Here is a 71,369-nt window from a genome sequence, read left to right on the forward strand (position 1 = left end):
ACTGTCAGTTGCCCTGGCCGGAGTGCCTGCATTTCAATCGCACATTTCATTCTGTTGTCCTCTGCCGTAGCGGAGTGCTCCGGCGCAGAGATCGTCGGCTACTTCGAATCTGCCATTGGAATTCACTGTTGGTTACAACCGCCAGCTGCAAGTGCCACCATGTATAGGGCGTAAAAATATAGGAGATAGACAGTAGGAGATAAGGCTGGTGTTCGTTGCAGAACCACAAAAACAAAGGAGGGGGAGGGGGCGTCATTGTTCAAGCAAACAGAACACAAAGTTAGCAAAAAGTAAATCTTCAGTTCGATATTCGAGATACCTCATGACCGCTACTTGACTGCATGTCGCCAAGACGCGCAAACGCCTTGCGCGTCTTGGCGACATGCAGTCAAGTAGCGGTCATGAGGTATCTCGAATATCGAACTGAAAATTTACTTTTTGCTAACTTTGTGTTCTGTTTGCTTAAACAATGACGCTCCCCCCCCCCCCCCCCCCTGTTTTTGCGGTTCTGCAACCGATCTAAGCAGGCTTCACAAGCTATTAGTTTCTGGAAGAATGTCATGTACGTACGATGCAGACAGTTTCTAGAATATGTAACGTGCATAATGACTCACACCTGGAATAATTTTGTTCGTTTCATTTGCTGTTCAGAGCATCGATGAACTGAAACGCCTCATTCATTTTAGTGCACATAAAACAGAATGGGGACGATTAGTTTGATTGCCCATTTAGATCCACCTTTTTATCCTGGATGCCGATATATCCGCTCAAGGCACTAATATGCAAACTATAGACACCAGACTCACGGTATTACGGTTTCCATGCTAAGCACTGACGCATTTCCTAACCGGTAACTAGGCAGGGTCACTTCTCGTGCACCAGGAGCAATTTGCGCTGTCACGACAGGGCAATAGCCAGTCGCGTTCAAGAAAGAAAGCCCTGGGTGCTTAGGATATGGTACATGTGATGCATACATTGTTTTATTGCGTCCTTCTTTCTTATTTCATTAGCACTTTTTATCACCCCCACAACATTGCATTCCGAATCCGCAAGTCTGCTGTGACGTGAGCACGCAGACCTTCATTCGGAGGCCTTCCATCAGAGGAGTTACGGACTTTCTCGCTCTAAATAATGCGCGGCCTATTCAGGAGGCCATTCAGAGATGCCAAGACAAGAACAGTACAGCGCGGATTGTTACATGCTTGCAGATACACCGATTATCGGTAACTACCCACCGTTATAGCCAGTGGCCGTGGCACTGCATGCGCTGCTGAACGCGATGTTGCGGCTTCGATTACCCACTGGAGAGGCCGCATTTTGGTAGGGGGCGCTATGCAAAAACGCACATGTACCGTGCTTTGAGTACACATTAAAAAAAACCTAAGGTTTAATTTTGACTAAAGTAGTCAAAATTAATCTGGAGCCCTCCACTACGGCGTCCCTCATACGCCCTTGTTGCGCAGTTTTGGCACGTTAAAGGGTCACTAAAGGCAAATATTAAGTCAAGCTTAAGTGATAGACTAGTGCTCGAGTATCTCTAAGGCGTCAATATTACCGCGAACAGATTCTTAATAATCGAGAAATTGAGGTAAATGCAGGACATGATTGAGACTCCCACGGGACATTCAAGTACTTCCCCGATGACGAAAGTACTCCTCAGTTAAATTGTCACTAGTACCACTCGTTACCACTCGTTACAACCACTCGTAACCACTCGTTACAAAAACATCCCTGTATTGCATTATAAGACGAAATAAAATGCTATTTGTCCAGTTATATTTTATTTTTAGAAAAGATCTCATTTACCCTTTACAACGATGTGGGTGGCCGGAAGGTTTCGTTTTCGTTCGACTCTGCGCCACACACGCTTTCGTGTTTCAGTAGTTTTGTTATCGCTTAGTGCGTGGTGTGCTGGTTGATGCTGGCTCGCGAAACTCGCACATACTGCAAGTAGCAGAGAATGTGAGGCCGCGGGATGCCCGAACGGTCCGCATCACTTGACCAAAAAGCAGCTGCAGCGGCGAATCCACCGCTCTGCCTAGGCTCGGTTTCTCTATGGCCGCGCATTTGCGTTTTGGGCAAGAAACCGCCGTCTATCGGGCGCCGTTTCACTCACCCGCGGCAGCAAAGGGCGGTGATGGCGTATGCAACGTCACCACGCCCCCGGTCGGGTGGCAGGATATTTGAAGAATTAGAAAGTTATTCGGACCCTTCAGGTGCCGTTTTCTCGTAAACTAAGTCTTCTTGGCACGCTACAAGCGTTGCGAGGTTTCTGGAATGGTATATAAACAGTCTACGTCGACTTAGTATTTGCCTTTAGTGTCCCTTTAAACTTAGTAATTCAGATCAATCTTCAGTAACTGAGCGCGTGATTACTCAGCTTGGCTATCACCCTCGGGTTACTTCAACCACGGCCGCTCGATGTTTCATTAAGCAGCCGTGCTTTGGCTAGGCGTGGGACAGCACTCTGTTCTGCCCCTTGTTTTTTCCCTATGCTTTGTATGTGCTGTAGTATTGCTACGAAGAATGCATCGCCAACTAGCGCGCCGTCCAACATTATCGAAGGTTATCACGAGACAGTGGCACAAGCACCGAAAAGCATATGACCGTGCGGAGCTTTGGTATCTCGTGGTCAGGTGAAGCACCAGCATCGAAATTCTAGATATAAATCATGAGACTGTCGTTCATGAATGTTATTAAGGTTTCAACTGGTTTTCTTGCACAAAGTTTCACATGGCGAAAACACTTCCCCAGCTTATGCACAATGCTTTGATTTCGCGGATAAAGTTCGTATTTTGCTGTGGTGAGGTTTCATTTGTCAGCGATCAGTCTGCACTGCTCACCATAGTCACAACTCTTTCGTGTCAAAAAAAAGAAAGGGGGGGGGGGGGCTGCATGATACTCGAGCCTTGTGCATCGTGCCAATTCAGTTGTCTATCGTTTATGTAGTCTATTGAAGACATTTTCTTTTCGTAAGAAAGCGTGAAAATGATCCTTTGGCGCTGGCGTTCCTGCCGCAGTGCGCTCAGTCGTGTTTAATATATGCGAACCCGAGATGAAAGAGGTTTCATTAGAGATAAAGCAGAGGAATTGGTCGGAAGTGCATTTCTGGCCTGTTACTCCGCATTGGGATAAAGGGGAAGAAGAGAAGCAGGGAAGTAGAGGAACTCTTGTAGACGACTATATACATATAGCCTATACCTGACCACAGCAAGACTCGTCCAAGTCCTTGTTCCGGCTTTTCCCGTACAGGGTTCTGCGCTGGCGCCAGCTGCGCCTGCTGCTCTGGAAGAGCGTCTATCTGTACAGGCTTCGCCGCAACTGGGCCATCACGGCGCTGGAGGTGCTGACGCCGCTGCTGCTGACGCTGGTGCAGAACTATCTGCACTGCAACGGCTACAGCGTGGGCGACACACCGCTGCCCATACCCACCGTTGGCACCACGTTCGCCGGCAGCGACACCGACGAGCCCAGCGTGGTCAGGCCTTCAATCAACTTCCCTTCCTCCATTGGCTTCGTTCCGGCGCCAGGTACGTGTCCAGAGGCGCTATAGCGTGAAGCTATTCCTAACCTTTCTATTCCAATTCTGCAATCAGCTCTCCCCGATTGGTAAAAAAAAATTTTCGCCCCCCCCCCCCCCCCACTTTGCCTCTCTCTCACGCAACATCACGAAAACCGCGAGAACGCACCATCTAATATGATGTGCGCACGCTGATTATGCATGATTCAATTGAATAAAAGAAAATAATTATTTCTTATTCCGCTTCTTTTTCGACATAATACTCTGCCATTGATCGAACGTTTTCGGGCTGCATCCACTTCGTCTGTCTGTCACGCGACGTCACAAAACCCCAAAAAGGCTCACCGCATCAGAGTGACGTGTGCGCGTTAAAGACGCATTAACATGCCAAACAGAGCGTAATTTTTTTCTTAATAGCAGGAGACTGCCCTGTTCCGAAAGGAATAGAAGATGGCTGATCGCCGATCGCTCTGACACTGGCTAGTCGGAGCTGCCGAGGAGCATATATTTACTTACGTATAATAAGCATTTTTCTGTGGCAGTATAACGTTATCGAACCCTTTCGACATGTATACAACAGCGCTCTGCCAGCTCCTTTTCGCTTAGGATCCGTTTTATCGGCATTAACCTCCCGTAGCACGCCGCCGTGATTTTAGACCAGCCACCGCAAGCTAAGTAAGCAGCAGAGGATCAATCGCAGACGCCAGCACCACCTTCTTCATCCGGTTATCTATACTTTCACTGTGCTGGCTCGGCCCCATCGAAAACCTGTCCACTTGAGCGTGCTTGTCACCGCTTGTCAGCCAATTCGACAAGAAAATTTGCTCAATGTAGGCAATGCTATTCGCTTTGAAAGCATAAGAAGTGACCTCCTATAAACGAGGAGCGCGTTTGATTGGGTTTTTCAAAAAACGCTGCGGGTTACCGCCCGTTGCTTGCATCGGTGGTCACGTAAATTTGACGTCAGGAGATCGGAATGAAAACAGATCGGAATAGTTTTACGTTATAGGGCCACAGCTCCACAAATGCTTGCGCGTGTTTAGCGCTTTCTTGTTTGCTTTACACCTTGGCCACTGATTCGGGCTCGTACAGATAATCGTTCACTTCCTTATGCCAGAGCTAAAACGGCATGCTTAGCTCAGGACCGTTAACAGATTTGATGGCGTAGAGTACGTGAAACAAAAGCCCTTCGACTAACATTGAAACGTACGCGCTTGTTATCTGGTGCTATTTTCGATAACAAATTTATAGAACCTTGTTTTCAGTGCTTTTTAAAAGCACACAAAACGCGTTCTGACGAACATAACTTCGCGTTCACTTTGTCAAACGTGCCGTGGTGTCGCTCGAACTAAGAGCGCGAGTGGTGACTCGGGTGGTGCGCGACTTCACCGATGCCATGCGCAGGCAACGTTACCGGCGAGGAGGTCCTGCGCCAGGCCTTTCCTGCTGTCAAGCTGGAGCCGTTCCCCACCGAGTCCGAGATGGTGGCCAACTTGTCCGTGCGCACCAATGCGCTGGGCCTGGCCAACAACTACGGCGTCGTTTTCGAACGGGCCGAGCAGGGCGTGCTCAGCTACAAGCTTCGATTCCCGTCCTGGCAGGAATTCTACACCAGGCAGACCTTTGTGGGCAGCGGCGCCAAGAAACAACCGCCCTTTTGGATGAACGGCAAGTCATCCAGCTGCCCGCTGGTTCACACCCACAGGTGTTTCAGCTCTGAACAACCCGATCGGTTTTGTCTCAACTTATATACACCCCAATTCCACGATTGCCTTTTAGCACTGCCGTCACACCACTCAGCTGACTCGATAACACAATTGAGCGCGTTCACCTCGCCGCAACGTCATTTTGGCGATGCGCTGCTACACGAGAGTGTAATTTTGGAAGTGATGGCAGTATCGACAGGTAAATCAGCTGACGCAGTAGGTATTTGTCATTTGGGGCAATGTTTGCGAAATGATAATTCGTCACTAGCCGAAACAAGACGGCACTGCACCCAGGACCCGCGGCCCTATTCTGCGCATGGCCGAATTCTCCATGTTGGTATTTTGAGCCAATCGGAGAGGCCGCAGCAGCCCTCTGTCATCCGATCAGAACTGACAAGACGGCGAATTTGACAATGTGGAGGGCTTGAACAGTGTCCGCAGAACTGCGCCTCCCGAACTGCCTGCCTGTGCGACGCGCTGCGCATTTGGTAGTGAAGCACTGAGAGCGGCGAAGCGTTGGCGCCTTCTGCTTTCATTTGCAGAAGAAGAATGACGGTGCATGCCTATTGCAAATGACTCGAGGACGCTTATGAAATCTGAAAAAAGAAACACAACAACGTGGGCTATGAAAACTGCTGCCCACACTGCATTCAGTATTTTATTGTCTTTTGAAGCACTGCTATTGAGGCTACACGCCCCGACGAATGCACTCGCCAGCAAGTGCGTTCTGGAGCGAGCGTCACTAAACCGTGCCGTGCGAAATCCTGCAAACGCAACTAACGTCGATGTGCACTCGAAGTGACGCTTGACCCGCCTGACAGAGGTATTAGAGGCAGTAGATGAGGTCCTCGTCTCGGCTCTTTCAGCAGAGCACTTGGAGAGTACACAGAGGGAGTATCCTGCAAAGCAGAAAATTGATGTAGGTGAAAAGCATACAATTTGCTGAAGTAAGGCACATCGTTGAGCGATACAGAGAAGTCGGCCTGTGTTATAGCATTCAAATGAGAGTAGATTTAAGGAAGCCGAGTTGGATATTCCATAGAACAAAACGTGACGGTCCACCATTGGCGGAGAATGGAATTGAGAGGTGGATGACAGCAGGAAATTCGCGGTGATAAAGTGAATGGAATAAGTGTACGTTTGACAGAGGCAAATTGTAAATACGTCATAGAGTCCTGCTCCGTGAATTAGACTAAATGATGTTAATGATGATGCAGTTTATACTGTTCGATTTCCCAGTGACCTTGTGCTACCGTCTTGTGCAGAGTGAGCGCTTCAATGCCACGGAGTTAACTATTTAGTTATGCTTTGTTAGCGTAGGAATGTTGTCACGAATAATCCCTTCAGTTATTTTTATTGAAAATTTAGTTTCACCACGTTTCTTGCATCTTCATAATCGTGGAAATCTGCAAGACGAAGTAAGATTTTCAATTCTCCAGTTAGGTTTTACTCTCCACAAGAATGTCAATTATGAGAAAAATTAATTTACGATTAGCATGAATGGAAAGCTCATATTCAGCCACTTGAAATATATGCCTCAGGTAAACCATTCTGAAAATGAAAAAAAAAAAGGGGGGGTGGGTGGGAACGCACTACATGGCGACATACTGACACCGAGATCATCAAACACCGAGCCATGTATACATCTCCGAACTTGTTTTACTAAAACACTTCGCTCGTTCAAACTTGCAGCACATGTACTATCAGGATGTATGCGACACGTTTTAAATATCATTATTATCATCAGCGCTCCCGCTTCTGAGATGGTGTCGCGCACAATTGTGCGCGCCGTGCCCGAAGCGGACAGGCCTCTGTAGCTCATCGCGAAGTCGCGCGATTCCTGAATCCTGCAGGCATCCTTCTACCCATGGTGTCCGGGCTGAACCTGGCGGTCGCGCGCTCCGAGGCCGTGCGCCTAAACAACCCGCTGCCGCCGGTGTACTTCCAGACGCGTCGCTTTCCGGCGCCCAAGGCCAAGGGTTGGGGCGGAGGCGCGCGTCGCATCGCCGACCTCTGCGTCGTGTACGGCTTCATCGTGATCGCGCCCGTCGCCGTCAAGCGCATCGCGGACGAGAAGTCCGTCGGCATGAAGGTAGTGGCGCGGCGGCTGACTCCTCGTCGGTTGCGCGATATCTTGTCCGGCCCAACAGACTATGCAGCTTCGCAAGCTATAGGCCGAGCGGACGCCCCAGCGAAGTGTCGTCCTTATTGCGAAGCAGAGGACTAAAGCCTGGACTGGGCCACGGTGCATTTGTTTATCGTAGATCGTTGTCGGATCATGTAAACGTTTCGCTTTAGTGTAGTTTTCGTTTAATGTGAAATAAACGCCTCTCGTGCCCGTTGCGCATTGCTGTATGCCGTATCGAGTGGCTTCGGAAGTGGGGAAGAAAGGGGGGGGACTCACCTTCCCTTCCACTCCGTAACTTGCGTAACTAAATTTTGCTTGATGCTTGCACTAACGATAAAGCATTTATCTCCGTGTGCTGCGATACCAATAGGTTTTGGAAGTGCGCTGTGAAAGCGCCAGCGGCTAGACTAAGTTAACGTTGTGTCATTGACCAATCGGCGAACAGTAAGGCTTATTGAAACAGAGAAAGCTTGTAATGGGGCATCGTAATATCGTTAACAGGTGTTTATCAGAGGTTGCAAATATTAAAAGGGCATATTTTATTTATATAAACATGTATTTCCTCTAGCTGTTTGCTGACGAACTGCTCTAAATTATCAGGGTCAGGAATCCAGTCAAGCTGCTCTTTCAGCAGCTTTTAATTCCTGTCCTTGCGTCTTTTCCACTGTTTCATTTTATTTCTGTTTTTCTTGTGTAACCACTATCATAGTATATGTATATTCGATCAGTGTATTTTAAGATACCATTGCGTGAAAGAGAATGCTCAGTAAACTGACACTAAATATTCTTGGAGAAGCCTTGCTCGCTGAGCACGATGTAGGCATGAGCGCGGGGACTTGACGTACTTGACCCGAGTGTCCCCACCGGCACCCAACAAACACTCAACTCTGTACTATGCCTTCTCTCTCTGCTCTCGCCTGCACTTTCTTATACTGCGCCTGTTTTTACACGCTATACTTGGTTTGCTTCTCTCCAAGAGTTAACTCTGCTTGCCGTTCTTCAGTGAAGACGAGAAATGGGCCCGAGAACTTGCACGTACAAAATATTTCCGTTCGGACCCGCGAGACGTGGATGCAAGGAAATCGGTCTTTCCGTACAAGTTTAAGATTTTTCTTTAATCCAAGCACATCTTAATTTCTTGCGATAATGTGGTGGCCAGTCGAAGCATGCTATCATATTTGTGCTATGCCAAACGCACGTGCAATATCATTTTCAGTGCGCATTGGCGGTGCAGTTTGCCTCACTAGCCCAGCGTGACAGTGTTTGTTCTTCGGCTGAAATCAATGCCTACAACGAAGGCTACACTTTCAGTGTCCGCTCGTGCCTCGCTCCGTGACATGAACAGCAGATTGCGGTGCCGCCGTTATACCGGGTGTATCTTATATTCAAAATCAGAAAGTCCATAAAATTTACTCGAATTGCGTCCCTAGATTATTCACCTAGGTGGACATCATTTGCAAGAAAAACTAAAGCAATCCAGTCACTAAGCTAACTATTATCTTTCTAATTACTGATTCTACGCACATGTTTATAATGGAAAGTTGAAGGGAATAGTTATAAAAAAAGTCTCGATTGCGACAGCAAATTAGTGGACAGCTATACGAAATAAGGATAGTAGTTTGATCGGCCGTATAAACGTGTAAACATAGCATACTAACTAAATTAACGAGCATCGTGTCATGCGTCACGCGCGCACAAGCAAACAGGAATAAATCTCGCTTGATGACCGCGGAAAGTCGCTGTCCAAACGATGGAGTGAGGAAGCGCGGCAGCAGCAGCGAGCGAGTAGAACTTCGCGCTGTGCTGCGTCTCGCACCAACGCAAACAAAGCCGCGATAAAATAGCGCGCGGCGGACTCTGTCCCCGTCACAGATGGCTTTCAAGATACAGCGGCCCGGGGTAGAACGCCCCCCCCCCCCATCCCTCCCTTCCCCTCTACCCCAGAGCCTTGCATGCTACGGAATATTGCGCGCTTCCTTTCCACTTTCCATTCTTTGTGTGCGCGAGATTAAGTCACGATCGCCGGCTTACCCTCGCATGATTTCACACCTACATACAGCATACGGCGCTCGGCGACTATTTTATCGCCCTTGGACTTTATACGGAACCTCACGGCGACGCCGACGGCGGAAGTGCGCCTGGAGTGTCCACATAAATGCTTTCGCTATGAAACCTTATGTACATGTTTTTACATATATAAGAGCCATGTATAGACAGAAATAACTAACGTCGAATTTTTAGTTGATTACGCCCGCAGCACCACGAAGCGACGTTCTCTGTTCGACCACTGCGTGATGTCAAAGCGTCGTCAAACTGCCGTCGCACTTCCTTCTTTCCACGAGCTTATTCCCATTGGCGCTCTGTGCAAGCCCCCATAGAACGCACCGTCATTTCAGCAGTAGGGTCGAGATAGACCTCTGTATCGCACAGTATGGCGAAGCGTTATTAATGCGAAAGCATCAAATGGCCTATTGAGCGAAAAAAAAATCGCAGTTCTGCCCGAAAGCGAAGCACCGATTGCGATAGCAAATTAATAGATAGCTGTACGAAGTAAGGATAGTAGTTTTATAGGCGGTATAAACTCGTAAACATTCGCTTACTAATTAAAAAAGCCTCAAACTAACTAGAATATGTAAGCGTGACTTAACGAGGACGCAGAAAGAAACAGACACACACAGACAGCGCCGTCTTTGCGTTCCTGCTTCTTTCTGCGTCCTTGTTCAGTTGCGCTTACCCATTCTATCATTTATTCAAACCAGCAAGCCCGTCAACGTGTTTTAACTAAATTAATTAGCACGGTGTCACGCGCGCACATGTAAACATGAACACGTTTCCCTCGATGACAGCGGAAACTGCCTGTGAAAACGCTAAACAAACTACTGGCACAGCTGGCATGTTAAACATACCACTGGCACAGCAGATTCGTACTAGTTTCATGCTACAGTCGTGCTATTTTCGTGAATAGTACAAGCCCCGCTGCTGGTTTACCGCCGTATTCAGAAATGTAACTCAACTCGAAGCACATGCTTAACTTGTTCTGAACGACGCCTGTCGTGAACGCACCGAAGGTAACACAATGAGCATCATGGGCTTGTTCATGCCAGGCTTCAAGTTCAAGCATGAGCTTCAAGTTGAGATGCGTTTCTGAATACGGGGATTCAAGCCAAGCGTGGTCTTGTAGTTAAGATGCATTCCTGGATACGGGGGTTCATGGCTGCAAAGAGTTGGCGATTTCACTTGTTGGATGTGTGCAGCTCTAACACAAAAAGCTTAAAAAAGAATCAGTACATCTTGTGTTTGCGGATAAGTTTGAGCACATTGCCTGCATCCTTCGGTGTCGTATGTTTGGTGTCGCTGCCCACGTTTTTAGGCGCTACAGAAGCAGGACACGCTCTTGCCCTGTCAAGCTTCAATCTTAGTTCGGCGACGACGAAGACATGAAAAACCTGGACCAAGCTAGGCGCCTTCGTGACTGCGAGATCACTGAATGAGAGCGGGAACATGCGTGGTGTGATCCCATTGGCCATATTTACTTTGATCCGCGTTCAGAGCTTACATATTGGAGGAGTCCGTCAAGGTCAAGAATCATGTGCTGAACCAGAATGCGCCTCTATGTTCGTCGTAAGCTTTCAAGGAGAGTGAGCTAGTCATTGCAGGAGTGGCATCGGGTTAAGAGGGCAGGAAACATGACCTATATGTTGAATGTTGCAGAAGGCCCACAGATGATACTCGGTGTTTTCAGTAGCCATAGCATTGAGAGATCAGCAGGGTTTCCTGACAAGGTTTTGCATATGATGCTTAATGTGTGTCGTGTTGCGCTTTCCAGATAATTGCAGTGTCTGCTCTGTCAAACACGTAGGGTAGGGAATGGGTCAAGGATGCCTCCTCTCGAAGTTTTACAAGGTTTTGCATATATGATGCTTAATGTGTGTCGTGTCGCGCTTTCCAGATAAGTGCGGTAGGGTAGGGAATGGGTTAAGGATGCCTCCTCTGGAAGGTTTACCTTGCGAAAGTTCTCACTCTTTGGCATGGCAGGAGCTCCTGCACATCGCGGGTGTGTCCGACGTGGCGTATTGGCTGTCGGCGTACATGAGCGGCTTGCTGGTTATGTCGGTGGTGGCGGTGCTCATGACGGCGCTCATGAAGCTGCCGCTGTTCTGCGCCCCAGCGCTGCTGCCACAGAGCGACTTTACGCTGGTGCTGGCCATGATCATGCTGTACGCCGTCTACTGCGACCTCTTCTGCCTGCTCGTCAGCTGTGTCGTCAAGACGCGTGAGTAGCCTCACACTTGTTAATAACACATAGGAACATGCAATCTACTTTCTCAACTTACCTCGCTGCATCGTTTTTATGAACCGCAATAACAATAAAAAATAAAGTAAAACTCGGTGCCCTTCTACTCTGAAGAAGGATGACCAGCGACGCTGTGTATGTGGGCCCCGAAATGGCGAACTTCAGCTTCGCTACGGTTCGGCCCGGTCTTGTACTACTTCCGGATCGGCCCACGTATTGGGAGTGCTTAACGCATGCTTCACCTGCGCCGCGGGTCGGCCCGGTATTGCGCTATCTACGGTATCGGCCCACGTGTGAGGAGTGCTTAACGCCTGGTTCGCCTCCGCCGCGGGTCGGCCCGGCATACATGGGCCGATACCGAATGACGGTGCTAACACAATCTTCGGGAGCAGCCCACGTAGGAAAAATTGTTGGTCTACGCGTGCACGCGATTCGCCCGACCCTATCCATATACAGCTTCGCTGTAAAAACGAGGGTAACTAAAACGCGTCCAATTTAATGCGCTGATGCTGGTTTATCGCTTGACAAGACACACATTAACGCGAACATGTAAGTAACCGGCACGTTGAAGGCAGTGGTGATCGCGAGGCGGCTGGCGGGCGCTCTGCGCCGCATTGCACTGGCTCGCGTTTGTTGCAAGCCAGTAATGCGAGCTTTTGCTTTGGGATATGGCACGAAATACCGACACCGCATTGCGAGGGCTAACGCGCTGCTTGAAAGAGGTAGTGCATGTCATTGCGCTTATGGATGAGCTGGCAAATGAGACGTACTATCTTGCGAAGCCAAGGTACCTGCACATTCCTTGGGCCTGTTTGTAGCCAGCTAGCTACGAGTGCAAGTGTGCTCCGCTATGGCATAAGAAATAAAAAGGGTGTGTGCTCTTCATCCTCGCGTTCCTTCCATTTGTCGGTCGCAGCGGTGTACGCCGTGTTCGCCACCGTGTGTCTTTGGACACTTACGTACGAGGTGCCCATCTTCTTCATGGACGTGCCCGGGTCGGCCGAGTACGTGGACCTCTCCGTCGCGCAGAAGATACAGAGCTCCATTTTCCCCAACATGGCCGTGCACTGGATATTCCGCATCATCTCCCTGCACGAAGAGAACAGTTGAGTGTCGCTGATTACTTAAATTTAGGTGCAAATTAAGGAACCCCAGCTGATCCAAATGAATCCGGAGTCCCCCACTACGGCATGCGGTGGTTCTGGAGCGTAAAAGCCCATAATGTGTGTCGCTGACTCGCCTCTGTTCTGGAGGCCGCTGCCCATGACATCTTCGTTAGAATGCTATCTTTAGGCACTAATAACAGCAAGAAGCTCATAAGTGCTGGCGTAATTCGCACCCCCCTATATATATATATATATATATATATATATATATATATATATATATATATATATATATATATATATATATATATATATATATATATATATATATATATATATACCGCGCTAGAAAGTTTCTCCCCGTCTTGTATAACGGTCATTTTTTACCGGTTTAAACCGTTTTTGTTTCATTTGTTTATAATTCAAGTTTAGTGTGTCGATTTATATTACGGTTTTTACAGTGATTCCTTATTTCTCACGAGTAACGGATGGACATTAACCTGCACACGACGACTAATTATGAATAATAGTGGACACTTCACCACAGCCTCGTTGACCGCCATCATCTGATAGCTTTCACTTAACGGGAGAGTGAAACGAGCACAAATACCGACTTCCTGTGTATTGGGCCTTCTCTTTTTATTTTTAGTAAGAGCTAACGGGATTGCGACGTGGCTTTGTAGAATTTGCTTATGTACGAAAGATGTGCTTTAGAATTTGGTGCAACCTATCCTTTTATAGGAAGTATGTATAGTGCTCATTTTTCGTATAACTATGGTAGACAAATCGCCGGCATTCTTATTGCAAGACCTCTGGTTGCATTTAACGCCTGGAATTAGCCTTAAAAAATAAAAGGAAGAAAGAACATTGAGTATTAGCACTGTGTAGTTCAGAAATTAAGAACCACGTACTCGGGAGTTCGGGAGATATATGGTTCCAGAAGGGAAACATTGTGTGGCACATTTGGTAATGTACTTGCCCGTCAAATTAGCGCGAACTCTGGAATTGCCGACATTGTAGTTTGGCAACAGACGTATGCAACTCTATATTGTGGCTACACGCAATATCCAGGCACAAGCTTGCCGAAAACTGTGGTTGATGAGTTTATTGCTGTTGAAGAAATATACATGTGGGGGATGCTTGACGTTGAGGCGAAGAACGACAGTGGGTGAAGTGAACGACGTGACGGCCGCTTCCCGAAGTTGCAACGAAAGGAGCATTGACCTTTACACACGTACTGTCCAGGTGAAATCGTTGCGCGCGTTCAGCGCAGAACGAATCGACTGCCTCTGCGGCCCACAAACACCATTACGTGAACCAGCATAGCGTGTGCGCATCGCCTTGATACCGCTTGGGTAAAGCCTAACCGCGCACATAGATTAAAAGAAAAAAATGATGAGGGAACGTTGCTTAGTGTCACTTCTCACGGTCGCTGCGCAGACGACGGGGCGCGCTGGAGTAACTTCCGCGTTACCGGCTCGCCGTATGACAACGTGACGCTGTTCGGCATGACGCTGGTGGTGTGTGGCTACTGCCTCATCTACGGCATGTTCGTCTGGTACCTGGACAACGTCTGGCCCTGGCAGTACGGCATCCCGAAGGACCCGCTCTTTTTCACCAAGGTGAGCTATTACGTTGTGGCGCGAAGCCTTCTATAAACAACCCGGTGTGTGCTCGAAGTCAGTGCGCGCCGTGTAGCTATATAGCAGCCCCCCGAATGTCCTTCACAATGAGAGCGCAGGGCAGGATTCATACAGCATTTATTGAGAACTGCTTGTCCACATGAACATGTTATTTGCTATTGAGAGTGTAGAACTTATAAGGTATTTGAGCCCTGCGTCCTCCAAACAGCAACTGTGTTACGACTCGTGGCCATAGTTAGCTCCTGTTTGGAAGCCGCGGCATAAAGGTTCGCTATTGTTTTATTTTTTTCACTGTTATAGCTTTTGTGAAATTGTAACACTGAGCATTGTGTCATTTTGGAGTGCATTTGGCTTTTCGAGAAGCAGGCGCTCTGTCAGGCTGTCAGGTCCCCTAGGCTACTGTATATATATGTTTTCTACTTGCCTGAAATAAACTTCAAACTTCAAACTATGACGGTGCTGGCATCAATACCACCTTTCTCTGCATCGGCTATCCCCCTCCACTTCCTCATTTCTCCTTATCTTTGGCACCACTTTCACAGGCTTTGAATTCTGACATTCTGATGAGTGAGCACAAACGGGCTTTGAAATGTTCATGCATGGCAATCGTTAGTGTGTAAGGAAGCATACACAGTTGAATGCAGCGTTCACATCATTCGCCACAAATTTTCTCTGTTTCGCACAGTGGAGCTACTGGTTCTACCGCGGCCGTGTACCGGTGACTGTCAGCGAGTCGACCACGGACTCTTCGGAGCCCAACGCCCCCATAGAGGGTGTCGGAGACCGCACCAATCCAGGAATTGTGCTCAACGACGTCACAAAGGCAAGTTGCCAAGACGCATGCGAAAATTCGACTGCGCAATTAAGACGAGGTGAACTTGACGGAGGTCTCGCCGCGCTTACACTGGGAGGTTACACAGGTTAAGGTGTTCCAGAAGAGGCAGTGATCCCATGGCGTTGGATAAATTTGTTAAGGCAAAGAAAGAACTCAATCTTAAGTTGCAAAAGGCCAAGGATTTCTTTTTTCGCGTTCGCCTGCACAATTTGTTAAGAACTAACCCACGAAAATTTTGGTCTTCTATTTTACCTCGCGATGCTTCATCCACTTCTTTCAGAATAGATAATGACGTCATCAACGACCTGGCGGTGATATCCGATGCTTTCAACAAGTATTTCCAGTCCGTGTTTGTTTCCGATAACAACTTTATCCCGACACTTACCAATATAGTTTCTTCTGAAGCAATCAGTGACGTTGAGATAAACTGCGAAGGCATCCTCAACTTTATATTAAACCTGGATGTTAGAAATGCACCGGTCCGTACGGGATACACAACGCGTTCCTTATTCGTTATTCGTTGCGGTCATCGAAATATATGTCAGTCATATTAAGAAAGTCCTTATCATCCGTTACTGTACCTTCTTCATGGAAGTTAGCCAAAGTGCTCCCCCTTTATAAATCTGGAGATAAGCAGTATTTGTCGAGCTACAGGCCAATTTCACTGACGTCACAGTCATGCAAAATGCGGGAACACGTCATTCGTAAGCACATGAGGCTCTTCTAGAATCAAATAATTTACTGTCTAACATGCAACATGGGTTTAGGCGCGGTTTTAGCACGTTAACGCAGCTAGCTGAGTTCACGCATGACATTTCATTTAACCTTGATGTAGGCAACTAGGTTGATGCCATTTTTATAGATTTCTCGAAGGCATTTGACGCCGTTTTACATTCTAAACTTATTGCTAAACTTAATGATGTATTGAATAATCCTAATTTAGTTAACTGGATTTTAAGCTTTCTCTCATTTCGCTCCCAGTTCGTCTCTTACAGTTCGACTGACTCCGCTACCGTTGATGTGACATCAGGTGTGCCCCAAGGCTCCGTCCTTGGGCCACTTCTTTTTTTATTATATATAAACGATTTGCCACTTCACTGCTCTTCTAACACACGTCTTTATGCTGATGACTGCGTTCTATATGAAGTGATTAACTCTTCTGATGATCATTATTGCCTTCAAGAGTCGTTTTCTAGGTTTTGCGATTGGTGTAACACTTGGCAAATGAACATTTCAATAAAAATGTTCTGATGTCCTTCTGCAATAAATCTTCCCCTTCCCTTTTTAGTTACTGGTTCAATGGCCGTGCTGTAGATAAGGTTTCTGAGTATAAGTATCTTGGTGTCATTTTTACGCATAACATGTCATGGTCTAAACACATTGATTTCATATGCAGTAAAGCACTAAAAAATTAGGTTACTTCAGGCGAACGCTAACCCGATCTCCTAAAGACACAAAGTTACTAATGTATAAATCTCTAATCCGCCCTGTTCTTGATTATGCATCTGTAGTTTGGAGCCCACATAAGCAGTTAGAGATTAATAAGCTAGAAGCAATACAGCAAAAAGCTGTGCGATTTATATGCCATCGTTACGATCGCGACTTTTCACCCTCTTCAACATTTTCTTCCTTGAACCTAAACACGCCCTCTTCTCGTCGCCGTATCGAATCATTAGAATTCTTGCATTGCATTGTCAATTCTTTGGTTAGGCTCTCAAATGATAATTACATTAACTTCGCGCCAGGATCTTCAACGAGAAGACATCATGACCTAAACTCGATACCCTACTATGCACATACTAACATGTTCAAATTCAGCTTTTTTTCCCGCTCAATCGAAGACTGGAATTCATTACCTGGGTCCATTCGCTCATGCTCATCCCGAATTTTCGCAACCGCCATCCTAGATGCATAATCGTGCTCACCCATGCCCGGCAGCACTTGTATAACTTCTTGTGTATTTTCCTTTCATCAGTGCTCTTTTGTAAAAGCGTTGACTTGTGTTTACCGCTGTATACTCCAATGCATTTTCTGTACCTTTTCTCAACCCACTCCTGCTATAGCGCAAATTGCGCTGCAATATGTATGTATGTATGTATGTATGTATGTATGTATGTATGTATGTATGTATGTATGTATGTATGTATGTATGTATGTATGTATGTATGTATGTATGTATGTATGTATGTATGTATGTATGTATGTATGTATGTATGTATGTATGTATGAATCTATGTATGTATGAATCTATGTATGAATCTATGTATGAATCTATGTATGAATCTATGTATGAATCTATGTATGAATCTATGTATGTATGAATCTATGTATGTATGAATCTATGTATGTATGAATCTATGTATGAATCTATGTATGAATCTATGTATGTATGTATGTATGTATGAATTTATGTATGTATGTATGTATGTATGAATTTATGTATGTATGAATGTATGTATGTATGTATGTATGTATGTATGTATGTATGTATGTATGTATGTATGTATGTATGTATGTATGTATGTATGTATGTATGTATGTATGAATCAATGTATGAATCAATGTATGTATGTATGTATGTATGTATGTATGTATGTATGTATGTATGTATGTATGTATGTATGTATGTATGTATGAATCAATGTATGAATCAATCAATAAATGAATGAGCACGATGTGTTTAAGAAAATGTGTTCTGGAGCGTGGCCGCTGGTTTTTCGCGCCTACTGAAACCTGACATACCGCGCTACATAAAAGTGGGGGTAGCTGGTGTGGAAAGCAAGCTTGCAAAACTATATGTCCGTGAGAAGTGTAACTGCATTGTAAGATGCGTGAAACTTGAGCGAGTTCATGTAATCGAAAATCTGCAGTCGTAGTGGTGAACGGTTTATAGTCGCTGAGCATGAAGAGGAAAACCTTCGAACGGCGAGTTTGCAAGCTGCCCGTAAAGTGCTCTTCGTCCACAGTACTTTTTGCTGGAAAGCCAGCTTTTTGTTACTAAACGTACTGGTAAACACGCATGCTGGCACGGCATTTTGCACAGTTGCTTTGAACGTAGCATTGAGTGAAAGTCCGATAGTCATCTCGTAGGGGACTTGAGCTCAGCGTTAAGACTGCCAAGAACACCTGGAAAATGAATTTGAAATTGACTGTGCACTTAAGGATGCTTTAAAAAGTTCAGCGCAAGCACATGCTAGTAGTGAATACGTCGTGTTACTGAGGCTGACATACGAACATGTTACACGTCGCCCACAATATGTTTGCTCTCCGATGCAAATTTTCCTGTGATGTTCGATAGTCTCTTCGTAAGAAGGGTTCAGAAGGCTTTGAAATAAAAACTTTGCTAACATTTACGTGAGCTCTACAATTTTCAAACAATTACACAATCGCGCTTAAACTATAGGAAGCATCGCTTATGTGTATTTGCTTGAATGCTTGAATGGCATTTCATGGATCAAGGGAAGAAATTAGGCTGTAAAGCATAAAAATGACGCTTTGAGCCATGTACGATGAACAAGTGACTGCTCCAAGATATTATGAGAATCACGAGAACTGGCGCGCACCTTGTTGAAGCTAAACTACAGATTGCCATTTGCGTTATATGTGAGCAACATTTATTTTGCAGATATATAAACAGCCGTGCAGTTCACGTGCTTTCGCGGGCATTGGGCGCTTTGCAGTTTTTCTCCTCACATCTTTTCTCTGTGTCGTGGTCCATTCACACCTTATGCCTGAAGAAGCTTATTAGCGTCATTGCTAATGAGAGCTTAATTTCAAACGAACTATGTAAAACACTCATTTGACATACGGGGTAAGTATCCAACAATTTCACATGTAGACGTTTTATCTTTGTTCTCGCATAATATGAGGTGGGAAAAGTCTATTTCCTGTTCTCGTCATGATTCTTCCCGGCCAGAGGAGATTTCGTCAGATCCTCGACTTCATAATATGAGGTTATTGGATATATGACACTTGTTAGATTTTTTGATAAAGAAGCGCCTCCATACGATTTTTGATCTGCTCTGTGGGCCTTCAGATGTACCACAACCAGACAGTGGCCGTTCGTCACGTGAGCCTGAAGGCATACCCGGGTGACGTCACGGTGCTACTGGGTCGCAATGGTGCGGGAAAGACCACGCTGCTGCGTCTCATCACGGGCCTCGAGCAGGCTACCGAAGGCTGCGTCTACGTGGCCGGCTACGACGTCGCGCTCGAGACGGACTCCGCGCGCCGATCCATGGGCTTCTGCCCGCAGGAGAACGTGCTCTTCCTCGGCCTCACCGTCCTCGAGCACCTGCAGTTCTTCGCCAGAGTGCGCACTTTTCGCGACTTTCAACACGGCCTCATGTATATCGCAAACTGATTCGTTTTAGGATGAATACAAACGTCCGGTGGCTCAACTTAAAAAAAAAATGTTACTAAGGCGAAACGCTAAATAAGTTTAGAATGCCATGTTGTTCTTTCTAAACTCATTGGCATTTCTATGGCGAAAAAAAATTGCTGAATGAATGAAGGTCAAACTTTTGTATTTTTCAACTTCGTGTCCAAACGGTGGCACCGACAACGTGGGTGCGACGTTCCTGATTTCACGGTATTTTCGCGCGCGTGGGTGTGTTCTTTTTTTTTTAAAGACAAGGTCTTCTTTGTTGACTTCACTCGAGTTTACTGCATCTGGGATCTGGCTATCTTGTAGCCACTTCCAGAAAAAAAGGAAGAGTCAACCAAGTGATGTACGATACGAATAAGATGCGAAATGAGTGAATAATGAATATGAAGAAAGGACAGAAAGAGACAGAATGGAGAAAAGTAATCAAAATTTAGTCATCGAATCGTTTGAACTGCCATATACACATCACGTTGTTTTCTTTTGTGTAGACACGCGGCTAACCGTTTCTTATTACGTACGAAGGTCTGCACGATGTTGATGCTTTGCTTGCTTTAGCATTCTTGGCATTCAATGCAGTTCTTTTCTTTATTGATATATTACAAATGAGACGCTGTCAAAATGCCTCACCTTATGGTGAAGTGGTCCAGTAATTTCAAATTGAATGCCGCTTACGGTCTCTCGATCTTGCGTCCTATTTCGTCATCTACCGAGGTACTGCTTGCTGGCCTATAAGTTGTTCGGCGAGTCTGATCAACTACTCTAGCTTGGACTGACATTTACCATAAGCCTCCCTTTAACCGGCACGATTTCTAGTAAGTCGACCCAAGTCAGAACTGCGCCTTATTTTTCCTGAGTCGTACAATATGCACAAAGGGAAGTGTTATAAATGCATTGTGGCGCGCGCAGATACGCAGCGACAGCTGGGCAACGGCGGACGAGGCGATCGAGGAGATACTGGAGGCATTCAACCTGGCCGAGAAACGCGACGCCCTGGCCAGCTCCTTGTCCTGGGGCACTATGCGAAAACTGCAGCTCGGCGTCGCCATTGTCGGAAGCCCCTTGGTAAGTGGATCGCTGTTATCCCGCCAGCGAATTTTCTTCAACCGTTCAACTATAACCGCCAGTCGGAAAAAAAAAAAAACATAGACGCTTGTGGATGGAGTGTGGGCCACGTAATGATAAATTAATCCGTCTAAAATATATCCGATAGCTGTGCCGTACAAAAGATTTGAATGTCGGGCTAGTTAGTGTTGCTTCATTATAAACAGCTGTGCGACAGAACGACACCGAACAGAAGCTTGTCTGTGTGAACTGTGACGTCAAGAAGGAGAGAAGGATGGGGCAGAAAATGCTTTTTTGGGGCCTCTTATTCTGTGTTTTTCGTGTTGCCCTCGTGATTTTAAGCTGATCTATAAAAAAAAAAAAATGCGGAAAGGTTTCATTCGATCGCTCTCTTCAGACCTTCTTCTGCGTCGGGAGCTGCGTATATGAAGTTCTAGAGAATGCGGCCGCACCAACATCTGGAGTCTTGTCATTTCGAATATAAAGTTTCATGGAAATGTTTATAGGCTGGTGTTAGGTGTACGTGTAAGCTACCGCTAGGAATCCGACCCGCAAGCGAACGTGTTTGTGCAGATCGTGGTTCTGGACGAGCCCACGGCGGGTGCGGACCCCGAGTGCAAGGGCGCACTGTGGGAATGCGTGCTGCGCTTCCACGAGGACAAGACAATGCTGCTGACCACGCACAGCATGGAGGAGGCCGACACCCTCGGCGACCGCATCGCCGTCTTGTCGTCCGGAAGGCTGCGCTGCTGCGGCTCGCCGCTCTTCCTGCGCACCACCTACGGTACGCGTGACCGCTACCCGGCTATCGTACGGTGGCAGCGCACTGACCTGTGCTTTCTAGCGCAATCAGTAGACAACCAACGACGCCTCTTGGGCACCGCCATATTAACCGCTGCTTGGGTCAACGGCTATGTCATTCTGCGTTCTTTTGTGTAGAGCGAAGTCGCCGTTTCGATTTCCCGTCGTTGTGGTCCCATCCCGGAGGAGTGGGAATAATAATAATAATAATAATAATAATAATAATAATAATAATAATAATAATAATAATAATAATAATAATAATAATAATAATAATAATAATAATAATAATAATAATAATTCTGCGCACGTGAAGGTACTCAGGTGGCCTTACGTATGCGCGAGGCATATGGCAATCACAGAAAAAATCAAAAACAAAAACGCCGATAGTGCTCTTGGCTTCCGCAGAGCTAGTGAGAAAGTCGACTCATCGTGGTGGCTTTTTGCTGCTATGGCGTTGCCATAGGTCGCTTGTTCGATCCCCAGACCCCGGCCGTATTTCGATGGGGGCGACATATACAGAAAACGTTCCTGTGGCGTACATTGGGTACACAGTAAAGAACCCCAGGCGGTCGAAATTAATCCGGCATACGTCAGTACGGCTTACGTCATAATCAAATATTGGTTATGGCCCGTGAAACTGCAGAATTTCTTGCAAGAAATTTGCCATTACACGTCGCGCTGATGAAAACTAGCTATAGGATGAAGCGAACAAACGTTTCCCGTGGTTACATAAGGTCAACCTGTCGAAGAGATAGCAAATGACCGAAGACTACAGATTATGACCCGGATGATCGTGAACTTCGAGCGCAATGTTTTAAATTTGCGCTGTCGGTCGTAGGGATGAAGCATCGTTCGGAAGGCGTAGACGCGAGCGAAATGCACTATCGTTGCGGCCTGACACCAGTATTCTTGCGGCCTGACACAGGACTTTCGTGATTATTCCTTTCCGTTGCGATTACAGAGTTGAGCATGTGTTACACGATTAACGCGGGGCGCAGGCACGGGCTACTGGATCAGGGCAGGCATGAAGAACTTCAGTCCGGCGCGTGCTCTTGCCGACCTGATACGGCGTTACGTTCCCCGAGCTCAGATCAAGGCTGACGACCACCAGACGCTCAACGCGAACGTGGGAGATCCTGGCGTCAACACGCTCATTCAGGTGAGAACGCTGGGAAGCGCTGCTCGAAGAGTGCACACGAAACTCTCCCAACGGTATGCCTTCAAGACTGCTACCTTTTAAAATCTGGAAGTAAATTTCAAGAACGGGCCTCCACAAGCTTTTGAGTGCTGATGATGAGGCCGATGTATTTGTCCGATCAAAACTACACCTCCGCTGGGTTAACTTAGGGAAATCCTGTAACATATACATAATCCTTTAATTTGGCTTCACGCAGCAAGTTGTTGCGACGAAATTTTGAGTAACTGAGCAGTAAAGGCGGAACGAGCGTAAGACGACAGACAAGTTATTAAGAGTACAACCGTACCAACTTGCCCAACTGCCTATACTTTTGATGCCTTCACGTCACTGAAACATTGTGCAGAAAATTCAATAAATCCACCTTTTCGCGCTCAAGCGGTCAAAGATGTTTAAATTCTAAGCACACCGAGATTCGCATTCGTTGAAGGCAACATTCTTCCCACGTTGTTGTGATCCAATCAGATTTGGGATGCTTTGGTCCCGCGAGAAAAGTCCCCGGCAATTTTATTCACTACCATATACGTTTCGCACGAGAACCGCGCCTCGTCGTTCGAACTCGTTCGCGATGTGCAGCTACTCCGTGAGCTGGAAGAGAACCGGCGCACGTACTTGCTCGACTCGGTGTCGGTGTTCGTGGCGGCGCTCGAAGACGTGTTGCGCTGCGTGGACCGCGATCCGGGGGAGAGCGAGGACGAGGGAGCGCCCGAGCTGCCCGACTGCCCGTGTGCCCTGGTCGACGCCAACAAGGTGGCTGCCGGCGGCATCAACCCGAGCAGCCAGCAGCGCCTCTATGCCCTCGTCGTGAAGCGGCTGCAGTACGGCCGCCGCGACTTCAGGCTGCCCATGCTCATGCTCCTGCTTCCACTCTCGGTGAGTGACGCCCGTATTCCCAAACGATCCTCTGCACTACCGAGTTGATCTCAGCGCCGCCCCTAGACTGATGGGAGACACTACACTTCCCAAGAATTGAATGAAGTGCAGTGACCATTTCTGTCGAGGAGTGGTGCTGCGTCCTACTTTCTTGGGTTTCTTGAGCGGAGTTTGAGTGGAGGAACTTCTGGAATACGGTGGCGAGTATTTCCTGCAGCCACACTGGCCTTGTTCCACGCGTCGAGCCAGCGTCACGTAGCCTGGCGTCGACCGACTGACCGTGGTCGTTGTTCTTTCTTGTATGTTGTATCTTTTCGTTCGTCCGAGTCGGGTAGTGAAACGCGTGCATTAATGGGATTGGGGCCTTCGCATGCTCGTTGACGTGGAACTATGTTAAATTAATTCGTTTTTCGGCGCATGATCAGCGAGAAAATTTCACATTTCACGGTTTGTAATGCAGGAATCTTGATCGCTGCTGAAACGAGATTCATGTAGGTTCGCGAGTTTCACACGGAACGGAGTCCAATGCCGAGTACGGCATATCAGGCCGGGTGATATAGGCGTGTTGAAGGTGCGCAGAAAATGCGGGCCGCCTTGGTGTGTATGGTACGCGGAGTGAGGCTGTTTGTCGAAGTGGCACTAGACATTTATTAAAGTGAGGTAGCATCAGAGAATTGGTTATAGGAGAGCCATGCGTTAAATTCCTATGCGTGACATTAGGTCGACACGCACAAACCATGTGGTTACGCTTTAGAGGGGAGGATTCTTGGACGGATATTAAAGGCCAGACTTGCGCTAGTCAACAGCTCATGCTTGAAGCAAACGATCCAGCGAATGAAGTTGCGGCTTGTAGATGTGACAAGCCGCAACTGTGCTCACTTGTCGTGCTCACTTGTCGTGTGTGCTCATGTGCTCACTTGTCGAAGAGCCTGACATCACGTTTCTCCATGGGCGTTTCTCCATTCACTTTACTGCCACTTAATCATTACTACAGACAAAAAGACCATGACAGAGGGCTAAGAAGGCACCAGGAAGGATGGGGTGCATCATCGGAGAATGAAAGCACAGTAAAGGATTAGACGCATTGCATTTTCGTGGCGTATGTGTGGCGTGCCAGTTGCCTCGTGATAAGAGTCGCCGGTCACTCCTATCTTCCTTCGTGGTCATTTCTTACGATAGGGTGATAATACAGAAAACAGTATCAGAACACTTGTGGGCAAATCGGTTCAACGTCTTGAAATCAGTAGCGACCATCTCGTGCTATCTTTTCGCGAATTCCGTGCGAGGCATAAGGCTGCGACATGATTGCCGCACTTCCAGTTGTCAGCATGCCATAATTCAAGAGCCCACGTCAACGCTTTGCTTTATAAAATATGAATTCTCACAGAATGGCCTAAAAGTGATGGTTCTTAAGAACCATCACTTTATACAATTGATACAATTGTACAAGATACAATTGTATCTCGGAATCTTAGAAGCCAAACGCGGACCGTTCCTCGCTTTCGGTTGCAGGTCATCCTCCTCTTTGTGTTCATGAACCAAACGCACATCTCGAGAAAGCTCATATACTCCGGGGCCGTAGAGTACTCCCTGCGCAAGATCTTTGGTCGCACGGTTGCTTTCTACACGACCGACGAGAGCATGAACAACGTGGCCACTGGAAGATATGCGAGGTAAGCCAAGAGCCGGGCCGGACGTGCATTTTCTCTTAAGCCTTTAGCGTTATCCGTGCAAACGAGCCTGCTGTATATCATTAGTGTGGCTATTTCCAAGGGGCCTGTTCACTTTTAGTCGTTGTTATCGGCAATACTTAGAGCGATATCGAGTTCTTTTGTGCTATTGGAATCCTCGTGCTGTTATGAGATTCCGAAGTTTGGAAGCTTGAATATCAGAGGCTGGCGTCGGTACTCTCGTAGACGACCTTACGGAAACCGGAAAGGCACTGTCATCTCTGGGGTTCTGGGGTACAAATTGTGGGTTCTGATAACGACATCGTGAGCAGCTTTAAATGGTCTTGTAGGCTCGTGCTTGGCGCTGGACTAGTTACTCTGGCGCAACCATGTGTTACAGCCAGCTCATGTTCTTGCTAAAAAACCAGCCTTTTAAAGAAATGCGGCGTCCGTGGGCCGCAAATTATATGATAATGTGTACCATATCGTAGCAAACACGCAAAAACAATAATTCGTTTGTGCGTTAAAAGTAGAAAGGCAGTTTCGTGCGTGTCCTATTTCAGAGCACTGTACGTCGGAGCTTCTGGCGACTTGTGGTTCAGGACACAAGCGAGAAATTTCGCGGTTAACAAACACGTACTTTTTGCAGAGTGCGCCCCTTTCTTGAATAATTTACAAAGTACTACACTTGGTCTTTAGTCAATAAGTTTAAAGCGCATGTTATCGGCCCAAGGTCTTCCTCTTTCACTTATTCACAGCATGTGAATCACCAATGTGTTGCATGGCACATGTTGGGATGAATATCTCAAACATGAGGCTGCGATCTTATTACTCCTAATAAATAGACTTTTCCTCAGTACGCCACATTACTGGAAATATGAATAACATACCTGAAAACGATCCCGATTTATCCGGAAGACTCGCGAATTCTGACCAATCCTTCCAGTTATACGGACATGGTTATAAATCTCCCGAGAAACTGCCCCAACTCCATCGCGAAAGAAAAAATAAGTGTCATACATTACAGGCCCATTGTTATTGTCATTATGCGCTAGGTAGCTAGCCAAAGTCAGCTTTCAATCCGAGCCATATGTGTGTGGGCAGTGTGGGCCTCACTCAGTTTGCTTCAGCTCGAGACATGCCTCGAGTGCGCATGCGGCAAAAGTTTAATATGCGTCGCATAATGGCCTGTTTCCTTAATCTCGTGAGACCCGGCATCCACGATTTGTTAATCTTTTTTTTTTTAAACAAACAACGCTTTCAAGAACCCCGCACGCTCCTCAGCAAGTCTGTGGTAGCACAGACTTGCTGTTTACAAGTCTTTGCTACCATCCGACTGAGTTTGGCCCAAATAGGACACAATTGAGCGGCCTGACATCATTGCGGAATGGTGTCTTCGAACGCGAGCGTGCTTTACAGCAGACGCCCACGTGAATATCCGAATTACAACCTTCACACGAGTCGCAGATGACCTAAAGACACAGCAAAGTGTTCTTAGAGGAACAGATATAAACGAGAACAGTTTGTTTTGTAGGTGGCGCAACTGTCCCTTTTTTTTTTTTTTTGCTACCGAGTCAGCATTTGCGTGAAGGACGGTGGACATTGACGCTCGGGAGTAAAGCCTCTGAATTTGATTTAGGTGCGCATAGCAGGTTGGCTGCTCACTTCGCCGCTAGAGGGAGACACAGATAGCGATTTAGTTGTCGTTTCAGAGGTTTCCCAGACACAGACAGCGATTAAGTTGTCGTTCAGAGGTTTCTAAGTATGATACCCGAACATCTAAAGCCCTACATTTGTCCATAAAAGATGCAACGAACAACGCTGCAAAATTTCGTAAATCTCACCACTGAAAAAGGCTCGACACTGCCATTGCACATTTTAAGCTGTGCATCTTCGTATTGAGATCGATCGCAGTTGTTTCCTGCAATTTTTCTCCGTGATGATGAGATTGATAGTGATGGTGACGATAATGATAAAAAGTAAGCCTCATCATGTTTTGCTTTGAAAGCCGTTTTATCTAGAGTAACAAAAGAGGATATCTTTGTATGAAAATGATAGAATAAATGCGATTTGTTTGCAATGAATAAAAATAATTCTGTTCTACCAGTTTAGAGCCCCAGTGTTGACGTGGTTAGGCATTAATTTCTCCTTAAGCTACAATAAAGTAAAAATCTAAATCTAACAAAAGCTAATAAAAACTAAATCAAGTAAAAAGAAACCTGCTTCATAAATGGTATGAAGCCCCCGAAATAAATTCAAGAGCGTTAAATAATTCATACTACGGAGAGTTTTTCTCGGGACCCACAAAATTGACTAAACTCATAAGGTTTAGTCAGCTTCGCCGCTATAAAGCATTGTAATGCAGTGAAGCATATAACAATGATTCGGTGGAACATAGTAAGAGGGAAAAGTGGCGAATTTCTTAATTATAAATAGCTGCAAGTGCCGTCTCTAGCCAAAGTACGAGCGCCGAGACGTCAAATAACCGTACTGGCAGCTATGCTGAGCTGTTTATGACGTTGCTATGCAACTCCCCTCTCCCCCCCCCCCCCCCCCCAGAGAAAAGAAAGCCATACAATCCTTCATTTTCTTGTCCTTGTCGACGTCCTGTTGGCTCTCTGTTAATCGATATGTAGCAACATGCGCAATAAGTCTCTGTTAATCGATATGCAACAATATGAGCAATAAGTTGCTCGACAGTGCTCCAGGCACGCCCGTATACTGTGAACTGCATCGCGTGCATTAAATGTAATAAAGAGTTAATGAGAGAATATTTATTATCCAGGCAGCAAGTGCGTGCTTATTACTTTGCTTAGTCTTGCTGATAAACTGTTGCTGAAGTAATAGCCTTTCTATTCTTTCACACAATGGCCTAATAAACAAGGGGAGTCGAAGGACCCGATTTTCGTTATTCAGCACCGCATGAAGCCAACAGAGAATGAAACGAACAGAAAATGAAGGCAAGGAAAGCATAGGAGAAATTAACTGTTGGTTTTAATGTAAATGTAGAAACAATAGGGAATATCGATATGAAATTTCAGCAAACGCAAGGAAACTTGTTGACGGTGGGAGCCTAACACACACCTTCCATATTGCGCATGCAATGCTCTACCAATTGAAATACTATTATAGCGCACACAGACGAGGACCTTCTTGCGTCCTCGTGTATATGCGCTACAATAGTATTCCAAGATGCCATACTAACAAACCCGCGTTGCAACATTAGTTTACTGAGTTAACCGTGGCGTAGCCTTGATAAATGCCTTGATAAATAGCCCTTGAATGTGAGCCGAAAATATTGAAAACAAATTGCATGGCGCGGGCGCTGTAACGTCAGGTACCTGAACGAAGAGGAAGGCGCCAAGGTGCGGCGGTTGAAGCCGGGCGAGCCCTGGGAGTGGTTGCGAGACCAGGCGCTGGAGAACTACCAGCGCTACCGGCGCAGCTTAGTGGTGGGCGCCGGATACCGGCTCACCAGCAACTGGTCCACCGTGCCCGCGCAGGCCATCGTGCACGCGCCCTCGGCAACCCTGAGAGAGGAGCAGCCAGTCATCGAGGTATGCGGCAGAGCGAAAGTCAGCGCGGTAACGTTGAAAGAGGTTTCTGTTTTGAGGCTTGGCGGTGGTTCAGGGCACAAGGCGATATTTCGCTGGGCAAGTCAAGGGTTCAATCTCTGGATGAATGGACTCTAATCGCCTTAATATGCGCAAAAAAAGAGAGAACACGACAGTGTTGTAATGCCACATTCTATACTTTTCCTATTGTTTTCGTAATGACGCCGTCACAAGAGAACCGTTTCTTAGAAGTGCAGAGAGGCCAAATACGGGCATCAGAGTGACACGCTTTCTTCATGCTACAGAAATAGTTCCTGTATAGTTTTTCATTTTTTTTGCATTTTGTACACAACTAAAAAACGAGGGCGTGGTTTGAGCACGAGGGGTTTTATAACGTAACGCTATACCAATATGTTTTTATTCCAATATGTTTTTATACCAATCTCCTGACGTCAAATTTACGCAACCGCCGACGCAAGAATCAGGCGGTTACGTAAATCAATCTCTCTCCTCGTCTTTGGGAGGTCACTTCTGTTAGCTTTCAAAACGAAGAAGATTGCCTACATTGAGCGGTTTTTCGTTTGTAATTGGCTGCCATGAGGCTAGGAGTACGCTCAAGTGAAGAGGGTTTCGATGGGGCCGACCCAGCGCACTGAACATAGATAACTGGATGAAGAGGCTGGTGCCGGCGTCTGCGATTGGTCTGCTTTCCCTTATTAGCTTGCCGTGGCTGATCGAAAATCGCGGCGACGCGTGCTACGGAAGGTTAAGAACGGATCCTCAGCAAAGAACAGTTGGTAGAGGGAGGTCGTAAACGTGCCGAAAGTGCTCATAAACTTTACACGGCCACGCAAGAAGTTTTATCATACGCAAATAAACCCAAGCTCTCCGGCAGGTGCGAGTAACCAGTGCCTGAGCGATCGGCGGTAGCCATCTTCTATTCCTTTCGGAACAGGGCAACCTGCGGCTATTCAGAAAGAAATTGTTTTGCTCAGCATATTAGTGCATCTTTAACGCGTGCACGTCACTTCGACGCGGTGAGTTTTCGCTGTTTTGTGACGCTATAGCGTGATAGGCAGGTGAAGTGGGTGCAGCCCGAAAACTTTTGACCAATAGCCGAAGGCTATAACGGTGAAAGGGCGTCGAATCAGAAATAACTATCTCTTTTTTTCAGTCCAACCATGTATATGATGGGGAGCTATCGCGGTTTTCGTGACGTCGCGTGACAGACAGGCGAAGTGAGGGTGGTCCAAAAACGTTCTTGATCAATCGCGGAGGGCTGACTGCTGAATTGGAATAGAAAAGTTTGGAATAGCTTTACGATATAGCACCCCAGCTGTCTGTTACCGCCTGTGAGAACCAAATATCTTGCTACTTCGCTTACTGGGAGCAGTCTACCGCGTAGCTCATCTCGGTCGACCGATTTGAAGGTTGAGACGGTCGACTCGATCCAGCACTTCATTCTCTATTATTTTGAGCGTGGTTTGACCTGCGTGCTTTGACTGAGCGTGCTATTATTTTGACCGGAATGCGCCACGCGTGGAAACCGCGTTGCACTGCACAGGTGACCGCGTGGCACAGCGCGTACTCGCCGCACTCGGCTGTGGTGTCTCTGACTGCGGCCACGCGCGCTTTCCTGCCGGGCTGGAAGGTGCGCGTCGTCAACCACCCGCTGCCCAAGGAGCACCCGAGTCCCGAGCCGGACCCCATGATCGTGCTGGCCACGCGCGTCATGTGCGGCGTTTTCATTCCTGTCGGCCTGGCCTTCCTCGCCGCGACCTACGTGCTCTTTCCCATACAGGTACACGCACTCGGCTTGCTCGATCGGTACAGCGGTAGCCTTGGAGGAGGAGCTTGTTTAGACAACGAAAAATCCCTTTTAGTGCGCAAATCGCAGGTAGGAAGGGAGGAACAATGCGACAACAGAGCGCACTAAAAGGGAGTTAGCACTGGAATCTCTAGCAGTAAAAAAGATAAAGGATTTTTTCCTTGTCTAAGCAATGTTTCACCAGCCAACCCACACAGCCACCCTTTTGGAGGAGAAGCTTGCGCTTATTCTGGCGAAGGTTCTGAGTGGAATATTGCTTACGATGGGAATCTCATTATCTGCCCATTATTGTTTTCTCATCTGTGTGGCTTTTTCACTGCTTTGTGTCCTATAAGTAATTCCTGCATTTCATTTGATGTAAGTAGTGCTGTATATTTATCATGCGCACCGTGTGCAATTTATGTAGCGTATTATACATGAACATTACGTCACTCGTCGCCTCATAAAGGCCTCTGGGGAGCCCGTCAGTAACAAGATTACCGCTTAGAAGGCCGGCCAGTATGTGTACAGATAAATAAAGTATCGACACGTTTACACAGCGCGAAAGACTCGTCTTTTGCGCTGTGCAAACATGTCAGTATTGAATCACCAAGTCGCGCAAGCTTCCACCTTATAAATAAAATAATTGAAATGGAGACGTTGTTAACGCCCGGACGGCAGGAATACGGCCTTGTTTCTTAGCGAGGGTAACAGTGCAGAAGTAGGACACTGGGCAGGAAAACAAGCGACGATGACAAGCGCTGTACTCACCTCTCGTTTCGTTTGCCGAGTGTACTTATTTTGCGTTAACGATGGAAAAGTAACAACTAGCACGCTTTTGAGAATTTCTTGGCAAGTCTTGTGTATAACACGTCATTGGATGAGGATGTCGGGCCTTAACGCCCTTGCGCTCCGACATGGGGCTTATATGGACCGTATTGTACGTGGTGACATACTGAGTAAGCTGTGCGACATACCACGCTGCAGAAGAACCCATTCTCACCGGCTGCTAATATGTGGTTATTGGGCTGTACGAATCCGATGAGAAGTTCCATTGACTATCATTCCGCGAGGCCCACATTCTCGCGTAAATTATTTAAGGCTCTACATACTTGCTCGGTGTGTGCAGTATTCCACTGAACGCAGCATCAGCGAGAGCTTAGGTTTTGGTATCCGGCGCAACTGTGTACAGTCGACAGCAAACGTTTGCTGTCCACGCGTGCGTGTGCCGAACGGGCTCTTAGTGCCACTTCCGGTGCCCGAGTTGACGTCTGTGAGTAGCACTACGCTGGAAATGTGTCCTCTAGCTTGTTGTTTGCTGACATGCCAGTAAGTGTGGTCGGCTCTCGAGGCTTTGCTATTTTTGGCTTTTTCACTTTTTTTTACTTTCGGCAAACCGCGGTTACTTGTTTCTGTCTCGACAGTAACCGCATGCCGCACGGCAGTTGTCGCACGGTAGGTGGCGCGGAGAGGCATCTTGGCACGGGCTTTGTAGAAGTCCGCGTATATCTTTGCTCGTCGAATGTACGCGATAGGCGTGACAAATCTGTACTTTTATGTTCGGAAGAAATGGCAAAAACACTGTCGCCAATAACTCTCCCCTCGGTTTGTGCGGCTTATCTTTTCTTTCTGTGCCAGCGGGACCTGCTATGCAGCAGCAACGGTATACGACTGCCAAAGAGACTGTTTGGTATAGAAACGCAATTTGCAGCGCTTCAGGCGGCAGTCGAGAGTCACGGTGGCTGCGCTTTTCAGAAGATGACTGCGCATGTCGGGCATGCGTCGCCGCAGGAGCGGGTCCAGAACGTGAAGCTGCTGCAGCTTCTGGCGGGTGCGGGCGCTCTCCCCTTCTGGGTCTCGTCGTTCATCGTGGACCTGGCCCTGCACGCGGTCTGCTCGCTCGTGCTGCTCTTGCCCCTGGCTCTGCTCGACTGGCACCGCCTGTACTCGGACACCTACACGCTCGGTGCGGGTGCGCATGTGGCGTCTTCGTGCAGTGCGCACCAAGAGAGAATAAAGCGTACCGAGGGGCTCAATATTAAGTCAACCATATATGAAGCCGAGACAGACGAAGCCTAGGAAATCACAAAGAACAGTGAATGATTTGTTTATAATCTTAAGTATTCCAACCTAATCTTATTTTAAGGTCTTCCGCTGCGGCGTCCCTCAAAAGCCAACTGTGTAGTTTGAAGTCGTCAAAGTCCACAATTTTAATGTAGTTCAAACGTCGCAAGCACTGACGCTTTTGAATTGTTCCAACAGGAAAGAAAGACAGACACATACCAACAGGACTAAGCGCCGACATTCAGCTCACCTTCCATGTCCTAGTTTCATTCTCTTAAAACATTTTCGCTGAATATTCTCCATAATTTTTTTTCATTTCCCTTTTGTTTCACATGACTTTATTTTTTGGTATTATTACAGCTCTCGTGCGCTCTCGGTATAAGGGTGGACCGAGTCGCGACGAGCTGTTTCGTAGTGTCATGCGCTTGCCTAAGTTATATATAGTATGTTTCCCGCCGTACTCACTGCAATGGAAAGTTGACACATATTCATACCATTCCAGTTTTTTGTCTGGAGCGCTTGCCTCTAACAGCTGCTACAGATCAGTATGTCGAAGCTGAATGTTGTAATGACTGGTCGAATATACCTTTGATCACTGGTATTGCTAAAGGGGCTGTGTCCACAAAGCTTCGTTCAGGAGTTTTGCCAAAATATATATATGAATAAAAACATTTCCTGCGACACTTCGAAGAAATTTCAGAACGACGTTTGGTTATCAAGATATTAATCTGTACAACTCATTGCAACTCTGCCAACAGTGTACAGTTGCCTTTTCTGCAGCTTACCCGCCGTGGTTGCTCAGTGGCTATGGTGTTGGGCTGCTGAGCACGAGGTCGCGGGATCGAATCCCGGCCACGGCGGCCGCATTTCGATGGGGGCGAAATGCGAAAACACCCGTGTACTTAGATTTAGGTGCACGTTAAAGAACACCAGGTGGTCGAAATTTCCGGAGTCCTCCACTACGGCGTGCCTCATAATCAGAAAGTGGTTTTGGCACGTAAAACCCCATAATTTTTTCTGCAGCTTCCGTCTATACAATAATGCTGAGCTACGGCTGGGCCTCGATACCGGTCGCCTACGTGGCGTCATTGGTCTGCGACCAGCCGTCAACAGGATACGTGGCCATCGCCTGCGTCAGCATCGTAGCTGGTACGAGCCACTGTCGTCTTCGAGTTTTGTACTACATAATGGCTGGAGGTCCCACATGGCCTTTCAGCGCAGTTAGCGGTTGCTAAATACTGCGTGGTGTCTTTTAAGCGATTATACTTGAATGATCCTTGTCAAGCGATTGGATCCGGCTAGTTGGTACAAATCCATGATGGTAGGCCTGAGTTTTCATAACGTAAAATGACTTGATAGTTTGCCGACCTAGGCGAATGCGGAACTCAAAATTTCACACCTGGACCTTCTTTGATCGTGCCATTCCCGGCGAAGCTTTCGGTTTTGCCTAAAAACTTGACGACGTATTTTTTTCTCGTAGATCAGTTTGGGCCCTTCTAGAAGAGAGAAAGCGCACAAAAATGCTTGTTCATTTGGTATTAAGAAACTTTTCAGTAACAGGTGGTCACTATATTGAGCGCGTATTTGACGACCATGCAGGTATGGTCCTGAACACGGGCATGTCCCTGCTCTATCTGCTTCCCCAGCTTACGGGCCACTGGGAGAACAGCACCCACGAGACGCCATACCTAGACAGCGCCCTGTGGATATTCAGGACTATTCCCAGCTTCGCGCTCACCTGGGGCATCTCCAACTGCCTGCAGGTACATATATACGCAGCGGGAGAACCGTGGGACAGCTTAGGATTGATTAGCAATCACTGCGGGGAATCGGCGAATGCGTTGACTGCCCAAAACCGAAGGCTGTGAGAATTGCTGCGTACTTATACCAACGTTGATGTTTTCAGCCCGCGCAATGTGAAGTGATGCTCTCCGGAGTTCGCTTGCGCTGTTTGCTCCCTCCGGTTTGGATGTGTATAACTATCTGCTCCTGAGTACGTGCAACAGATGGTCTGGCCATTGTGATGGTCACGCTTATAATTGTGAGGCGAAAACGGCCGTTCTTCTGGCCTATAGAGCACGCGTGACGGCAAGGCGCCTTTTCTAGCCTAGCAATTGTTTAAGGTCTCCTTGCTTAGCATGAAACCATATACAAAGGGCAACCACACATTCCCGCACAGCAAAATGTGAAAGAAGCAGCGTCTCAAGCTCGGAAGCAAACTGCTACATGTTAGAAACTCCCGGGAGACGGCACAAACGTGCCTCCAACGTGTGGCGCTTGTCCTAGACTAACCAAATGCTTAGAAAGCACTTCTGACACTATTTTGCAGTCACTACGGGCTGTGAAAGTCATGCTTACAGATAAAAAAAAAAAAAACTTATTATTCGATAGCTAAGAAACACTCACCGGAAACTTAATTGCATTTGGCGTAATGGCCCCTGAAATAATTTCATTTGTCTTACTGTTGGCATATTCTTGAGCATAATTTGCCATTTCATTTCGCAGATCGCTCAGGAGAGCGTAATGTGCCGCTACATGTCCACGTTCGACAGGCTCGTATTTTGCCAGAACTTCGGACTTGAATCGATACCGAACCACCTTAATCGCTTCATCGAATGCTGCCCTGGTAGGTCTCTCTTCTCTTTACAGAAACTTTTGTTACCTTTCATTGTCTTCATTGCCTCTGGACTACGCAAAAAGAATGGCTCATCGAAAGTGTGTAGTTCAACTGAACACCTCGCTGTGAGCCTCAATGTTAGTAGGTTCGCGAGAACAGTCTATTCCTTCGCAAATCTCGTCATCCGCTTCTGTTATACTAAAATTTCTCACGATTTCTATTTAATAAATTCTTCACTTATACAGAGACATGCGTCTTTTTCTGCACATGAAAAGAAATCCTCTTACTACTGCTTTCTTCTTGCTGAAATTTTGCAGCAAATTGCATTTTATAGTCCTTCGCAGTGACTAATGTCCCAAACATGGAGGCAATGACGTTACGTTCTCGTTTCCGGCGTCTGCAGTACGACAAAGTATGGCCTTCGAGATCGGCTTTAATTATCACCGGGGGTATAATGTGAATAAGAGCGGCTCAGACTACGGCAAGTTCGCATTTTTTTCTTGGCGTAGCGGACAAGTAACAGTGTCAAGTGTTTTAATTAACAATGCGGAGCACAAGAGGAAATTTTGCTGCGAAATCTTAGAAAGAAAAGAGCAATCAAAATGTCTTTTCGTAATGATCTGAAAGAAAAGAAAACGCAGTTTTTTTTTGTATGGCACAGCTTCTAAGAGTTATTTCTCGCCGAAAACGATGCACACTGAAAAGATTTTGCGGCAGAAAACAACACACAAGAGAGACGACGACACCACAAGGGCCTGGAGGCATCCAGGCCCTGGTGTTTCAAGGGCTCTAACGAGGCAGTACCAATGTAAGCATCTGACATATTTTGTACATTGTATTATTCTTTCGCAGTGGATTTTAATGCTCACAGTACATGTCAGTTGTCATGGACATAATCTTATTACAGACAGATTTTACGCACTTTAGAACGACTGTTTTTAATGTCCCTTTACAGCCACGTCACGTAAACTTCATAGAACTCATAACTACACTGCGAACTCATCACCACGGACCTGGCGCTCTTTGGCCATATCTGGCCCTTGCACCAATAAACACCACACATGCATTCATTCATTCATTCGCCGAAAACGCGCTCACGCACGTTGGCGCAGAAAAGTGCCGCGACTGCACCCTGTCCAAGAGCTGCCTGACGTGGCAGAAGACGAGCGGCGGCCGCGACGTGCTCCTCATGCTGCTCGTGGGCGCCGCGCTGCTCGCCTTCGTCACGGCGCTCGACTCCGGCCTGGGATACGTGGCTCGCACCCGGCGCAGGTCGCGCGGGGCGCCCCCTTCCGAGCACCTCGGCGTCATCGAGGAGCGCACGCGCGTGCGCAAGCTCATCGCGGACGGCCGCGTCGAACAGGCGAGTGATTTTCGGCTCGGAAGGAGGTGACTCCAAAAGGGCGGCAATCCGACCTCATTTGTTGTCTCCCTCCCAATTCGCATCTGGAAGAAAGATAGGCGACTGAACGAGATGGAGACTGCGACCAATAGTGAGCCTTCCTTTAGTCAAGACAGGACGTCACACGTGCCTTCACAGGTATCTCTCTAGAGCTGGTTGTTCTAGTGACGTTGAGCAATACTTGTTGCCGTATTCGCTGTACTTGAAGCTGCCCCCCAAGAAAGGGGCAGTGGCAGGAAATAACCAATACAAGCAAGTACCTGGCATGTCTCACACTTGTTTGCCGATCCTGCGAACGCAGGTCAAGTCGCATATGGAGGCCAACTAATTACGGGGGCTGCGATTTCAATTGAGCGCAAGGAGAACGGAGATTTTAGTTTGGAATGGAGAAGCACCCATTTGTTTGTTTTGTTTTGTTTTTGTTTACCGGTACAAGATATGTCTGCTCAAAAGGATGCGCCATTCCCGAACACAGGCATCAAATGATGCTGATATAGATGAACCCAAAACTTCTTTGTGTTTCAATGGAAGCATTTCACTCAGAGCGGTCTGAAGTGTGTGCACATCATCAGACATAGTCGGAGGAAGCAGTTTTATGAGGATAGGCGCTAAGCACGGATATCGCAGATATTATTCGCTCCACGGATGGCTAATAATCACAATCTTTAGAAATGTCTTTCTGCACGGCATCTAGTTTGCCTTAAGCTGACATCAGACCTATCTAAGCTGTAGAATAGACTCGGAGAAATACGTTGAAGAAAGTTGTTTCGTGTGGTCGCCATTCTGTGGCCTTCACAAGCGCTTGTTCGCGTATTCGTATGAAGCTGAGCCTAAAGCATGTATACAGCCGGGAAACTTAAATAGCGTCAAGGTATAGCCGAGGGAAGCTCAAGCAGCTGAAAGTCCTTCCTACTCGATATGAACATTATATGGAGGACAGATGCAAAAGGTCTCCCACAATTTATCACACTACTACCTATAGACTACTGAAATTGTGCACTTGCGGAGCAATAAAAACAATATTTTTGCGCAGCTGCTTGCTTTGAACAATGATGTTGTTACAACACATGGATTTTCAATGCGTAGTCTTGAAGATCGTGAAGTGTATTAGGATATGAGAGGGAACACATTAAAAGATTGCTACAGAAATAAGAGCTGAAATCTCGCTTCCCGATTCTTAAGTGATTATTAAGCTCTGCTGTTGAAGAATGTACCCTGTCGTGCGGTGTTCATCTCGTCTTAACAACGAAATAAAGAAGGATACGTCAGAAGAGGCGGAACGAACATTTGCTTTTACGTTGGTCGCTCGGTACCTTGAAAGCAACCACTTGCTGTTGAGATTACGCTGTATTTGCTCTGCCTTTGAGTGGAGTCCTCTGAACAGTAGTGAGACGAGCATCCATTAATGGTGTTGAAACTGACATGCCGCTTTTCGACAACTTTGGGTGCTCTTGATCGCCTGACGGCAGCATTCCTTGCAGTTGCGTCCTCTTGAAAGTATCGTGTGTAGCGCGAGAAGTGGAAAGAGATATATCGGATACTAGTCTGGCATCGCGAGACAATGGACGGGCACTACGATCCAGGCCGCGCTCTTGGTGAGCAACCTGAGCAAGAGCTACGGCACCATGGAGGCGGTGCACGGCCTGTCGTTCGTGCTCCGAAGGCACGAGTGCTTCGGCCTATTGGGCATGAACGGTGCGGGCAAGACCACGACGTTTCGCATGCTCACCGGAGACCTTAGGCCCACCGCGGGAAACGCGTTCATCGGTGACGCTGACCTGGTGACCAAGAGAAACAAGGCAAGCTGATTCACGGAAATTCGCGCTCGTTCGTTCACACTGCGTCGACCACGCTGCGCCTCTTCTTCACAGCTTTCGAATAATTAAAAAAAATAAAGGAACTGTCGCGGCCTTGCATGCATTGCAGACGTGGTCCAAAAGCTTGGAGGTGTGGCTATAGACGCGCGGCTACGATGCTACCCTTTGAAGTTCTGAGCTCAGCGTGTCTTTCTCGATGGCGTTAGTAGCGTGTGAACAAAACTGTTACATGTGTCGAGCGGTTACTCGTACATATAAAGGACTCGAGACGCTGAAGATGACTCTCATACTGGACTTCTACAGAAAAATTGGAAATTCGCACACATTTAGAGGGTGACGTGACGACTAGCAACCAACAAATGGCAGCAAACGACCTGTCCTACTTGCTGGGAGGGTTGCACTGGGAACCTTCACGCCAGCAGAAGAGTAGATCACGTTTGGACATTGCAGTAAAGAGAATACCCTAGGATAACCAGCTTGATAACATGGTTGAAACACGTGTCACCTCCCCGTCCAGCAACACTGGCGGTGATAACAAAACTTGGCTAGGGTGCGAGAATACACAGTGAAAAACTGTTTTCTGCAGGCGGCGGGTGTTACAAGTAATTGTAATCTACATATATCGTGCTTAATCTAAGCGCCATTTTTCTCCATCGTCGCCACAGTACCAGGCACGCATCGGCTACTGCCCCCAGGCGGACGTGGCCCTCGACTTGCTTACAGGTCGAGAAATGCTGGCGCTATTTGCCAGGCTACGCGGGATTGGCGAGAAGAGCGTGCCCGACGTCATTCACCAGACGCTGGAATTCGTGGACATGACCGAGTACGCCGACTTCACCGTCGGCACGTACAGGTGAGCGCCGCGCGCGCATACTTTGTTCGCTCGTTTTGGATGAACGCATTGCCTTGTGTTATTTTTGTAGCTGTAAGCTACAGTACTACGCAGAGTGCCACTCTCCAGTATCGGCCGGGGCGCTAAAGCACAAGGAAGGCGTTGGCCTGACAGCAACTGCTACTGTGTCCGAAGGACTACGTACAGATGTCAGTGTGGAACATCGCACTTTGGTTTTACTGTTTTAGCTGCAGTGCCGTAAAAAGTTTATTGCCATTAGACGCGACGGGGTTCACCGTACGAACATACATTCCCGGTGGAGCAGCACACAAATACTCTACTTTGGCGCTGATTATCTCGATTCCGCGTTTCGTTCAATGATCGCGATAGTTTGAACAGGTGGATGACTAAAAATATCGCAAATGGAAGTAAGCATCTTCGAATAACTAAGGCAGAAAATTGGACTGGTTTATTGTATAGGACTAGACATAACGTATATATTAGCGCAAGAGTACATTCACTAGAATGCAATTTGTATGTCCACAGTTCTTCTTACAAAACAAACAGTTACAGGGATGTTGAGTTAGAAGGGATCGGCAGTGGAGGAAGCGTCAGCCGGGAGCCAACGTTTTGACAAGGAGTCTGTCTTTGTCAGGGAAAGTCATGCCTTCGTCACGAAGTCGTGAAAAGTATCCTTGTCGAAGCGTTGGCTCCAGGTTGAGGCTTCCGTCGTTTGAGCCCAACAATGATTACTCTTGGTTTTGTATACTTGATGCTATATACGTAGACTGCCATCTCAGGCGACTTCGTGGGCTGTTTCTCACAACATCCAAAGCACCTGTGTTGCTCGGTTCGCGAGGAAGGTTCTCTACGCCTCACTTAACGGATTGTGCGAGTGCTTTTGGCGCAACGTATAATTGACGTATAAATGAGACCTGTCGCGCGTACAGCGGTGGCACCCGGCGTAAGCTCTCGCTGGCCGTCGCGTTTGTGGGCAACCCGAACGTGGTGCTGCTCGACGAGCCGACGGCTGCCGTGGACCCTCCGGCTCGAAGGCGCATCTGGAGCATACTGATCGCCGCCAAGCAGCACCTCGAGCTCGCGATCCTCTTGTCCTCGCATTGGTATGCATGATTTAAATTCGTAACATTCACTTACTTTAGATCCTGGCAGTTTGTTGCAGTGGAGCGTTACCATAAGGCATTCTTTTATTGGGCAACTTGTGCTTGCAACCCATAAAACTGCCATTCTGTAAATTGAAACACTCAAGACTTATCATCACGAGTCCCAAAGTGAAAGGTTTCAACTGGACTCACTTTCACACAGTGTCATGGCAAGATGGCACAGAAGAAAAAGTCTGCGCAAAGGAAGTCAGCACAAATTATAGGGTTTTGACACAAGTTCTTTTTGGGGGCCGAGTATGTGATTTCTGAATTACATGGTTTTGTAGCGCAAAAATACCGAAAGAAAGATAAGCAGCTTATCTTTCCGGTATTCTCGCGTTGCAAAATCATTTAATAGGGTTCTAGCATTGCACAACCGCACAGAACAATGAAATAATATTGAATTTAAGGACTGATATTTGTCGGAATGGCTGCGCTCATGCCTGCACCCGAGGACGGTCTCAAGACGAATTACGTTTGAAGGACATCTATTAGCTTATGCAGGGACTCCTGCGAATGACTCACTGCAGATGTCTTCCTGCCTCAACCAACAGCAGCACTGTCAGCTATACGAGCGCTTAGCGTTTGCAGCCTTGCCAAACGCCGCATATACAGTTGCTTGCTTTGCAGCAAGGCTCGAGCTTGAGATGCTGTTTCTAAAGACGGATATTTGGTGATTGAGACTGAAATCTGTTGACTGCCGCCATCGCAACATTAAAAAAAAAATAAAAAGAACAATCAGTGTTCTACGTTCATAGACGGCAGATGTCCTAAATATCTACATTTTCGAGCAGTTGTGTCGCGAAGCCTAGATTACTTGAGTAATAAGATTCACAATGGGCAAATATTTCTTAAATTCTCAACAATTTACTTAGCTTATGATGTCATGAAAATGGTTGAACGACAGCATTTAGAAGACAAACGAGGCGGATCAACGCTGCACGAGTAATTTGAAATGACAGATCTTCAAGGGAATCGTTCGATCAAAACCGAGAGAACGACGTTGACAGAACCCATGCGCTGACCCTAATTAATATGCTGACTTAGCTGTCATATATAAAAAAGAAGCGTGCGGACAGCAGCCCCCGATTTTCGCCTGTCGCCCTTAGCGTGGAACTTTATGACGGGAGCTCGTTTATTCGCAGCATGCGCGAGTGCGAGGCCCTGTGCTCCCGCGTGGGCATCCTGTCTGACGGCCGGTTCGCCTGCCTCGGCTCTACGCAGCAGCTCAAGGAGAGCATCGGACACGGCGCCACGGTGCTGGCACGCAGCGCGTCACCGGACCCGCGTGAGTGGTAGCGCTGTTCGCTTCGCGTGCAAATGTTTGAAGAATAGCTCTACCAAAATAAAAAAAACATGCCCCACATCTAGTAATTCCACATAAACATACGGTGATTTCATATAAAAACCCGTACTTTCCTCCTCTGTATGACATTGGGCATGTGCCGCATGATTCACATATGCAGTCTATTCAACATAGGGGATCCCAAATAAAATCCCGTATGTATATGACAAGTGTGATGTAATTATGTGAACGTGTGGGGATTACATATGTTTATATGAAATTATTGCTTAGGGGGCATATCCGTTTTTTCGATAAAGTAGCAAGGAAGCTCTAGCAATTTTCAACGAAGGATGACAACCGCAGTGCCATTCATTTTGGAGATATATAATGGTAAACAGCTAAAAGCACAGCGCAACTTTTTGCAACTTTTACGTGCGGTATTTTTAACCACGCCAGATAGCTGCTGCAGTAAGACAGTGATTTCGCCTGTTGGGCCGGAAGAAACGCGTTGAATGTCCTGTTGGTGTCCGAGCGCATTTCGTTTGCCAATCTTCGCTGTCCCTGAATAGTGCGATTCAATATCGATTCTGTTCAGGACTAGCCAGTAGGTGCCAAGGATAAAGTAATATAGCCTGAGATTTGCTGTATTGTAGCGCCTTTCGCGTTATCTTTTTTATACTGCACATTTTTTGAGGGGCTACTTCGTACAATTGTCCGATAAAATGTGCGATGAAATGTGCGATAGTCAACAATATTCAGCACAGCATAGTCAACACAACGTTACTTGCCCATTCGCTCGACCCAGCATGTATTCGGCATACCCCATTGTTTACGTCACTATTCTGCACGGTGCAATCAACATTGGCCCTGCGTCCGCAGTCACAAGGCCCCCCTCAGTGGGCGCAGGTACCAGATGCCTCACGATGTATTTCGAATCAGAAAATTTCCACTTTTGCAACGTGCCAGTTTGAATCGAGAAGGCCAAGAATCATTCCCATGCTGATAAGCTTTCATATATTGAGCGATGCTTACTTCCAACGTATCGACTATCGCCGGCAAAGCGACGTGCGAAGCAAGCTTTCTACAAAGCCCGCTAATGCTGCGGAGAAGCTAGCTTTCAAGGCGCCGCTATATGGAGATTAGTCGGGCCTTGTAAGTTCGCATACACAGTAATCGCCTGTAAGGAAGGCAGTCTGTCCGAGCTGTGGTACATCGTCGGGGCCAGGGAGACTTGGGTGGGCGCAGTGCTCAATCGCAGTTCAAAGGTGTTCCTCCCGTGCATTCTTCTCCAGCGTGCCGCGCATCACTAGCGTGGCGTTGTTGCGACGACCGGCAGAGGCCAACGCATCCTCATTCGCGAGCTTGAGCTAGCGTCGCATATCGGCCGTATTCTCGATTTATCACTTTCGGGGATACTTTCACTCCTGCGTGACGGGACGTCCGACGCGACAACCCTCCGGGAGCGACGGGCATTGCGACGCGCTGGCGTAGCCAATCAACGCCTACCGAAGGCGGTGTCCCCGAAATTGCCCGATACACAGAATACGGCCTCTTGCTCGCTTTGTCGCCTTCGGACCAGACAGACGCTTAACGCGCAGTGCGGAAACGGCGCAGACCACCTGCTCGCGGCCATGGAGTTGCGCTTCCCGGGCTGTCGCCTGCGGCGGCGCCAAGCCGGAGCGCTGTTGCGCTTCCACGTGCCGGCGCGTCCCTGGCACGAGCTGTTCGCCGGCATGGAAGAGCTGCGTGCCGAGAAGCTCATCCACGAGTACCTGGTCAGCGACGTAAGCCTCACCGAGGTCTTCCGGCACTTCACGAAGCACAAGCGGACGCCCGCGCCGACCCCTGCGCCGACGCCCAACATTTCGCCGCCCCGCAGCCCGCGCCAGGTCTAGCGGGCGCCATGGTGGGACTGCCGCCGTGGTCGTCCTCCAGGAGGCCTGCCGAGCGTCGCGCTTTCGTGGGCGCATATTTATTGTTGAATATTTTATTGCAAGTTTCTAAACTGTTTTGATCTGCGAGCCACAAGAGTAAATGGTCTGCACAACGTTATGCGTTGTCCTCTTTGTAAGTGCGAGGAGACGCGCGGCGAAAGAGCGGCGTGCACACCCATAGGCGCATTTTCGGCGCATTTTGTTTAATTTGACACTGTTGCTTGGTCTCCTGTTTTTTCTATACTGCCACACATACATGAAAGCTGCGCTTTTATACACTTGCGCGTTGACAATAACGGTTCCGACCACCGTAGGACTCCTCGATTGATGCTCTTGAATGACACCACTGCACATCGGCGTTCGTGTGTTAGCATGAGTGGGGCTGTACAATAAATTTCCGAATGCTGAACATTTCTGGCGGCCATATTAGAGGTATCGCGCTTGCGTGTTTAGGAGGAACGCCATTATTGGGCAATCCTATGGATTTGGTGCATTGGCTTCTTGAACGTAAATTAGCCATCAGTTTCTTCATTTTATAGCAAACAGGAGTTACGAACATGAAATGGGTAGGTCTTGTTCGTTCGTTCTCTTGATTCACTTTTGTTGAGGCATGGTACGTGGTAGAAAGTACTTGTTAACCGCACAACGACACCGACGGTGAAGACGATAGTCGCCAGAAGAAGATGACACAGCAGCAATGACAGCTACACGTCAATGACTACATTCAAGCAACATTACTGCAATTTAGAATTGCAGCTACAATTGAACACAACTTCCAAGGACGCTATAGGCACAGTCCACATGGAAAAGTCTCGCATAAGTCGTAGTGTCGACGCTATGCGAATGTATCTGAAACATAATTCAGATTTAAATGTTACAAGTGATGGGATCATTGGTACAACTCCGACGCTATAGCACATTACGATGGCGCAATAGTAAGCTGAGGAAGGCAGCTGGGACCATTATGTGCAACGATAGCATGCTAAGGTGCTGTGTACAAACAGCTCGCCATCACTGCAATCGTATGTGTAGCTCACTTGGGGAGTGCCAACCGTCAGTTGGCCCACCTGATTCTACACAAATTTAATTCGTCTTTTTCCTTCATATCCTGTATGTTTGCGCTGCACAAACCCTTCTAAACTACCAATTTCACCAAAGTTTATTCTGAAAATAAGTATCGATGCGCTAAAATATAATTACATATTGGTTTAAATTGTCGAAATTAAAGCTGTACCCATGGCTCTAGAGCATGCATCTTGTTGAGTAGGGCCTTTCAACCAATTCAGTAGTTTTATGTGGACTGCAACCTGCTCACTTAGCTTCTTTTAAAGAAATCGGCATGGTGCTTCTAGCACTTCAAGCTTGTCGTATGAATCTTTCTTTTTGGCAGATTCTGTGAAAAATGAGACTATGTTGCGAGTTCGCAACAGACTGCGGAATTAGCCTTGTTATTTATATTCAGCAAACTATATTCAGGATTCTTCAGCAGTGTTCAAGTGGCAACGTCTCTGCATTTTGCATGCATTGGAAACTGGGGAAAACTGAGCGAGTTGAGTCTTAGCACGAGCTCGGGTTGGAACTTTGGGATACAGCGCCATGGTGCGGCAACGTGGCAGAACGCAAGTACCACCGGTTTGATTCGGCGGCAGCAGATGGCAGGCGCAGTCTACGAGCTTCCCTGCTGTACTTCCCGCGAAATTTGGGGTCCGGAAATGACCAACCGAACAGCATAGCCGGAAAAAAAGAAAAGATCGAGCAGATCCAACACACTTTTTTGGAATCTGTGAAGCGAAGATTTAGCCAGGTGGTTAATTAAATGATACGCAAATAAATGCGATGCGTAGAACTGTGTGTTTACCCTATGCGCCGTGAAATCTCTTGGGATGTTTGTTTATGCACCGCGCAGATTACAAATTTAATCTCGTGCAATTTTTGTTTATGCGCTACACCGTTCAAAAGCTATTCCGAAATGCAAACATCAAGTTGGGCGGAAGGACGCTGCGAGACGTCTAAGCGGCGATGCCACGAGTGATCTTGATGTTTGACGAGGGTAGGATGTGGGATGAAAGGTGCGTGACCCGAAGAGGACCACGCCCAAGTACATGTTAGGATTATATGCCTCTTGTCACAGCGGCTCATTTAGACTCAAATGGCCTATAAGAATGGGTTGCCCTAATATAAGAAATAAAATAAATATAACACAAAGAAAAACAACAAAGAAGCGGTTGAATATCCCTGCTATTCCGTTAAGAGGTCAATGTGATTTAGATATACTTATAATCTCGCATTATATGTGCAGCTTTTATGTAATGATTGTTTCATTACACAGAAAAGAGGTTCGCTCACTGAGAATATACTTTGTCATTCAGACTTCTGTTCTATATGAGTGGCAGAGATGCGTCGAAAGGAAACGGGAGTCCCAAGATAATGATATCGCTCAGCACTTCAGCAACAGCAGTATGAAGTAGGAGGCAGTTGCGTGTGAATGAATGGGCACTGTAAACGAACGAGTACCGCCCCGCTTACGGACATATGTCGAAGTGCGTTGCATCTGGAGCACATCGATATGTGCTGGTGACAACGGTGAGAGGCATACAAGTCCACATACACGTATACTGACGCTGTGCAGGATACCACGAACCAAAAGCTAGTTCGTCGAAACACGAGCGACGGTCAATAGTGTGTTTCGCGTAACTTCCGTCCTCGCTTAGCTGCGGTGGCGGATATGCGACTATCGGCGTCGTGACGGCACTTCGACAGCGAGAGAGAGTACGAAACGTAACGTCCTATCACGCGTAAACGGAGCAGAGACCTGCGCCGATTTGCAGGTCAGAAGAAGCGAGAGTGTTCGTGAACTTTAGCGCGAGGTTGAAGTCCACGCAGAAACGTCAACGAGGCACTTGGAAAAAAATAAATGTGCTTCGAAAGCATAACGACGTGGACGTATACTCCGTTCCATACATAGCAGTCAATGCTGTGGAAACTACGCGTGATGTTCGGTCAAGAAAAGTCATCACTCCGCGCGTTCCGTCTAGGCTTCGCTGCGCGCCAACAGCGTTCGCTCGCGCGAGCATGCACGTGAGGCTCCTCGCGACGGCTTGCAAATAAAAATACCTGAAAAGACAAAAAAAATGATCTAAAACAATGCATTAGCCCGCACACGTAAGAGATAGAGCCGCGTTCGCTGGCTCACCCTTGCACGCTTTCACTCGCACATACAGCATACGGCGCGCGGCGACGATTTTATCGCCCTTGAGCGTTATACGGAACCTGACGGCGACGGCGACGCTCACGCCGACGGCATAAATGAGCCTGTAGTGCTATCGCAATAAGAACAGTTGCACACAATTGCGGTCAAAAGAATTGGAGGACGCTTAAGCTTCGCCTTCAAGAGTGCAATGCGACAGCGTTCCCGTCGACCCGCCAAAGGGTGTAAGGCAATGCGCTACGGCGCAGCGATCACTTACGAGGCGCCCCGCATCGGACTTTGCACCCACCAATCACGCGGTGAGCGTCGAGCAACGCAGCGTTCGGCGCGGCAGCGAAACGTGCGCCTGAGCAAGCGGAACGAACCAAAGAACTCGGTGTCTCGGAGGAGGAAACGATCTACGCCAGCCAAACGTCGTGATCGGCACGGGCAGAGAGATAGATAGATAGTTATCTAAAGAAAGGAAGGACGCTTGATTCTGCAACCCGTGAGGGAGCACGGCGAAGCGTCGTCAGGGGAGAGGGAGTCCGGGCTGCGACGCGCCTCACACCGGTCTCCGCACAGCCCCAATGCGCGCGTGGCGCGCCAAATGTCGGGGCAGCGCCGTACATTGAGAGGAGGGGGTCTTCTGTGTTTGCCGCAAGATGGCTCTGCGTGTGCGGAAAGCGCAGAAGAAATGTAGCGAAAACGTACTTCGCTACGCGTTTAACTGCGACTTCTGTAATTTACATGCTCATAATTACCGATATACAAAGCAGTATAGCTTTCTACGACACGTTTGTAAGGCAACACCGCATTCACTAGAGGCGTTTTTGTCCCACTTTGAACGATCGAACTCATGGCTGAGTGGTAGCAGCGTCTCCGCCTCACACTCCGGAGACCCTGGTTCGATTCCCTCGCAGCCCATCTTGCAAGTTGTTTTTATTTATGAATTGCCTTCCGAAATTTTTCGCTCACGGCCAATGCCGCCGACACCGACGCCGACGACACCAGCTTTTCCGCGACACGAGCTCCTTAACGCTGCAAGAAGTATCTCTAGCCTCCACTGCGTTGACTGCCATACATGGAACGGAGTATAGATGCAACGAAGCTTGGGTCACTATAGAAACGCAACCAACCTGCGAATGCGTTGGGATATGCGTCTGTGACCGCGGCCCTCGTTTGTCCGGGGTGTCGATTTAGTCAGCTGTCCATGACTCCGTCGTTCAACTTTGTGATGTGCTGTAGAATGTTTTCTGATCAATCGAAGCGAGCGAGCCGGAACTCATTAAAGAGATATTATTTACGGGGAAAGTATTTACGGGATAGTAGAACGGACAAGTGGGCACGCATCGGTATTCATTACGAGTGCGAGATGGCGTTCATTATGAGTACGGCAGCGCAAAACACGACAAGAGGAAGAGGAAGTAAACACTTTTCTTCCGCTAACCGTGCGCGCATGCGCATCGCGAGGTTCAGCTGCGCGGCGTGTAGCTGGGCTCAGCTGTGAGTTAGCGTATGTCTTTTTTACTTATTCGTATTTGTCGTGTTTTGCGCCGCCGTACTCCTAATGAAAAACGGAGAGGTCGGCTCGGGCAGGTGCGGCACTATAAGGCTACTCTGCTCTGTGGAGCGGGAAGGGAGAACGAGTGAAGTGGTTGAGGATGGTGGTGATGAGCGAAGAATGAGATGCGTATACAGGGTGTCCCACGTAAGTTTAGCCAAACTTTAAGAATATGCAAATGCCACTTAGATGGACAGAGCAAAAGTACTCTTGTTTGCCGTCGCTTGGACATGCTCAGATTATTTGTTGCATTCCGCCTAATTACATAAATAGCCGTAATTAATTAATAAGCTTCTCAAATATTTTAATTAGATGCAAAGTGTTGACAAGAAAATTGCAGAGCAGCATGAAAAACTCCCGATACAGCTTTCTGTTGCTCAATAAGTGCAATATAAAAGTATATTTTCTGAGCGTGCAAGAAGCCCGCGAATACACACAAAGTGCCTCGAGCGGCCAGCCGCGCGGCAATTCTGCATGCATTCGCAGGCTTCTTTCACGCTCGCAAAACCCCTTTTATGTAGCCCCTATTGAGCAATGGAAAGCTCTATCGGCAGTTTGTCATGTTGCTCTACAATTTATATACACATCTATCGTCCCTTGAGCGCTGAAGTTTGGTTATGATTATGTCGAATTAGGTGCGATATTGAAGACTGAAAAGAATGGGAGTGCAATAAAATGTTACCGCCTCCAAGTTTTCCATATAAAAAACTGCCCCAAGGCTGTAATAAAAATATCTATAAAGTGCTAAAAACGTGCAAAAAAGAAGGAAAGACAATATCAAAAGTAAGGACAAATTACACATGATCTGACGAATGAACAGAGTAACGAATATTAAACACTACAACAATTGATTGGAAGCATAGCTAATAATTAATTTTTGGTGAAGCAAAGCACCCCAGGGAGCTTCCCTTAAGAATGCAGTGTGAAGGCGGGGAAATACCCGAAGAGAAGGATGTCCCCCCACAACACGAACGCCAACATCATTCTTCGTGTACCCATTTTAGCGTATCCTCAGCGTGCGCGACCGACCGACCGGCTGTTATCGAAGAAATAAAGCAGCTCGCATGCATCAGGATTAGTGTAGCTCGCTTTCGGAAACAAAAGGGCTTAGGACCCGTGCTACGGGTTCTTCTCTCCAGACACGTGTTGCTTCTTTCTCTCGCGTTCTCTTGTCCCATTTTTGTTTTGCTTTCTGCTTGGAACTTATCGCCCCGAAGTTGCGATAGCGACGCGACTACAGCTACGGCGAAGGTAGCGCATGGAGCAGTAGTCGTTGACGGCTAAATTCGTAAATAAGTTACGAGGGCTCAGCGGCGAGCTCTCCCGTGTGTTCTTCAGCGAGGCAGAATGCGGCGATGCTTCCTGTTCTCCGTAGCGTTTGTTTCCTTTGTTCTTGGCGCTATTTGCCGTCGTCGCCGAAGCTTTGCCGACAGTGATGGAACCACGTCCGTAACTCAGCCGGAGCGCAAAGCTAGAGGAATGACTTAAGATAAATCTATCTACGTTCGTGTTGCGAGAATCCGCTGCAGCGTTCGGCATAAATTTTGCCTGCGATGCAAACAGCTCGCCTGGGACGTTCCTTTGCCTTCCCAGAATAGTAAATGGCCACTATCTCTTGGTTTTCTGCTTTCTATGTGTTCAGAAACAATATCGCTATCCATCATTTTGCAGCAGCTTGGCCATCGAGGCTTGGAGAAAACGTAAATAAATAAAAAGAACTAGTCGTCGTTGATCGTGACAATCGGATACTGGCACCAGTTATTATGCTGAGTCACTCCACCTTCGCTCAAACCCATACAGTTCACTCGCACGTGCGAGGTTGAGTACAAAGCGTACAGGCTACACGCATCCTATTGAGGAACATTGTGAGCTCACTAATGTAACATAGATGTTGAAAATTGACTGAAGCTGCTTACGTTCATATCGTTGGGTCCTGAACGTTTTCACTTTACTCAGATTCAGTTTTTTTTTCTGCAAGTGCTCATTTTTTCATTGGCTTAATTTTGTCACTCGCGCAATTGTTATCTGCACAATTAGTGACATATATATGTACTGCATAAAGTATGAGTTCGCCAACCTTTAGTACGACCACTGATAGCGATCTTTCAGTACATTTTATTACATCAAAGTAAATCAGAATGATAACCTATTTTTACGTTAGTGTGTTCTTCAAAAGTGTCTCAAAAATAAAAGATAGCGTGCAGCTGGACAGTACAATACTAACCGCTGTCTTGGCGATATACAAGCAAATTAAATGTTTAACTTGTCAGCGAACTTGGTTCTTTCTAAATCTGAAGTGCTGGGATAAAATACTTGATCGGATTGAGGATTATGTAAATATTCGGAAAAACTGCTACATTGCGCCGCCTGCTATTGTCGAATTGGCTGGAAAAATCGCATTAAAATAGTAGCTAAAAGTTTAAGCAAAGAGAATACAGAATACTTGTGAAGCAAGCTTACAGGTTCATGTCACAAGTTCAAGTTACACGTGAAGTAACGAAGACGCAAACGTGAACCTGAGGTTTCGGCATTTACACACAGCCTTGCTCTAAAAATATTAAAGCAGAACGGTGATGGTATGAATTAAGCTGTAGCTTCTGCACTAATAAAGTGTTTAATAAAGCACCGGGCTATCTAGGTTGCCTCCAAGCGCTGGTGCGAAAAAAAAAAAGCGAGCAGAATGAAAGAAAAAAAAAAAAAACGGCCATTCAGAACTGCCTTTGCCGAACGCTGGAGGAAAGCCTAACTTATAAACATCGAGAAATTACGGCTTTCTTACTGCTTTATGCGTTCTTGATCATCTCGAGACATTCCGCCAGAAACCAAGAGCCTTGGGGGAAAATAAGAAATCTGGGCGCTCAGCTGAAAACGTGATGAAAGAAAACGCCCTTGCTCCAACTTTGGAGTTAGCTGCATGGCTTGGAGAGGGAGACAAACAGTTATGAAAAAAAAATAGAAAGGTAGGGAGGTGAAAGAAATATCATGAAAGGAAGATAGGAACCGAATAATCTTGAGAAGACAACGGAAGTAAAGAAAAAAAAAAGATCACATTGATGGGGCAGAGAATACAGTAAGTAAACGGCGGTGGTTGTCTCGGTCGTGCACAGGAAAGAGGCTCATATAGATAAGCCACACACCCTGGCACAGCGAATAGCCGAGAGCCGTGGCCAGAAATGGAGATAGGCCGCAGGACGAGGGAGAGAGAGAACAGCAACGTGCGCCCAATCGCTTAGAGGCGCCACCTTATCCAGGAAAGCCGCGCGCCCTGGCGGATATTATACGCCGGCGCATCGAAACGTCGTCCCTTACGAACCGGCGGCACGAGGCGATTCGCCCCACGTCCAGAATGAAACCCGTCTTAACCTCGGCTTCTCCGACCGCGCCATCCTCTTCCGTGCCTCGTTCTTACTCGTCATTCCTCTGCGGCCTCCTCTCCGTTCACCCGCACTGTGCTGATATTTTCTCGGAGCCTCCTCCCGAGTGAAATATACTTTCCGTGATGTTCTTTTTGTCCGAGCACACGTGGCTGTTGCGATGATGGGCGCCAGCAGCCCTTGCCAATGGCGTACTCTCTCGACTGTACAATACTGCTTTCAGGGCTTTCAATCTCCCCTTTGCGACGGCGTATACGCTTTCGCGCCGCGTTTCTTCTCCGTTATTTTCGACTTGTGCACGTTACTTTCTCCCCTTCTCTTCCTTGCCTATCCGTATAGCATTGCCGTTGTTACGCTGGTCTCTCGGCAGTAATGGGTTTTGGTGGGCCCGTATTGCGGATCCTAAGTCCTGGCCGATACTATAAGGCAAGCTCGCCTGAAATAGGGACGGCAGAGATGAGCACGATTTCTGCAGCTCATTTCTTTGAGGAACTTTTGTTGGAAGAGGCTGAAGAAGCCCGGGAAAATTCATGGCGAGCGCGCTTTCCTTCGCGTCATAATAAACAAACAATAGTCGAAACACGTACGCACGCGAGAAAGGGGAGCAGACACCACGACTCAATATAAAAGAAAAGGTTATTCTTTGTAAATGGGGTAAACAACGCGAGTTTTTATAATTTTTGAAGTTCTTTCTTGCGATATTGCTTGCCACTTTGTGGAATCTTTTTATCCTAAGATGGGAGCGACTTACTGTCTTTAGCAGACTGTCGACTCAATGCAAGAGGCACCGTTCCCTGTCTTCAGCGTCACCGGCCACTCACTTGTTGACAGCAGGAAGCTCATGCGCGCGTATATAGACCAGGTTGAAAACTGTGCTTGGGTACTTTCTTCGGAGTGGAAGACAGGTCTTGGGCAAGATCAACGTCACCAATCACGATAAGATGACGAGTCTTGGATTGCATCCTCCCTGAACCTTTGGGTAAGTGGTGTAATGTACGTTGCAAACAAATGTTTTGAAGACGGAATGCTGTGATTTATTCGTTGTTTCTTTTATAATACTTTGCAACGTGACAACGATATTTTTTGGAATATTCATTTTAGGGAGACAGCAGTTATAAGCTCGGAAGTGGGTGTGCTGTGTACATCCGCCCGCCCGTATTTTTCTGTTATGTCGCCATCGTGCAGGCGAAGGAAGACAAAGCTTCGTTAGCTACCACCACAGGGGGCTGAACTTATGACCCCGCGGTAATGCACCAGCGTGAACCAAATGAAAACGGAACAATGTCCGCATGTGACATTTGCCTTACTGGCGAATATCACATCTTATGGTGCGATATCAGAAAAAACAAACACAAAAACAAAAGAGGACACTATCATCACTTCTTCATAATGATACTCAACTTTATACAGGTCAGAAGTCATTATACAATTCGTGACCACAACTCCGGGTGTTCGGTTTTCATTTGATCCACTCAATATACAATCGGGCGTCCTTGGAGCTCGGCAATATGGGCGCAGTCATACGCCGATGCCTTATGATACATAAACGCTTCTCATTCTTGGTTTCACATGTTTGTGTTAACTTGAACGGGGCGCCTTCATGGTTGCCGCTTCTGCCGAAACGGGACGAAGTGTGTGCGCTCGAAGATCTACTGTGCTGCTGTTCTCTGTCTATTTTTTCTTCTTCAGCGAAAACCGTCGTAAGCTCCTGACAGTTAGATATGCGCGGAGTTGACTGTTGTAACACGTTGTACTCGTTTTTCTTAAGTAAAAAAAGAAGAAAAGAAAAACGGAGGCCCGGAATGCGACCACGACCAGTAAAACTACTCACAAGCAGCCGAAGCATACGCAGTACATCTGCGGTTAAGAGCAGCGTACTTTTCGTGACGTTTTCTTCGAGTACTTTATCCGGCAGTGAAGACTGCAATAAGATATGTGGATTGCAGGCGTGCTTCTCGAGAACCGTGCCTCTCGGAAAGCGAGCTGCAAAGTGCCCCGCATAGAATGTTTCGATCCGACTAGCACGTATTTCTCATCTAGGATCAATCGCAGTTGGCATGCGGGTATCGAACGGAGACAAAAAATGTGCGGGTCCCAAGCACTGTGGGAATCGATGTAAGAGAAGCTTTGTATGCTGTTTGCCTTGATTGAACATAATTAGCCGGTGATGTTGGCGGCGAATGTGTAATATGTTCAGCGTTTAGTCTAATACAAGAGTGGTGAGTTGATGTTAAACGTTACCTTGCGTGCACCACTGCTGTTTGTCTGCGTAGTCCACAGAACACACAGGGAGACGTGTTTGTTTGAGGCGTTGTTGTGCGTCATTGTTCATAATATCTGTAAGAGTTGAGCATTATCATTGCCTCATATGGCACGTCGCATCGTGCCAGAAGTGTTAACCTTCAATTGAATTACGGGGCTCTACGTAATTCAATTAATTTTATAAAATCGTGTGTATGTATTGTATCGATGCATTCACGGTCTGCACCACGTTTCGCTGCGTATCGAAGACGCTCCTATTCCGCATGACGCTTCTTTCGGGCCTGGGTGTCCTCGACGCTGAGCGCACACTTTAGAGCCCTTTTTCTGGCGCGTGTTTACGCACTCCTTCTGCATACGTGGCCAGCACGCTGTTGAGACGCCAGCTCCAAGCGAGCTCTTTAAGCTATGGACGATTCTAATGTTTACACGACCACAGCACAGCACGCGGCCTCCACAGTCCAGCAGCTGCATTTTTGTCGCATAGGAAAGCAAGCACAGCACGTGCCGTACGCATAAACTACGCATTCCAACCGTCGGCGGCGCCGGCCGGGATGGATAGATGGATGTTATGAGCGTCCCCTTTGAAACGGGGCGGTGGCTTGCGCCACCAAGCTCTTGCTATTATACTGCCTAATGTCCTACCTAGGTTAAACAATAAAAAAAGAAAACACACTCCCACAACTAAATTTTCTGATCCCCTATTGCGAACTGTGCTTTTGTACGTCTCCGTTTTTTGTGGTTTCCCTACTTTTATTCCACCAATCCTCCAATCGCCTCTTACTAATCCCTATTGCGCACATGTTTACTTTTGCAGTGCTCTCACTGAATCCAAGGGCTTCAAGGAGGCCAGTGGTGCCTAAATCGACCGCTGGGTAGACGTCTTCACATTCTAATAAAACCTGCTTCATAGTTTTCCTAGCTTTACCGCAGCAAGGACATGCTTCTTCTTCCTTCTTATATCTCGCTTTATAGGTGCGTGTTTTAAGGCATCCCGATCTCGCTTCGAAAAGTAATGAGCTTCCCTTTGAATTATCATAAATGGTTTCTTTCTTGATTTCGTTTTTTCCTCTTAAGTAGTTACTCGTGGCAGGTTTCCTTTCCATTGCCACCACCCATGAGATTATTTCAGCCTCTCTGACTTTCCGCTTGACCGTCTTTGTTGCTGTGTTGCCCACCCTACAGGCCGCATACTTGCTGGTAAGCTTCCTAGTCTTTTTGCTCCACTGTGAATTTATGTTTTCCTGTACAGATAGCTCTACACTCTTCCAGCCCATTCACTTTCTTCCATATTCCTCAGTCGTTCTTCATACTCAATTTCACTGCGAGCTTTCCTCACTTCAAAGCTAGTCCAGCCCATATCACCCTGCACAACTTCATTTGTAGTCTTCCCGTGAGCGCCCAATGCCAGGCGACCCAATGACCTTTGGTTCCCATCGAGCCCTGATTGCACCCCTGATTTAAAGCAAACAACCGCATTTCAAAAAGTAAGTCCTGGAACCATTACACCGTTCCACATACCTCGGAGCACCTCGGATGCGCGGAGACAAGCGCCGTCTGGTGGTGTTGCAAGAAACCCAGCGGCGCGCGCGGCAAGACCATCGCAGCAGCGCCCGGTAAGTCTGGAAGGGAGGCAAAGAAAGCTTCGCTTAAAAAAAAAAAAAAAACTGCGAGCGGTTTCGTCAAGGGATCGCACCTGCGCACGTACACCTTCTCTATTACGTTTCCATAGGCACCGACACTCGAACTAAGACTCTTGGTGAATACCGTTCGTTATTTCAGTGGCTTTGGGGATCAGACGGCTACAGACCCCGCGGACACCTCCAGCGGCGATCATTCTGAGACTCCCGCGCACAGAACGTACCACCGTCGTTATGTGAGACCTGAGAGACCCGCCACTTATTGCACCGAACCACGGACGAACATAGCGGAAATATACAAGGACACGTTGATAAAACTCGCCAAAGACGTCCTTTACCTAGATAAAATGTTTCTACCACCTAGATGCCCGATGGCGGTGACTTCTAAGTTGACGAGCTAGCTGAAGTTTCCGGAAGAAGACGCCAAGTTCAGAACAAAACCCGCTGCCTCACGCTGCACACTAAGAGTTGGTCGATCCGAAACAAGATTGCCTAACTGTCTACACACATCAAAATCGTCAAATGATAACTCGCCGTTAGGTGGCGCTATAATAATGTGCGAGGCTTTACTTGGAGCCTATGCAGAGTTTCGTGATATTTCTATATGTTTTGTGTTTTTGTTTTTACCTTTATCAGCATCTGCTATTGTATTGTTGCTTACAGCGTCACGGGGTCTACCACACCTATTCGACGGCCACGTCTTGCGGCGTCTGCAGGTATACTAGCTTAGAATCAGCAAAATAAGGCATGCTATAGCATGCTATAGCATTAGGCGATCAGCAAGGCAATATAGATCTTTGGCATCTGCAGAATCCCGGTCGCACTGAATGGGCGCCCGTTTCCAAGTACGAACTTGTAAGCGTTCTGCAAAGATATATATATATATATATATATATATATATAGCTGTTGTGCCTTTGTTTCCAGTTAGAAACTATGCGTTGCGCCGATTTTAAGAGCCATCAGCATCCCGCAGTCATAGTAGAAACAGCGAAATAACGGAGTCCACAGCATTTTACTAGACTTTCCATCCAGGTCCGAATTTGTGGTCAGCGATTCGTGGGTTGTACTGTAGTCGTCATTATACTGTCGTTTCCTTCGTCGTATCGTAATCGTTGTTGTCGCATAGAAAACATGCGGACGAGATATAAATTGCAGAGGGATACAAATATCCGGACGGGAAGGCTACAGCCATAACAATGTAAGCTTTGTGGATTGAACACGGATGGTATGTTTATTCGGCCTATTTATTTCTTCGAGAACTGCGAGACCACGCATTATCTGGTTTAAACTCGGCTGACGCCGCCTATTGAGGCATTTTTTCTTTCTAAAGGTCAAAGTAAAAGTAAAAGGAACACGTGAGGAAAATGAAAAGAAGCTGGTTTTATTGCGTGTGGTGTCTCTATTCTTTCCGTGCATTAAAAACCTCGGTAGGAGCCCTTGATTCAGAAGGGTATGGAGCGACAGTCAGCTGAGTCGCGCGCCTCTAGGCGGAAAATTCAACAAAGGCGCATCTGCAAAGCATGCCGCACTCTAAAGAAAAGAAAGGAAAAGAAAGGAAAAGGAAAGGGCCCTCCTCATCAAGGGCAACGCTATTGTTCACCGTGAACGAGCAGTGATGGGACGAAATGGGCCTTCATCGATTTATCGGGCGCCGAACGCCAACTTCCTATTCGCTTCGTTCCTATATGCCAAGTGCACCGATTCCGCGTCGACGCCATCGACCCGCAATCTGCGAGACGAACCTTGAAATGACGGCCAGTCTGCGAGCGAAGCTGTAGGAAATTCAGGCCCGCTTGAAACGTACGCTATACGGCCATCCCAAATCTCCACGACGATTGTTTCCGGCTGTGAAGTCCTTAATGCAAACTCGAAATGTGGAGTTGGAGTGAAGTGTGTGCATGCACATTCTCGTACATGCGCAAGAACATTCTTGTAAATTATGCGCATCGGGAGATTCACGCTAGTGTACAAGTGAACATACCGACATATGCGCAGGTTCTCAAATGCACAACTGGAGATTCGACTTGCCGATTCACGTATTTGTACAGTACTGCATGTATACAATCTTGCAAATGCGCATTCGCACTAAGAGAAAATAAAAATAAATAAGTGAAACCGGAAGAGAGGATGTTAAAAAAGTCAAGGCAACGAATAACCGGTTTCATTCCACAGTCGATATCACCAGGGCCCGTTTTCTTTTCCTTGTAAGGATTTTTTTGAGTCTCTGCATTGCCAATCATCCGTTCCACTGAGTGGCCTATATGAAACATCACGAAAAACTTATGTGGTCATGACAAAAAGTCATCTAAGTAAAAAATAATAATAATGACTGCGGGGTTTTAAGCGGCCGTAGACCAGGAGTACATGAGCTAGCTTTACTTTTACAAACAATGTACCACACTAAGGTACGCGCAATATTCAGGAAACAAAGGTACGCAAGCACGGCAACAGGCAACGAAGAACGAAAAACAAAAACAAAAACAAAACAAAGGTAATAGAAGGTAGTCAACGCTGCGCTGCAGCTATTTAGTCCATTTCATTCCTTTCTAGTTGTGTGTTTTTGCAGTCACTTGCTATGTCAAATATGACCCAGTTAAGCCCTCAGTAAGTTATTTTAGCTTGTTCAGATAAATGTGAGAGACTGTATTAAAAAGGCGCGATAGTCAGGCTAGTTATGCGTAATATTCATGTTTGACTTGATTTCGGGTACAAGAGCGGAGCGAGTATGCCAGGCTGTTGCAAGCCTTAGGGACAAACAAGCCAAAAGAAAAAGGCGTAACTTATATAATGTAGGGTAAGTATTTTGAAAGGGCTTTCGGCAGGTTTCCGCCAAGGGAGCGATGGTGCCACAACATATACCTTGTTGCAACAACAAAGTGGGCAAATGTATCTTTCTGGCACTTATAGTGCCGGGACTACAATTAACGTGACATCCGCTGTACTAAATGGCACTCTCCTACACAGAGGCATTCAGACATTGCGTGTTGCATAGACTCCCAGTCTCTGATCATTAGAGGAACGAGGCCCCACCTTCCCGGTCGGTAATGACACACGCGTAAGATGTTACACGCCTTCGCCATTCAGAATACCGCACTCGGCAAGGTAACTTGCGTATCATCAATGTTCCTCACCTGGTCGGCGCCTCAACCAGTCGTGAAAAGTCAGCTCATTGAATACGCGTGGCCGCAGTTCCGGCAATACCGAACTCAGGTACGCTTGATGTGTTCGTAGCTGCAGCCATTTGGTGGAAGAGCTGCAAATTCCACTTGAGGGTCGCGAACTGACAAACTATCACATACAAAGACATCTCGTGTTGGTGACTACAATAGCGAACATGTTGGCTATCAGAGGTTGTACACCGCGGCCTGCAACTTCAAAATGTCGCGAACGGTTGCAGATGCAATAAAATCGTTCACGCGATGCTTTAGAAGCAGAATCGGTTTATTCATATCAATATTCAAGCAGTGACAAAATACGTGTATATAAGAAAGCACAATAAAGAGCACCACACCAGGTTAGTGTACATAATAATCAGGATGGAATACAGGTCAACTTAGAGGCAGGAAATCTGGTCAGTAAAGTAGGTGCATGAAAACAGGCTTGTGGCACGTGGTGCCTATCGTGTGCTATAGGCACGGCGTGTCACCAGAGTAAGGTCGATGGTATATAGAACACCACCGGGAGTGGTTGTCGAAGCCAATACTGAACCTATAAATATGGACTTCAGCGGTTTTCAAATCCAGAAGTAAAGTGTTAAAGTATGGATTTTCAGGAACAAATTCAAACGCACTGCTGAAGCCGTGGGGCAGCGCACTTGACTATGAAGGTTGTGCTACCGGTTTCGTGCGAACGCATACTGGAGAAGAACTTGAGTCAAGATCCTGCAAAGAAAGATACCGCTGTAAGAAGCCTATCTAGCAAACACAGTTGAGTGATTTTTTCTCGACATGCATTGGTTATGGTTTCAATACTGGCTAAACGCAGACTTTAATTTTATAGGCTTTTGTTCACGGATATTTAAACGCAATGACATGGTTGATCCACCCGAAAAACGTGACGTTATAACAGCTATACTTTTTGAAAGAATAGAGTAAATTTCACTGAATACAGTGTAGACCTGCTTTCGACTCGTCATTGAAAGCGACGGAGTTCGAGATAGGATCTCTCCTTTATCGTATTTCTTGCTCCTAACGTGTTTATTCCCGGCGCTGAGTTCGTGCTGTGGCGAGAAAGCGTGTTCGTTCACTTCAGCAACTGACTGAGACGGTGACCTGCTAAGAGGGAAAGTGAGAAAATCCATAATTGGTATTACTGGATGCTATGATGAAGTAAACTGTGTGTGCAGTTATATGGTGACACGCGAAGCGCAGCTCCACCCCGTTTGCGCTGGCGGTGCTGACAGGCAACAAAGCATCGGCGTGGATCGATTCTTGGCGCGGTCTGCTGAGCATTTCCGCCAATGAGATTACGCGGTTAGTAGCCGTCGCAGGAGTCGGTAATGGGCTGGTCTCCTTAAGCCAACCTCGTTATCAGTTCCACTGGTGTTGACTTTACCCTCCGGCCTTACTCCTACCCTTATACCTCTACACCGCGTTTGCTTCGGTATCTATGCTTTAGCGATTTCGTATTTGTTCGTGTTTCATCGCTGTTTTTCTTTAGCTACATCTTTCGGCAACGAACAGCGGGTGGTTCCACTACACCAATTTTGTTTACTGCGTAAGGCTCTACCGTCTTTTCCAGGACGAACATCAGCTTTCGCGTCTCAGTGGCAGTGATTTGCCGAAAGAATGAAATCACGAATTACGTCAGGAACGGATCTAGAAATTAATTCTTGTTAAATTAGAAAGAGAGATGTACAGTTGGCAATGTTGTCAGTGTACGACTGAAGTTATTTCGTGACTTAAGCGGCAAATACGCGTCAGATATTTAATATACGTAACTGCTTACATGGCCCATTTATTAAATTTCTGAGGTTCGGACCGTTTCGATTGTTCTGATGTCTGTTTTTTCATCTGTTTTTTTTAGGCTGACACCGTTTTATTTTATTGCTACTAGGTTCAATCATTGTTGATACTGGTGTATCCATACCTTTCTTTCAAAATGGGCATGACAAATACTGCAGCGAAAGGCCCGCACTTTGCTTGATATAGCAAAATCCATAAATTGTGATCGGTAACGGTGTACAGTCGAACCCGGCTATAATGAATAGGCCTGTGAACTAAAAATAGTTCGATATATCAGGTAATTCGATGTACCTACACTCGCCTGTGATGAAAGATTAAGTGGACTTTTTTTAATGTTTTCGTTATATATGGATTTGCCACCTTCAGCGGAGAAAAGAAGCTAGGAAGGCTTTCTTTCATTGAAAAATATACTACGCGTAGTTTAGAGTACTTTAGTCATGCACCACAAAGTGTTCTTCATATTTACTGAGAACGGCGTTCTCGATACGCCACACTGTGTAGACCCATTCCAGTCCACTTCTTTCATTGTTCGCACATCACCAGAATAGCACATGCACCTCAGAGCGGCGGGCGAAGCAACTCGAGCTTGTTCTAATCTGACAGCAGAGAAAATTGCCGCGTGACTGGCCGCTCGAGGCACTCTGCGTGCATTTGCGGGCTTCTTTCACGCTCGGAAAAACACCTTTATGTAGCACGTACTGAGCAACAGAAAGCTGTATCTGGAGTTTTTCATGTTGCTCTACAACTTTCTCATTGACACTTTTCATCTAGTTTTAATATTTGAGAAGTTGAATCATGAATTAAGACTAATTATGTAATTAAGGGAATTCAAAATTAATTTGAGTATGTCCAAGCGACGGCAAACGACGTTACCTTGGTTCTGTCCAGCTACGTGGCATTTGCACATTATTAAACTCCGGTTAACGTTAGCTGGGACACCTGGTATACGGTCAACACGCCACTGAATGGCACGAACGATGCCACTAACACGAACAGCGCTTCTTGAGCTATCCGCGTGTATATGTGCGAAACTCCCGGAAAGTTTAAAGATAAAGCTTTATTGGCCTCGAGCCTGTGATTTCGCCGTGGCGGTGCTTCGAGGAGGCACATGACGTCACAACGCGCCCCTAGCCGCGGATATCTTTCTCTCTCTCGCTTCCTAATCACTACTGCGCATGCGCCACTAGTAGCACCGAGCCACAGGTGTTCCGCCGCTGCGCCGCGCCTTTCCGTCGCCGCCGTTTGGTATGACGTCAGACCGCGTTCCTCGTCGTTGCGCTCGCCTCCGCTCGCTTCGCCAGCTGCATTGCATGCCTGATAACATGTCGGAGGATTGAAAAGGAGAGCTCGCGTGCGCCGCAACCACAGTTGAGGCGGCAGTATGGACGGCGACAATTCTGATAAGGAGGCCTGGAATCGACATCGGAACGAGATGAAGAGGAAACGAATCGCCGAGGAAACAGACGAAAAGCGCGCCGAACGACTGGCTAGAAGCCGCAACATAGCTAGGCAACCAGATTAACGTGAACTTGCAATCAAGATTAACCAAGGCTAACCATGCTATATGCCTTAGCTTTCACTACGTATATCCTGGCATAGCCGAGCTAAGCCACTGCCAATTTCGTGGGCGCTTTAGGAGAAGTGTAATAGCTACTTTTCCTATACTAGACTTGCCCGGGCTTTTTGTTTTGTTTACTGGAGACGTACGTTGAAGCGTTCGGCTCGGTGGTGGCGGTGGTGGAGTGGAGGCAAGCGACGTGGTTTTCTTTTAATTCGTTTGGGAATGGCAAATACTGCCCTGGAACGGTTTCTGGGCCAAAGTGCTCCCTAGAGTGCTGTTAACTTAAACTGTACGTGACTTTCGCGGCTATGTGAGGGTGTAAGAAGGAGGGATAAGGGAAGAATGCCAGAAAGTAACATTATCGCTCTCTGCGGCTTAGGACACGCCCCAAAGTAGTATGCCGTTAACGACCACGCTTTACCTGCGTAATTAAAGAGGGCAGGGCCGGATAGAAGTTGCTGAGAGAGCACATACAGAGCTTGAGAGGGAACGGAGAGCTTTAGGCGAATGGTGATCTCTGTATATTGATGGGCGTTGTTCAATGCTACTCATCAGTATATATTTTTTTCATTTTCAAAAAATAATCATTTAATTTAGTTGAAGTAGCCAGCATTTAATTAACTTGACCTAAATGATAAGGGGTCATTGCAAAACTTGAGCAGCTTGTCTAGACATGAGCGATAACTGCCTTTGAAGCAACCTAGGTCTTGTGTCGAACACAAAGGAAGGTTTCGCAGCAAGATGGAAGCTTCAACTAATTAACAAAGATAATATAAGTTGAATAATATAGAATAAGCCGCTACGGCTTATTTTTGTCCTCCTCTCCCACTGAGGATAGGGGAGAGTGAGCTACGCATGCATAGAAGCTGCTAAGGAAGGAGCTGCTGCCCTGATAAAGACAAGTCCCCAAGCCGAAACGTTTGTTTCAGCGACATTTCTTGTGCCACCACTGTTAATTACTAGGTATTGCATGGTAATTATTTAAGGATAACAAAAAGAAAATCCACGCATAAAAGTAAATATAATTACCACGTGACAATGCGCCTGCGTGCTAGTTGTTGCAGTGTTCTCAAACCCACCACTCACCTGACAAGTTGCGCCTGACGCACGTTATATATATATATATATATATATATATACACGGTCTTCTAAGCTCTCTCATCCCATCTCTACCACGTGACCAGCTACCCACACTTCACACGCACATATTTTTTCCGCTTTGACACTCCTAATGCTAACGCATTAAAAGGGCGCACAGAAGCCTGTAACCGAAGCTCAAACAAATAAGCAACCGCCATGTTTAATTTTCCCGCATACCATGTCAGCTGTGGGTTTAGATGTGCAACATTTTTTTTTAGCTCTGCGTACCGCTGTTTTCAAGACGAGTAAACAAAGCGGCTCTGGATTAGTGTGATGTATTAAGTGCAAGTTGTAATTGATGCCTCAAATGAAACTATATCTCAAGGATTGAAACATATAAAACATGTTGGGTCAGCTGTTGTGTCAGCTTGGCTTGCGCTGATCTCAATGGTATCAAATTTTACGGACAAAGTATTTACCTGGAGGAAGGTATCATAGCTTCAAACTTTTTCCTATATTATACCTGAACACTTTAATTAGTAGCCGTGCGTGTTAATTTAATTAATTATGGGGTTTTACGCGCCAAAACTACGATCCGATTATGAGGCACGCCGTGGTGGGGACTCCGGAATAATTTGGACCACCTGGGGTTCTTTAACGTGCACCTAAATCTAAGTACGCGGGTGTTTTCACATTTCGCCCCCATCGAAATGCGTCCGGTCGTGTGTGTCAGCTGTGCACTTTCATTACATGACTTTGACGGGTAATGAACGACACTTCATTCGAAGGTGCAGTCGAATATGCTGCTAAGCGAAGTTGGAGATTCGTAATCATTTTATCGCAAAGTGGAAGGCTGCACGCGCTAGTGTAACGCCAATCGCTTGGTTTCTTTGTTCGTTTGCAATGCAGATATCGCTCCTTCGGCTCGTTTCTAAGCTTCACCAAGCTGTTCGCAGCGTTACGTGACAGTTTTGCGGAATAAAAAGTCGATTGTGCTTCTTGAATTAGTTCAGCGCTGTTTAGCCTGTACCGACGGCGTATTGCAGTATAGAGCGGAAAGTTGGCTAGTTGGTGGAAGTTCACCTTGCAATACGGGGGTTACTGCGCTACAAACACACGGACAACAGAAGCAGAAGTGGACAGGACTGCGCGCGTCCTGTCCACTTGTACTTATGTTGTCCGTGTGTTTATAGCGCAGTAACCCCCGTATGGGAGAGTACGTGGTAGTTGGAAAAGTATGGGAGAGGCCTTTGCCCTGCAGTGGGCGTAACCAGGCTGATGATGATGATGATGATGATGATGATGATGATGATGATGATGATGAACCCCCGTATTACAAGGTCAACTGACGGCGTACGCGAATGCGTGTGCGCTACTCTTAAGCGTGTATCAACATTGCGGAGTTGCCTGTGGACAAGGGCAGCAGATATTGGGAGCGGTTGCTTTGCTTTTGTTCCACAGTAATACTCAAGGTCCCCATATGGCTTTAGCGTCACATGTTAACTGTTTCCGATATTTTGACCCCCGCAAAATATGTGACAATATTGTTAGCGAGGATTAAACATTCACAAACACGAAGCACACGATGAATGATTCATGGTGAAAACTAAAGGCTCTTGATGACACACATGTTTACGCGCCGAAAACTAATGCTTCTGAACCTTCGCACCAAGGTTTCATATACCACGTAGTGGAAGAAACTTAGCCAAAGAAGCATTGCTCGTACGTGTGTCTGCATACCTGCGCAGATTTCTTAGTCCGATAGTTTTGAGGAGTCAACTGCTGTCATTATGACGTCACTCTTTCTTCACTTTGCTCCAAAGGTGGCAAACAGGGATATCAATGGTATCAGTAGTGAGACCTTATACTCTTCAAACTGTTGCAGAAATCGAGGGAACGACCTCATGATAAACTCCTCCGTGTCACATAAAGGTGCACTAACTAAGCACGTAGTAAAAAAAAAAAGAAGAAAGAGAAAGAAAATAAAGGAAATATTTGGTTATTGGCGCTGCGTAACTTGCAAATATGGACGTAGATTTGTCAAACTTGTCATAATTTCTTACGATTCGTGGTAAAAACATACTGAGGAATAATACTCCGCGGCATCGCTACTAACATGGTGACTGCATGCCTTCTTAGAAGAATTTGCAGGAAGCATCAAACGATAGCTACGATTGGCGTCCACCAATTTCCATTTATTTTTTGCGGCGATGAGACTGCTAAAGGACGAATACATGAAACTTTTAGAGTTGCAAGAAGCGATATGGCTTACGATGCAGTCATTTCACGTGACAAATGTTCGTTTGCCTCGAAGACGCCCCCTTACTCGTTTTCACAGCGTTTTCGCATTTGCTTGCGGCGACATCATCTGTCTAGTAAACAGCGAACGTTGCTCGGCTTCTACGTTTTTCTTCGGGCGCGGCGTGCCTCCTCCTTTAAAGAGATGTATAGCTGCCGTCTTAGCCTTCGAAGAGTACGTGGCTTGCACTCGTATCGATGTCGGTGCACGCGAATTTCCGACCATCATATTCGCAGTTCATCAATTTTAGCCTTCGTTGGGACCGTCCTCTGTGGCGTGCAGCGAGGTGATCACTTACACAAATACTCGCGTAGGAGAGAAGAGACCGCAAACGGTGCTGCAGTTGTAGACAATCAGTCACGTGCCATAACAGTATTATAGTACAAATGTCAGTGTCCAGAAAAAAAAAGAGAAAGAAATCGGTACAAGTCGACAAACTAGAAGGCTTGCTGGGAAAGGAGTGGGGTGGGGGGGGTGGGGAGGGGAGTAGGTGAACGCTATCGTCCGATAGCTAGTTTATGGTCATGCTATATACGGGCACGAACAAACTTGCTTTGGACATCTGCACAAAGAAGGTGGAAAATCCCCCCCCCCCCCCCCTTCTTCCGACCGAGACAAGCATAAGCCGAATGGCGCATCCAGCGAAATGTCGATGACCGAAAATAGAAGTTGCACTCGCCCTTAGCAGGATCCTTTCAAGATATACATATCTCCGCACAGCGCCTTGTTCGCAAAAAGTCAGACGGTTGCACGCTGTGCTATATTTTTGGTTTGAACAAGGGTCCCGTGGCGGTCCCAAGATGTTAAAAATATTACCTCTCTTGGAAGGTTTTGTTTGTGAAAGTATTCTCCTTCTTCACCTGCAGTGTTCTTTTATTTAACCACGCACTACGATGACGTGACGAGATCTAGCCGAACACTCCGGTAAGCGGGATCGGTGCACTGAGCAAGACGTACGTCAGAGGTCGTAGAATGGAAGCAGCTCTGAACGAGCGACAGATATAAGACACGAGCGGCTTCTACTGTATCGCGAGGCTGGGTGCAAAAATACGGTAGACAAAATAAAGGTAAACGGCACCGCGGAAGCGACAGGGCATCTCGCGTGCACAGCAAGATGGCAGGCTCGATTATTAGTCGATCTCGGTCGCTTCTCCCAGCTCTCAACTGTCCACGTTAGCGTGGGACCCAAGGAAGGCAAAAAAAAAAAAAAAAAAGAAGAAAAGAAAAAGAAGGAGCAAAGAGAGAGTGTCCGCACTGAAGATAGGGGCTGCTGAGTCGCGTCTGTCGTGCGGTCTGGCCCGAACAACGCAACTTTTGCGTGAGTCGCATCTGTCGTGCGGTTTGGCCCGTACAACGTATAACTTTTGCGTGAGTCGTGTCTTTCGTGCGGTCTGGCCCGAATAACGTAACTTTTGCTGAGTATGCCTGTGCGGTCAGACGTAGTTCGAAGGGAAATGCTCTAAGCGAAAGACGAACAGCGAAATAACGACCACTCGAAGAGCCAAGCGTGCAAGCAAAGTAAAAATAAATCTGAGTAACTGGTGGCATGCATGTTAGTACACAACCAAGATCACACAGCAGAAAAATAACCCCTGGTCTTGGTCAGCGTATATATGAGCGGCCTTTTTCATCAGCGCAACGCTGTTGTTTTTCCATGGATCAATAGCAAATTTGGTGCAGTCGCACTATAAACTGTGGTCGTATTTGTTTACATTTCTTGTTTTCTTTTCTAGTAAAGCAGGAGGGCGGGGGAGGAGGGATTATAGGGGAAACAACACAAAACAAAATTTTCAAAGCTTCTCGCGCATCAACTGATGACGCGAGCACAAACTCAACGAAATGTATAGTGGGATCAATGCCATGTATATACGGTTATAGAAAACAGACAACAGCGACAATAGATGCATATTTCATCGCTGCACTACCTGAATACATCGCGATTCAAGAAACTAGACGTGTGTTTGTTATATAAAGCAAGTTTTTTATCGTTCGGTGACGTTGAAGCCTGACTTATCGTTTTAAACCTAATACTTCGATAATTACGTGCTATCTCTGATTGAGAGATTATGTCGAGCTGAAGTATATTCGTCGCAAGAACCCTGTTATGATGAAATCACTCGCTAGAGAGCGGATACAACGATTAAAAAAAAAAGAAATAGATTAACCGTGATTTGGCTGATTCGCGTTTCCCGTGTCATGGCTTTTTCCGACGACACAAGTTCTCGTCTGTTCCTTAACCCTGCAATGTCCAGCGTTTCGTTAATGCTACGCTGAGTTTGATAACATCCTTGAATGGGAACTGCGCAAAAGACGGAACAAGCGACGAGTAAAGACATAGAACCGCAAGTTTAATAACATTGTTTTAGGCGCGGGAAATCTAACCCTATATTGACGTACTTGATATGCGCTTGCGTATAGCATTAATTTGGAATAGCCTAGAAATTATTTATGTAGTTATATATATAATGAATTCTTTATTAGTATACATTTAGTGTACTGATATATAGCAAAGTTCACACCTAAATAACGTTTCTTTGTATTTTTGTACAGATTTACTATCGATGACCAGAAATAGAGATGAACAAATTGTGTTAATTCTTCCTTGATGTCGAACTATGTTTGGGCATAGCGGAATTTAAACAAAGCAGCTTTATTTGTAATACTGAGTTTTTTTAGGTGAGATTTATCAAATTTTTTTTTAGCACACGAGCCCAGAAAGGTTACGGGGTGTATTGAGACACGAAAAACGACTTTTACAAACTCTAAAATCGAATCAAAGCCACGCTTGGTGTAAGACAATGTTTACTGGGGACGTGGAAGAATATGCGATAAATCTTTGCTATCTTTCATAATTTGCTTCTGAGGAACGAAGACAAATTGTTGGGACGCGCGTCTGCGCCACGAAGGAAAAAAAGAATAAACTCGCTGAAGAAGGAAGCCCCATGTTTTGTTTGTCTGATACTTTGGGACCTTGCGGCATTTTTCTTTCTGTAGAACCATTTGTCTTTTTTTTAATGCCGCATAATTGCACTTACAGGGAGAACCTGCTATAAATCTGACAGGACCATGACGAAGGAACCGTCGTGATTATAGAATTTTTAAAGACTGCGCACCTAATATCGATAGGCGAAACATTTCTGTTTGTGTAACTGAAAAGACGCCTTTAAATTTTTAGAACAGGCAAAGTACATAAGGCTGAGCAGCTTCGGGAGAAAAATAAACATTATTTATGGTTTCTTGTGCGCGAGCAAATTACTTTTTATTTCTTACTTTTGCTTGAAATTTTGTTCATTGTTACAATACGGTATTTGAGTCTGAAATTGCACGCAAGGAAGATGTGTATACGTGTTTTTTTTGTGAACAGCTAGCTTGAAGCATGTGAAGCAAGTGGTTTCTTCCACGTGCACACTCGTGAGTATGTGCCATGTTGAAAAGGAATGAACATGAACATTACGTAGCACCTTAACTTTGCGCAGCACGTAAAACAAATTTAAAGAAAGAGAGAGAGAGAGAGCTGGTTGGCCACTACTACTAGGAGGGGCACAACGCCTTGCCAGTTCCAGAAGGGAGAAGTTATTATACAAAAAGGATAGTATGCTAATTCCCTCTTAGACCTATACAGGTGACCTAGTACAAACAATTCACGCGTTAAGATACGCTTGAAAATATAGACGTATCGTGTAGCCACGAGTATGCGACTACCACACTGTACCAGGCTGCGCGCGGAGAAGGCGGCCACACTACACGCCTCAGCGCCAAGATAAGGGACTAATAAAGAAGTGCACGACACGAGCTCTGGCACAGCTCTCGAGCCACTTTTCTTTGTCCTTTGTTTTATCGCCGAGTTTTGTTTGCTTCTTCGATTCCAATCCAACTAGCTCAATTTGCAGCGTTGCGGCCCATGTACGCGGGCGAAAATTGATTGGTGGGCTAGTTGGTTGGTTAGCAAAGAAAAAAAAAACTGCGTTAGAAGATGGGACAAGATGGGAAGCAGCGTACAGCGAAGTGGCACAGCGAGTAACATTAATAAAGAAAAACTACAACATCTTGTGGACCTGAAGAAACCATCTAACGCACCTCGTGCACGTGCCCTCAACATGACTTTCAGCGCATCATCTCCCTACGGATAGCACTAAACCGGGTGGACTACAGAACATTTAATTAAACGAAAATCCTTTGACCTTATCCACATCCGTCGCTGACGCAGAAAGCTAATCGTGCGCTCTTGCAGTTCTTGAACCGTACTGGCGTCACTGACCGTTTATAGTACTGCTGTGCGCGTGCTCGCAGTGGTAGTCTTTTTTTTTCCCACCCTCTTTCTATTCCTCCCCATTTCCCCTACCGCCAGTGTATGGTAGCAAAACGTACTTTAGTCTGCTTGACCTCCTTAACTCTCCTCGTCTTGCTTTTTATCTTTCTATCTCTTATCAAATGCAGCTCTAGAGCGCAGGACGCCTCTCATTTCAGCATACTCCTTTCCGTTGTTTTCCTTGGTTTCCTCAATAGCTCTTGCAAGAATTCCTCCTCCTGCCGTTGAGCCTGCTTTCGCACCAGAAAGAGGATAATCATGCCCAGCCACCATAGCGACCCCTTCACCTTGACTCACTTCCTACCTGATTTCCATCAACGCCCAGCTCGAGAGGCCCGGTAATCCTTTGACACCGCGGTACTTACTTGCGCGATGTCCACAAGTTGCTTCCCTAACAGCGTTCGGAGGTAAAGAAGCAGCGACATACATTGGCTGCGCTTAAAAAAACCGTGCTGACTTTTGATTTATGGTAATAGTTTTGCCACGCATTTGTTGGCAGTGTTGTTCTGCGCCTTTCATCTCACGGTGTTCACGAGTGCGCCATCGATAACGCGATCAAGCCGCCATCATTCGAGCTGCCGGGTCAGATATCAGTTTTGGGGGCGTTTCTGTTTTTGGTGGCCGCACACACCTTTTTGTTCAAAGTGTGCAGTACCTAATTAGGCCGCTGTTGACGGCCATGATGACGCCGCAATGGAAAAGAAGTACAGTAGTGGTCGCTTCCCAGATACGCTGATGAGTGCTGCAGCTTACAGAAAACTACGTACATACAACGCGACACCGAACTTGCGCTTCGGCGCCTTCCCCCAGCGAGATCGGGGCACTGAACCGGAATCTTCCAGTTCGCTCGCTCTGCGGGTCCGTAGCGCGAATCTGTTTGCGCCTCCTCTCGATCCTCCGTAACGCCTCGTCCGCTCCAGCGGCCATTCTGCCAGCATTGCCACTACCCGAGAACGTATGCGTTCGCATCTTGTATCTGTAACCTGTTGCGGTCTCTCTGGTGTGCAAATCCTCATTGCTGAGCTTTGGCGCAAGCGAACTGACGCCTGGTGCGTCGCGTTCGAGGATAACAAGAAAAAGGAAAAGAGATACCGGCTTCCCCAGCGCCACGCGCCGTGTCTTCTTCTATCTTCGGTACAAACGCATAATCACGTTCGTCGTCAACACAGAATGCGGACGCTTTCGTTTTCTGCTTAAGGAATACAGTGCGAGCGTGCGTCCCCGTGCAAAGGTGTAGGACTGCGAATGTTCTAAGCACCATGACTAGAGGTAGACGCTAGCTTTCTGTGTAGATTAGTTAGTTAATTCGCCTATATTGTCTCAGTGTTTCTGTCAGCGTCTAGTTTAACTTACTTTATGAAGCAAAAAAGAAGTAAAAAAATAGACGTTGTAAAAGAGAGAAATAGAATGCATTCATCTAGAAAACGCTTGCA

General features: G+C 46.8%; 3 protein-coding genes and 1 long non-coding RNA gene across 5 annotated transcripts in view; 3 read left to right on the plus strand and 1 right to left on the minus strand.

Annotated features, from left to right (window-relative positions):
• The first annotated feature begins 20,037 nt into the window (after positions 1–20,037).
• On the plus strand, positions 20,038–34,672 carry LOC126536338 (phospholipid-transporting ATPase ABCA3-like). Its single transcript, XM_055074165.2, has 11 exons — positions 20,038–20,681; positions 21,255–21,465; positions 22,484–22,644; positions 23,257–23,553; positions 25,066–25,226; positions 28,561–28,780; positions 30,342–30,578; positions 32,376–32,556; positions 33,672–33,797; positions 34,248–34,411; positions 34,655–34,672. The coding sequence occupies exons 1-11, from the start codon at positions 20,637–20,639 to the stop codon at positions 34,670–34,672; spliced, it is 1,821 nt and encodes a 606-aa protein (XP_054930140.1). The 5' UTR covers positions 20,038–20,636.
• A 56-nt stretch (positions 34,673–34,728) lies between these two features.
• Positions 34,729–36,658, plus strand: LOC129386316 (uncharacterized). The gene is made up of 2 exons (XM_055074166.1): positions 34,729–35,274; positions 36,378–36,658. Exons 1-2 carry the CDS (start codon positions 35,172–35,174, stop codon positions 36,656–36,658), a joined length of 384 nt encoding a protein of 127 aa, XP_054930141.1. The 5' UTR covers positions 34,729–35,171.
• A 1,474-nt stretch (positions 36,659–38,132) lies between these two features.
• On the plus strand, positions 38,133–43,816 carry LOC126536341 (phospholipid-transporting ATPase ABCA3-like). Of its 2 annotated transcripts, XM_050183273.2 has the most exons (5): positions 38,133–38,466; positions 39,150–39,337; positions 40,267–40,440; positions 41,625–41,767; positions 43,379–43,816. In XM_050183273.2, the coding sequence occupies exons 1-5, from the start codon at positions 38,293–38,295 to the stop codon at positions 43,657–43,659; spliced, it is 960 nt and encodes a 319-aa protein (XP_050039230.2). In that variant the 5' UTR covers positions 38,133–38,292; the 3' UTR covers positions 43,660–43,816. The 2 variants fall into 2 exon arrangements, with proteins under 2 accessions (XP_050039230.2, XP_054929923.1); XM_055073948.1 differs by lacking the exon at positions 40,267–40,440.
• A 15,352-nt stretch (positions 43,817–59,168) lies between these two features.
• LOC129386242 (uncharacterized) overlaps positions 59,169–71,369 on the minus strand; it is a 16,690-nt gene continuing 4,489 nt past the window's right edge. Inside the window, exon 3 of the long non-coding RNA XR_008613687.1 lies at positions 59,169–59,604. This is a non-coding gene — a long non-coding RNA (uncharacterized lncRNA). The remainder of the gene's footprint in view (positions 59,605–71,369) is intronic.

This window comes from Dermacentor andersoni, chromosome 4, assembly GCF_023375885.2.
Source record: "Dermacentor andersoni chromosome 4, qqDerAnde1_hic_scaffold, whole genome shotgun sequence".
NCBI classification, from domain to species: Eukaryota; Metazoa; Arthropoda; class Arachnida; order Ixodida; family Ixodidae; genus Dermacentor; species Dermacentor andersoni.

Excerpts from the sequence above, each read along its gene's own strand:
- LOC126536338 (XM_055074165.2), top strand. The coding sequence starts at position 20,637 with ATGCGAAAACTGCAGCTCGGCGTCGCCATTGTCGGAAGCCCCTTG. Across the intron at positions 20,682-21,254 it reads CCATTGTCGGAAGCCCCTTG|ATCGTGGTTCTGGACGAGCC; the intron begins GTAAGTGGATCG and ends GTGTTTGTGCAG. Across the intron at positions 22,645-23,256 it reads GCGTCAACACGCTCATTCAG|CTACTCCGTGAGCTGGAAGA; the intron begins GTGAGAACGCTG and ends CGCGATGTGCAG.
- LOC129386316 (XM_055074166.1), top strand. The coding sequence starts at position 35,172 with ATGTGCCGCTACATGTCCACGTTCGACAGGCTCGTATTTTGCCAGAAC. Across the intron at positions 35,275-36,377 it reads CTTCATCGAATGCTGCCCTG|AAAAGTGCCGCGACTGCACC; the intron begins GTAGGTCTCTCT and ends ACGTTGGCGCAG.
- LOC126536341 (XM_050183273.2), top strand. The coding sequence starts at position 38,293 with ATGGAGGCGGTGCACGGCCTGTCGTTCGTGCTCCGAAGGCACGAGTGC. Across the intron at positions 38,467-39,149 it reads TGGTGACCAAGAGAAACAAG|TACCAGGCACGCATCGGCTA; the intron begins GCAAGCTGATTC and ends TCGTCGCCACAG. Across the intron at positions 39,338-40,266 it reads TTCACCGTCGGCACGTACAG|CGGTGGCACCCGGCGTAAGC; the intron begins GTGAGCGCCGCG and ends TCGCGCGTACAG.